Source organism: Crocodylus siamensis, chromosome 15 (assembly GCF_052110815.1).
Source record: "Crocodylus siamensis isolate JL-2025a chromosome 15, ASM5211081v1, whole genome shotgun sequence".
Classification (NCBI taxonomy): domain Eukaryota; kingdom Metazoa; phylum Chordata; order Crocodylia; family Crocodylidae; genus Crocodylus; species Crocodylus siamensis.
The window spans coordinates 15028956-15091129 of record NC_143409.1 but is presented as its reverse complement, the minus strand read 5'-3'; the positions used below and the strand labels follow the sequence as shown (position 1 = coordinate 15091129).

General features: G+C 44.6%; 1 protein-coding gene across 3 annotated transcripts; it reads right to left on the bottom strand.

Moving 5' to 3' along the window:
- Window positions 1-10837: 10837 nt before the first annotated feature.
- MINAR1 (membrane integral NOTCH2 associated receptor 1) lies at window positions 10838-32964 on the bottom strand. Of its 3 annotated transcripts, none has more exons than XM_090029217.1 (4): window positions 32738-32962; window positions 24421-26772; window positions 22547-22801; window positions 10838-14982 (listed from the first exon to the last, which is right to left on the bottom strand). In XM_090029217.1, the coding sequence occupies exons 2-4, from the start codon at window positions 26725-26727 to the stop codon at window positions 14785-14787; spliced, it is 2760 nt and encodes a 919-aa protein (XP_089885343.1). In that variant the 5' UTR covers window positions 26728-26772; window positions 32738-32962; the 3' UTR covers window positions 10838-14784. The 3 variants fall into 3 exon arrangements, with proteins under 3 accessions (XP_089885343.1, XP_089885344.1, XP_089885345.1); XM_090029218.1 differs by lacking the exon at window positions 32738-32962 and adding an exon at window positions 32093-32236; XM_090029219.1 differs by lacking the exon at window positions 22547-22801 and having other exon boundaries at window positions 32738-32964.
- Between the last annotated feature and the right edge of the window lie 29210 nt (window positions 32965-62174).

The window sequence follows — 62174 nt, the reverse complement described above, 5'->3', positions numbered from 1 at the left end:
AAAGATGCAAAAAAGACAAATGCTCAAAAGCTCTTTGTATGACTAAAGTCACTGAGAATATGTAACAAATTGCCATAATTCACTCTCTTCTGAAATATCTTTCAAGAATGCTATTGTCTGCCTACATATTTCACCCAAAAAAATGTATTGTCACAGTACCGGTTCCTTGAGGAGTCCAGTTTGCTTAGTCCGGCTGCAGCTCACAGCTAAGTGACAGGAAGAATAGATACTGGATATTGCTAGGGAGGTTTGGAGAAACCAAAGTTTAAACCAGGGAGCTAGATGGCTTGAGAAATTGGTAATGAGACAGGAAGTCTTTGTCCCTTGGGTCAGTGCTGCAGGAACCCTTCCTGGGCTGGGAGGAACTGAAATTCTGAGGTCAAACTTAGAATGAGAGTAAAGCAGCTTTGCACACAGGATTTCTTGGGCATTTGGTACAGTAACCTTTTTCCCTCACCCCAGTGAAGCATCTGCTACTTTAGCCTGATGGCAGCATTTCCTGTATTCTCCTTTTCCAGAGGTCAGCGGGCTGCTTTGGTCAGTGGAGCCAAGTAATAATCATCCAGCATCTGCTCACAGCCTGCCCCTTGTATGATACGCCCCTCTTTTCAATTCACCTGCGGAGTGGCATGGATTTGGATACTGTCAAGAAGGACATCTCCAGAACACACAGGGGAGGCAGAGTCCCTCTACGTGGCTCGTCTCTCGGTGGGATTTTCTTGCACTATATTTCTGCTGCCTTTGAGGTCTTCCATGGCTCTTCTGAAGGTTGAAGAACTTGGTTTCTACATCTCTTGGGGAAATTCTAGGACATGAAAGGAGTTACTGACCTCAGGTCTGTTCCAGGCAGACATATTACCCATGTGCTAACAGCCCCCTTGGAGTCAATGCCCTTGTTCCAAGTCTTAAGAGAGAGGACAGACACCGAACTGGGGGAACACCGGACTAACTGGACTGTTTATTTCTACAAGGCTTGGTGCAGAAGTTTTTGACGTGAAGGTGAGACATGATGGTAGACTGATATCAACAACTTTGCCCTGCCACTGCATGGACTGCACCTATTTTGGGTGACAAAACACAGGCTTGAGTTTTCAGGACTGTGCATTTAGATAGTAAGCTTCATTTTCGTTAGTATGCTTCTCCTAAGAACGGATATTTGAAATGCAATGTCTTGTGTTTCCTGCCTTTCACTCATGGTTGTAAAATGCTAAACACAGATTACTTGTACACAAAGTGAAGTGGTTGTTCTCTACTGGCTTACTTGCTTCTGAACTGGATGAAAATGAAGTTCACGGTCCTTGGACTCCTTTTAGAGTACAGCAGGTGCACCTGCACTGCAATTATAAATGGAAGACTATTGAAATTATTAATCAATTTAAGGAGTCAAAAACCTGAGTGGGATACTCACCCCACAGATGGCTGGGGTGACAAATATTCAGTCTATTTGTGTTTTTCAGAAAAAGGGCCTAACAATCACCTACCAAGTACAGGATAAAAACCAAGCCCAAAAAATTCCTCTTTGAGGAAAGTTTTCCTTGGCCTTCACTGACACAAATGAATCTTCATTTGTAGGTATTTTTCCCCTTGAGTGGCCAGGAAACTTATTGAGTAAGGAAGACAGCTGATCCAAAACTGAGACAGACATTTTCTATTACTGTGGAAAATTGAAAAAAACTGGTGTGGTACCAGAATGTACTAAAATATGCCAAAATCAAGGCATTTTTCAAAAGCAAGTCATGCCATTTTGCTGAACCAAGGCAAATATTCAGGAAGAAAGACCCACTGACAAATGAAAACCTTTGACTAGAAAATATCTGCATGAACATGAGACACAGATGGATGATCTCAAATAAAACAGCTTTATTATCTGAGGGGACCTTGTACTATCAGCAACCATCTTGCTGTTATTCTATAGTTAAATGCCAAGTACTGTACATGGTTGCTTATGAATCACTGGTACTGTATTTCCCCCTGGTCCCCCCCTGTCTTGCTATACTTGCTGGTATACATCGCATACATTAACACATCAAAGTGCCGAATGGATTTTCACATAAAGGCAAAAATCCTTCCACTCAGATTCTCCAAGGGTTCCCACTCCACAGACATTTGGACTTACAGTGCACTCACCTTTTCACAGCGTTATCATAAAATCAAAGACAATTATAGCTGCCCTCCTCCAGCACCCAGTTCCCGTATAAAATTTACAAATCTATCAGTGAGGAAACACCAACTGTGTATAGTGCAATAAAGCTTATATTAGAAGAAAAGGGTTGAAATAATCAGGAAGTAACACGGTGACCTCATTACCACTTTCCAATAATAGAGCGATCCCACCAAAAACGTTCATTTTGTATTTTGATTTAACTGAAATTAGCAAGTTCCCTCTAATAATTGGGGAAATTAAACACAGCCAAATTATTTCACTCAAAAGCACTGAAATATCATTTCACTCAAAAGCATTAATTATTGAATTAATATCATCAGTGGAGTTACTCTACTGTTGATATTAATTCAATAGTGAAACAGAGAGCATCAAGAATATGATGCTAACATAAAGCATCATGAGTCTCACTGCTTGAATTGAGTTACGTCTATATATCTGAGGACAGCATTTAGTATAGAGCATTTGAAGAGAAACTATCCAGGAGTCTGAATCAATTGCCTTTGAGGTCAATAAGATTTCTATTGTCCTTAAAGGAACCTGGATCTGGGCCCAGTTTCTTCACTACTCCATAATACTGGGTTCAACTGTCAAGCAAGAAACGCTGGTGGGTAGAATCCCTGCTCTACTAAACTCAGTGGAAATTTTGCCATTAACTTCAGTGAGACAGGAATTGTGCTTATGTTTGAATGTGAGGCAGGGGAAGTTTAAAATGCACTCATATGATAAGCCTGGGGACATCTTCCCGAGTCCAAAGGTATTTATCCTTAACATATAGACCCCAGGTACTTTTTAGCAAGAGATGGGAGGGAAGGGATGGGAGGGAATGAAAAAGAAAAGACATAAGAACAAACGAATCACTGGAAAAGATTGCTAAATTAAATGGAGAAGAAACCTAAGCTCTTGTTTCACTTTACCATGTCAAATCCTAGACATGCAAAAGAACATGCTGTACAGCTCACCCAGACCAAGTGAAGACAGCCGTTCATTGATTCCTCATATGTCTCAGGCAATAACTCTGTTGTGAACCACATAAACTTAGAGACTGAAGCTGGGCATGTTACTAGCTGAGGGTACAGTTATATACACTCATCTCCATCCCTTCATATAGGCTAACAAAAGTCTTGTACCTAGAATATCTACAAGGAGGCAAATCTTCCACAGCTTTAAATCAGCACATATTTACTGAAGTCAGTAGAACAGTACCAGTTTTCATCAGCCTGAGGATGGGGCTGGTCTAGTTTTCTGCAGGAGGTTATGGGGGGTTTTTTGGGTTTTTTTTTTTGGTGGGGGGTTGGAGTTTTGGTGTGGAGATTGCTGGGGTTTCTAAATAGAAACAAATAACACAGATAGAAATAGGCTAATACCATCCTTTTCTGTTGGTGAGGGGATGGGGTTAAGTGCTCCCAATGCCACTACCATCAAATATGAGGCCAGAGAGAGAGGAAGAAGCAAGAAGCAATTAAAAAAGATGCTTTTTTCACTGGTTTCACAGCCTTTGCTCTTTTGTTATTTTTCTACTCCATGTAAGTTTTTAAGTTTTTTCAGTATCCACAGCAGGAAATGAACTGAGGGGAAAATATTATTGCTCCCAAACAGCTAGAAAAATACTCAGAATGGAAGCCAATTACAGCAAAAGATTATAATTGCCAGTATAGAGATATGTGCATATTCACAAGACTGTAATTGAGGAGTGACAGTACCACAATTTTGCAAATCCTTACACTTTGATTGGTTAAGAATGGTTGTGTAACAATCAAAGTACAGAGATCTGCATACGGCATAGGTATAGAAAAATAACCTTAGAATGATTAGACCGTGGTGGCATCTGCAATCAGGGAAGCACATTGCTGGGAAAAAACAGCATAGTATTTCATCAGCAACTAGCTGCATGGCATCCCTGTATTCGGAAGGGCTGGGGCAAGTCCATTTCAGCACAGTATTAGAGATATTTGAGCTCGCAGTGCTCTTCTGGGGCCCTGGTGAGTTAGCTGGTAAAATTATTGCATATAGGAGGAAAAGGGCCATGGAGGTCTATTAACAACAACAATATCCTTTTACCCATTACCAGAAAGCATCAAATGGTTTTACTTGGCCTTTTTAACCCATTTTCACCTTCTGATCAGCAGAAGTGAACTCTAGTTAAGTGCACTCCGTAACACAGTTTGTTCCTTTCTGTATTTGTAAATTCCTGCTTCAAGGTCAACAAAGGTTACAGGGATAAATCAAAATGATGGGCGTCTTTTTACTTCCCCACCTCCCAAGAAACCCTAGAGTATATAACATTCACCAATGCCTTCAAGGGTAAAAATCTAAAGTATATTAAAGAAGATCTCCATTCCACAACAAGCAGCTGACTCTTACTTCTTTGACAATGAGCAGTCACTCCATTTACCTTGGCTCACCAGACCCATAATGATGTCTAGCTCACTTCAGACTGTGAATACAATTCTAAACATATGGGAGAGAATTTGTAATGAACTGGGCCATACGTTATTGCCCTGATTACCTGTATGCAACCCAGCAGCTGTCTAGGTAGTAAAAAAAACCCCAGGAGTGCAGTATTTTGGAGACTACCTTGTTAACTGGTCCAAGAATTTCTCATCTCCTCCATGCCCTGATCCTGGTGGCCCACAGCAGATGCTGTCTTATCTGTCTCAGTATTTATACTATGCTCCTCACCCGGGGATCTAAGCCACAAAGAGATTGAGCACTGCACTTCTTCCTTTGTTTTTCTCTTCTTTTATCTACCTCCTAAAATATTTTTCTGGTACTTTGATTTTTATTGCTGCTGAAAACACTTATGACAACCACAGCCAAATTCACCCCAGCAGTTATGCTCTTAGCTGAGATGTGGGTCCTGTTGTGCAAAGCACTGCAGAAGTATGCTCCTGCCCCACAGAACTCACAGTCCAAACAGGCAATTGGTGACATAAGTGGCAGGGAGCTGAGATCCGCTGAGATTAGGTGATTTGCCCAAAATTGCACCGGAAGTCTATGGCAGATCTGTTATGAACTCAACACAAAGTGATCTTTCTACCCACTTCTCTTTAGCTTTCCCATCACAATGACTTACTTTTATCAACTAGTATTTTCTAGGATAAGTAATAAAAATGTTATCATCACTGATACAGTTCCTGCTCCTGCAAAACAAGAAAGGATAGATATTCCAGCACCCAGGATGTCCCTTTATACTGCGTCCCTTGCCCATGGATCTGCTTCTGTGGAGGCTACTATGACTTACTGCACTGTTGAGCTACTTTATTAACAAACCAAACTGTCCACTGTGGAGCTCAGCTTGTTTAACTGTAATTGTATAGTTTGCGTATAGCACAGGGGTGGGCAAAGTGCGGCCCATGGGCCAGATGCAGCCCACGGGGCCCCTAAAAAATTTAGAAAATTAGTATTCGTCTGCCCCTGGCTGCCTGTCATGTGGCCCTCAATGGCTTGCCAAAACTCAGTAAGTGGCCTTCTGCCTGAAATAATTGCCCACCCCTGGTATAGCATAATTGAACTGAACAGACAGACACTTACCCACCATGCAGTTCTATTACATTTCAGTTTTTTGACACTTCGTATGTTTTTCTTTGAGTCCCAAGTGATCAGAGTTTATTTGTAGCTGCAATGTTATTGCAAGTTCCATATCTGATATGCCCCTTGGAATATTGTACAAGAACATATGAGCCTTGAGTTACCTCCCGCTATCAAATAAAGCCTTTCAGGGGAGGAAAAACATTACAAGATATCTTCTGAATTCCTCTCACTGCTTTGGAAAAGATTCCCTACAATCTTATCTCTCTTCCAACAGCAGAAAAGCAAAACTGCTTAATTTATGACAAGTCTGAACCATGGATCCACTCATTATTTGAAGTGCCAGATCTGTGGGTCCTTCTGATTTATAAAACTGGTTGCAAGTATTAATTAAACTTCCAGAATGAGGTGACTTTGTTTCTTTGCACAGCTCAGCCTACATGCAATAACTGCAGAACTGCAGTTAATTAAGCACTAATAAAATAGCTATTCTTCAGCTGCTTCGAAATGTTATGTCTTATCCTCTATTACTCACATAATATTTACACTTACTGCAGCTCTCTGTGGATCACCAGCAAGTGACCCAGAGACCACAATTTAAGAATAGTTATTTTAACCTAGTGTATTCTAAAGAAGCATCTGCTTTTGAATCTGTAAGTGAAATGGCATGTAAAGAAATTGAAATCCATATACGAACCAGCACTAGTATCAGTAGTTTAGGGGACTGATTTATGTTAAAAGTTCTTTTTTAACAGGCGCCTTCAATGAAACACCATTTCAAGGAAGTGTTAGAAGTTGAAGGAACATTGAGCCCTGCTTTACAGAGCAATCATTTACCACACTGGAACCTCACCATAATATTAACTTTGCAAGACTACCGGCCAAACTGAATTAATGCATGCACACACATTTTCAGCACAGCAATAAATTTTAGTAATGCAATTTTACAGGCCTCTTAAAAGGTAACCATCTCAAAAAAATTAGGAACAGGAAAGGCTGATTAAAGTTCAACAGCACTAATTCATTACAAGGCAGGGAAAGGAAATATATGGCTCAGATTGCTGCCTTAGTTCTCTTCCCCCACTATTATTTAGGTGAAAACACTCACCAGAACAAAGATTTGTTTTATCGCAGCAAGTATGTCAGCGCTGTAGGAAGACAGATCAGAAAGTCCTTCAATGCAAGCAGAAATTTGTCTGTCACTAAAATAGAATTTACAGCAAACCTTTTCTATGGAGCCGGGACCTCCTATTGTTTCCAGATCTATGCAGAATAATTGGCATTTCGCCAGCGCCACTCATGGGTTTGCTTGTCTTATGATTGGCGTTTTCCATTTTTTTCACTCACACAATGAACAGAAAGTAGTATCTGCTGTTGCTGTGAATGAGAGAGGAAGTCCCACTCAACACAAAGGGACAAAATGGAAACCGGGTACCACTGTGATGCTCAAAAGAGGGCTTGAGATGTGATAAAACTGCATGCAGTGGAAGCATAAGTGAAGTGGTATCTGGCATTTTGCTACATGCTGGAATATTTTTTCTTACCTGAGATTCTCACTTCTATTCAAAAAGAAAAAAAATTCTGGCTGTCCTTAGCTCTGGAAAAAAGCTTGGGAAGGCCCTTCTCCCTCCCCAAAATCCCAACTCTGAAGGCAAGAAGAATTTCAAATTCAGTTTTAATGGCTTGAATTTTTGAGGCCTGGCTTATAATTTTTTGAATGGTTGGGATTGGCAACAGTCCTTGAGATATATAGCATGCTCTGTACCTGTGGTGAATTTTCACTCCAGGCCACTTGCAGCTTATTTCAAGGCAGAATTTCCCCTATATTTTCACTGTAGAAAACTCTGTTCATTTATGGGAATAGCAGGATTTCACCCTTGGCCAAATACCCAAAGACCAAAATGGTGCTTCTGAAACAGCTTGTGAGGTCTGCCCACAAACCTGCAGTCCCTGTGGCATTCAACAGAGGTCAACACCATCTGCACAAAGGCTCTTTGTCCTCACACCGCTCACCACTGCCTCCCCTGCTCCTCAACAATAACCTTTTCTCCAGGAAACTCTTCCGTGCCGTTGAAGAGGTTTCCAACGTGTGTAAGGAGATGTAAAAATGAAACACAGTCCAATATTGCACAAATCATAGGCAAGTCTGACTCAGTAGAAGAACAAGGAGCATTCCTCACCCCCTCCCAATGATTTTCCCCTCCCTGCCTGGGTACGTGGAGCTCTCTGTCCCAATTTGGAGGGGAAGAGGCAGCCCTTACAGCAGAGACAGGGAGATCCATGCAGGGCTGGGTCTCTGTTGTGAGTGGATCTTGGGAAAAAAACTGATAAAATAAAAATCAGACATCTGAGGCAAACCGAGATGTAAAAGTGGGGCTGTTTTGAATGGCTCCCAGTAGACTTCATGCAAACAGAAGTAGAACCACTCAAAGGCAAAATACAAGCTGGTCTCTGATGCAGAGATTTTTCAAAGCCCAGAGCTTTGGAAACCCCAGTTCTCATTAATTTAGTATTAAAAAATTCAGCCTTGATCTATAAAAGGGCATAAAACTCAAGCTTTTGGGGGTCATTTTGCTCCGATTTTTGGCTTGTGTTGTCATAACTCACACGGCAAACAGGCAACCTTTGGATCCAGCAACCCCCACCTCCAAAATATGTAGGACTTACCAGCTGAGTGATTGCATTTCTGACTTGCCTGAAGCCAATTTAGTTCTTCTCTTTCTTTTTGCTCCTGTTACTCGGCAGACCAGAAGAGCAGCTCTGGCAGGCTTACCCAACAGCCTACCATGAGATCTAGGAGTCCACAGTGCCAAAAGTCATTCAAAGTAAGCAAAGTGGTTTTCCAGTTAACACTCCAGCCATAGTTTAAGATTTCATTTTACATCCTGTAAAAACAACAAAAAGAAAATGAGTTGAAAGCAACTGTTCTTTCTTCATAATAACTCCCCGAGATGCTGATCTCACTCTGCAATACACACTGATGGGATGGACTTGACTTTAAACAGAAACACATGGTAGACAATTCAATGGGCTATGGGCTAAATTCTGTCCTTTGATGTGTGAATTCAATGGGATGGAGTCACAGAAGCATATTGGGATTTGACTCTTAAGATCCACTCTTGCTTGTGACTCTTTTGTGTGTCATGAAGGGACAGTCAGCAACAGTCTATCTGAAATAAAGACCTCAATGCCGAGAACTATTCTTGCAAAGGTCCTTGGCACAGATGCATTATCCTGACTAAGCACATCCCCTGTACGTCGTGAGAATCAGTGGAATACTCCGAAGTCATTACTGAAACCTGACAATTGCCACAGCTGCCATAGTTGTGAAGCCTCTCCCTGAATGGGGGGGTTGTTAAACCAGGAAATCAATTTAGCCCTACCCCCGTGCTCTACTCATACAGTGCTGCTAATTCTTGTGAGCTCATCACAGGTCTTGCTCACTCACCTAATTACGTATGAATCTGCTAGAATCTGAGCTCCTATTTTCTTTATGGTAAGTTTCTAGCCCTTGTAGTTGCAGAGAAAAACCTACAGGGTGATTTAGGGTCCATCTTAAAATTTCAAAAAACCCAAATCAAGCCCCTAAGTACCTTTCAAACGACTCATGAATTTTAAGCTAATCATTTCTGAGGCCTGGCTCATGATTTTTGAACACTTGAGGTTAGCAATAGTGCATACTGCTCACTGCAGGACATGCACAGTTAACCATGGAGGGACTCTGGACCCGACTCTCTCATGTTCAGCCCTCTGCCCCACAACTGGGCCAGGTCTTCTGCTCTACAGACTGTGGGCAGACATTGGAAGGAAAGTACGAGATTTGCCAGATAATGAGCTGCAAAATAATGCAATTCATTTCTACACTGCTGGAGTGGCATATTTAGGGCCTGATCCTTCTAGTTGAAAAGAACCGCATGCATGGTACTATACAGCCTACTCTGTCTCACTTGCATGGAAGGGGAGGTGCTCAGCATTAGTAGAATTGGGCCTTTAATCACTGTAAAGGTAGAAATAAATACATTCCCATAGAAGAGGAATCTCCATCCAACACTGGGTTTACCAGATGATGCTTTTTCCTTTTGCTTGTAATGGATCTTTCCGTAGACCTGACTGTTATAAGGCCTAGGTTATCTGGAAATAAGGCTTCAAAAGAGGCTTCTTCTATTAAGAATACGAGACCAATAATTTGTGTTTTTGTTTTAATTTCATATTTATCAGGTTTTCTTTTAAATTCTTCCCCATAATCTCTGATTCTGGTTATCACTGTAGTTCAGCTCTTTGTCTCTGCAGAACTAGGGCATCTCAAACTTCTAGGTCTTATTATCTAGTCAGCAGCAGTCAATTAAATCCACATAGCGATACTAAGCCAATTGATTGTCTTCTGATATGTGAGCACTTACTGATGGTTATCCATAGGGCATAATTCCAGCAGACAATGCCCCACATGAATGTACATGGGTAAAAGATACCAAAATATTAATTATGACTGTTAAAATTGCTGATGATCTGGCATAACTCGCTCATGAAATAATCTATAAAATTAAATATTATGCTTAGAATCAGGGATCTAATCTCCCAGAAACCCAGGGAATTCAATTCCAATTAGGTTTTTTTTTAAATTCATTTTTCATTGTCCTCAGCCATCTTATTTCACATGTGAGAAATCCATTAAAAATCCTGCCAAAAACTAGATAGACTGCGTAGTTATTTAAACACAGAGACATACACACCACAGAACTATCTTGATGCCCCTGGGAAAAGGAGAAAGTATGGAGCAATAACTTATTATTAACATATTCCATTAAAACTTGAGACACTTGTAATGTTCAAGTTTATTTGGCATTATATTACTGAAATGAAACAAAAGGCAATGTTGTACAATAGCTTTATAAAAGAAAATCACTGTTACATGTTACATTAACCAAATGCCCCATTAAAAGAAAAAGAAACCCTTAAAAACTCACTCAGGGCAGCTGGTGCTCTTCTTACTCACATGAGTAATCCAGCTGGCTTCAGCAGCAGTCTTCTGCCATAGTAAGGTGAGTGGGATTTGCCCCAAAATGTAATTTTCCTTTCTGTTTCTTACAGTTCCATTTGAGCAGGTATATATCAAATTTCTTTATAAGGCATAAATACGAAAACCAGTTCAATATGCTCATCATTATTTTAATTGAGTAATACTGTCTAGTACACTTTTTCAATCACATCAAGGATTACAACGTACCTATAGCTTTAAGATTTTTTATACAAAAGTCTATCATATAGTATACAGTATATACTAGTTCGGTAACTGGTTCACAAGATTGACCACAATATTCTTGCAGGTTAGTATTGTCAAAATTTCACCTAGTGTATATACTCTATGTAAAACTGTAGGGATCTGCCTTCCAGGAATTGCTGTATTCAGAGTCACAGGCCAGGTCAAACCTGCCAAGGCTCAATTGCATGATGTTAGCTATTTTAGGACAACAGCTTTTAGCCAGATTTAAAACACGGCTAGCAAATGTCAAGGACATGCTTTGAAATTTTTTAAAATGAAGCTACAGGCTTCCTAGCTCTAATAGCTAGCCTAGAAAAAATGGGGATGGAGGGCATCGTAGTGGCAAGGATTACCAAAGGCAAGGAGCACCAGTCTGCTCCCACACAACCCCAGGAGTCACTCCCTGATTCACAGCAGTGTCAGAACAGGCCCACTGGCCCTGGGACTTGAGGCCCCTATTCAGCAATGCCTGGTTAACACCAGTCTCAGTGTAAGCATGTGACTGAGGCCAGGGAGACCAATCACATTGCCCAAGCAAGTCATGTTCCTAAACCCTCTGCTGATTCAGGTCCTGAGTGCATATTCAGGGGGCCAATTGTGCTCCCCCAGTGCCAGCTCAAGATCAGTAGGGTGGAGCCATGATCTGCTGCATCACATACCATCCCATGGGGCTAGCACTGCCTATTAGGACTCATTTCACTCTTTCACTTACATTATGATTCAGGCAGCCTCTGCATCAGCATGAAGGAGTCAAAGGGGTTGCCACAACTCTTCCTCGTTCCTTTTCACACCAGTGCAACAGCAGCCAAAACCCTGCCTCTGATCAAGGACAACATTACTTGTTTGTCAGATATCCACATATTTAAAAGAGGTTCTAAACAAAGAAGTATGTGACCAAAAAGGCAGCTGTGATTTCAACAGAAGTATCTGAGTCTTGACGGAAAAGGGTCAGATGCTCTTGACAGAATATGTCCTTTTACAGAAGGCTGCATATCCCCCCGGATACACATACGTTCACCAAGTGCCTGATTCTGGACCCACTGCAATCAATGGAAATTTTGCCATGAGGCTAGACACTTTATGCAGTGAAACAAGGCCATTGTGCTGTCACAGAGTGTCTACTGCTTGGTATCAGAAGAATTAGAGCTATGTCCAGTGAAAGCCAAAAAGGTTTCTGATATCACCTGGGATCAGGCAGAGATTTCCACATATACAGTCAATACATCTCAGAAGTCCCTAGTCCACCTAGTCCACCATATTGAAAAATGCAGCCCTCTGTTACCACTTTGTCTCCCTTACATGGCATCGCGGAGCAAGAAGAAAGTTTAACATTCAAAACAGGCCCAAGCGACAGATTTTGGATCAGGATCCAGCTCCCTGTAAGAACCAGGGTTGTGAAGGGCTTCCTTTCTACATGATATCCACTTCTGACACGTGCAATGAACTGGAGTGGGGAAGGGTGTGGTTCCCGATCTTGGTTTTCCCTGAAAGATCAATGGTAGATGATGTCCCCTATCGGTTGATGTCCCTGACCTGTACTTAAAGCACAGCGTGCGGACAACGCAGAAAAAGCTGCAGCCAGAGGCGGAACTGTGCAAACATAAAATAGTAGCACACGCTCCTTCTCCCACACCCCATTTCCTCCCTTATTTCATTTACCAAGGGGGAAAGGTGCAACTGTAGCACACTTGCCTTCTACCCCTCCCCTGCCATCCCCAGCACCACTTGCAGCGCCATCACAGGGTCACTTGGGAACAGCCTCTGAAAAGAAATTAAATTATCCTACTTAACAAGCTTCTCTCCAAAAAGTTTCTTTTTTATTAAGGGAAGGGCAAGGCCATATTATTTCCTGAAAAGAGCTAATGAAACTGCCATTTAGCTCTACTTGACATCAGAGAAATATTGCCTCGGTGCCTGCTTTCTTCAGGCATGGTAAAGAGGTCGTTTCTGCCAGAATTTAACTTTCCCCTCAACTTACAGGCCAGGTTGAGGTGAAAGCACTTCTGACAGGACTTAATGTCCAAGTGGGCTGCTTGATGTACAGTACAGTCATCATGTTACTCCTTAAGTGTATTAACACTAGTAGTCTGCTGTAGAAAGCCTTGCATTAATAACAAGTTTCCACTTGTGCTGAAAAACTGTGCCCTTAATATAAGTGCTCAGTAGCCACTGACACCTGCTATTTGGTAAGCACTTAAAACTGTATAGAAGGCTTGTTGAAAATAAGCTACATAAATTATCCATTGTGTTATGAGTTATATTATGGATTTGAAATATCAAAATTAAGCAGTTCTATTCATCAACATGCTAAAAGGCACAAAGACTTGTGACAAAATCATACGCGTTCAGATTACATTTGCAAGAACCAAACAGAAACCATCAGAAAAGCCAATGGCACTTTATCGTGCATCAGCAGATGCATGACAAATAGGTCCAAGGAGGTGATACTTCCCCTCTATCGGGCGCTGGTCAGACCGCAGCTGGAGTACTGCGTGCAATTCTGGGCGCCGCACTTCACGAAGGATGCGGATAATCTGGAGAGGGTCCAGAGAAGGGCCACTCGTATGGTTAAGGGCCTGCAGGCCAAGCCCTACGAGGAGAGACTAGAGAAACTGGACCTTTTCAGCCTCCGCAAGAGAAGGTTGAGAGGCGACCTGGTGGCTGCCTATAAGTTCATCAGGGGGGCACAGAAGGGAATTGGTGAGTATTTATTCACCAAGGCCCGCCCGGGGGTTACAAGAAATAATGGCCACAAGCTAGAAGAGAGCAGATTTAGATTGGATATTAGGAGGAACTTCTTCACAGTTCGAGTGGCCAAGGTCTGGAACGGGCTCCCAAGGGAGTTGGTGCTCTCCCCTACCCTGGGGGTCTTCAAGCGAAGGCTAGATGTGTATCTAGCTGGAGTAATGTAGGCCCAGCACTCTTTCCTGCTTATGCAGGGGGTCGGACTCGATGATCTATTGAGGTCCCTTCCGACCCTAGCATCTATGAATCTATGAACAGAGCAATGGGTGTTCACTTGGATTTGCCAGTTCAGCTGGCTGGCAGAAGGGACTTCACAATGTCTTCGCTGTCTGAGAAGGTAAAGAATACGCTTTTGGCACAGAGCATTTGCCAGCTCTTAGCAAATGTTATTCTAACGTAAGCAACTGAAACCCCTTTTGATTGCTTTCAAATATAATCTTTTTGGTCTGTAGCACATGGCACTTCACCTAAGTACTTAGTGATGATAAAATGGATCTTGGGGCAAGACCAGATAACACAGAGCCCTTATTAACTCAACTTAGGAATGAACTCCTTTCACACCTGCATGTTCTGCTTTCATGCCAATGATTAAGGAACACATAAATACTGCAAAACAAATACAAAACATTCATAGGTTTTCACATTGTAAAGACCTTTAATCTTCCCCTCAGGCTCTCTTATGAAATGCATACAGGAACATCCCCTTCTATACAGTGCAACTTGCACCTACCCATATCCTCTCTAAATAGCATGCAGCTCAAGCAACCTTGCTTTTTCACCTAGATTCGCATCAGTTGCTGATCTTGTAAACCATTTTATTGTTTCTTTAGGAAAAAAAATATTGCACTTTTAAAAATGCATAAAAATTCAACTGAGTTACCGTAACTCTGCTAGGTGTTTTGCTATTTAAAAGAATAATTTAAAAAAAAACGTATTTTTGTCATTTACAACCCTAATCACCAGAATATCTCAGCACATTCTTTTCCCAGCAAATTGCTGCAATTTTGCCACAAGGTGTTTAAAATACATAGTGAGATATCTGGAATTGTATATACACAGTTGACGACTCATGTGTCTGTCCACAGTTTCATGATTTCATTGTACAAATGGGAACTACAATGACCAGGATAACGGTACAAGCTGCTGCTGCAATTAGGGCAGCTATCTTGCAGACCTTTGCTCTTCTGAACTCGGCTTCTTTGCGTTTTAATAGGGAATCATAGCCTGGAGTATAAATATCTTCCATCCAGTATTCTAAGTTGTTTGGATTTAAAGATTCTTGAGTCTAAAAAAATCAAAAGGAAAAAAGAGTTATTAATTCTCTGGGATCTGTCAAGAAAATGCAGGCATGCCCCAAGCTTTCCAAAGTTGGTTTGGGGTCTGCTGTAGAGATAAAACAGGTTAATGCCTCCGTCTCACATTCTTTTGTCACAATCCTTCCCTCTCTCAATTCTATGAACTTGCTGAAACCAATGACAAAATACTGTCAAGTAATTACACAACGCCCCTTGGCAGAATCATTCTGCTGCTAAGTCTTTTGTGTATTACTGGTTTCCTGGAAACTTGGTCATCCCTTCATTGTGGGAAAATAAACCCTCTTTAATCCACTAAATAATGGAGATGTCTTTGTCCACTAGGTATTCCTCTTTTGGAGATTATTAAAAGCATTTCCTTCACGTGGCTTTCTGCTACACTCCATTTGTTAATGCAAACCCTAATTTCATGGCTATGTCCTGCATAAAAAGGAGGGAGGAAGGTCTTCTTGTCGTCCTTTTATACCTACTTGTGTAGCTACTGCCTAGTGATGAACACTGCATTGGACATAATGTTTCAAGCAGACTAGGGGGCTTTCCTACATATTAAAGAAAGCCACTTCTCCACCAAAATGAGAATCTGTGATGTTTTAACAGTTTCACTTGTCTTTTAAAGCCAAGTGATCCTGTTCTGCACAGGAACTCACAGCATGTACCAAACAGAGACAAAAGTTACCATAGAGATCCCAAGGGCACTCCTCTCAAGGAAGGATGAGCTACTAGACTGAAGACTTTGAGAATCCACCCCAACCATGCATCGGGGAAAACTCAACGCATTGGCACAGGCCAGTTTTGTATAGTGAATTAGAGCTGACTTACTGAACACATTGTCATTAACCCTCCAGTTCACAGATGCTACTAGCACAGGGTTTCCTTGTGATCATGCAGTGCACACTAGAGAAGCCAAAGCATCTACCACTGAAGAGCACCTTAGAAAGGGGCACTAGTCTTACCCTTGGTGGGGAAAATGATGCCAAAAATTTGCAGGTCTGAAGTCTACCCCCCCCCCGACAGACAAATGGACTTTCCTCCGGCAGCTCCTACAGCCAACCTGGTTCCAAACGTACTGACCTGTGGCCTTTCCTTTAGCTTAAACCAGCAAGGCTGAGAGGGGAACATTGATGTGAGTGCAGCTCAGCATCTCTGTATACACTGCCCAGGCTTCTGTGCCCTGGAGAGGTCACTTTAGCTTTGCTTTATCAGCAAACTGATGTCTCACTGTAATTCTATCGTCTTGCGAGACAGAAGACAGATGCTCACTGCATGAAGCGGATAGTATTCACTTCGAATTTGGGTTCGGCCAATTCGGGGGGGACAGAGATTCGATTCAGTGATTCCAATCACTGTCCCAAATCGATCGGGCTGAATCTGATTCAGAGATTCAGCAACAACCGAATCGACCGAATCTCTGAATCAGCCCCATCCCCTGCCCGCTCTCCCAGCTCTTTGGGGAAAAAAAGCTGGCACTCACCAGCTGCTGCCCAGTGGGGGACAATCCCCACTGCCCAGCACTGTGTGCGGACTCTGCCACGAGACCCCAAAGCCCCGAGGCCACTGCAGCAGCTGGTAAGTGCAGGGTTTTGGTTTTTGACAGGCCAGGAGCTGGGGCAGGTAAGACAGCCACAGGCCAGGAGGCTCCTGGCAGAGCCCCTCACGCAGCATGGGGCAGTGGGCATTGCCCCCCGCATGGCAGCAGCCGGTGACTCCAGGCTTTTTTTTTATAAACAACCGGGAGCTGGGCAGGCAGGGCAGCCATTGGGAGAGCAGGTGGAGGTCAGGGGGCACTCAGGGGGGCTGGGGGAGCAGGCAGGGGATGGGGCCTGTCAGGGGTCCCCCATGGTCCCCTCTCCTCTCCTCTAGCTCCCTACTTACCAGGATGGAGTTCAGGTCCAGCTCCCTGCTGCAGCCAGAGGGGACTGCCCGGATCACCAAAGCTCTCTGAATTGATTCAGAGAGCTTCAAAGCGATTCAGACCTTTTAACTGGTCTCCAGATTTGATTCGGATTCTGAAGTTCACCTGCCAAATCAGGCTGAATCTCCTCCAAATCGAGTCAGCACCCAAAGCTTCACACAGCCCTAATGCTCACAACTACCATTTCCTAGCCAGGTACATGTTCCAGAGTAACAAGGGTGCACAACTAGAAAGTGCTTATTCGCAGAGTCAGTATACTTGGTAGAGGAAGAAAGGGAATGGTGCCACAGGCATATGTAAGTTGTACCCCCTGAATCACATCCTTTTCTTCACAGTCAGATCAGCACAAGCATGGTTGCCTCTTTGTGCCCCACCACACACCAGCTTTCATCCTTAAGACAGGAACATCAGAGATATGGCCTGTGGACCAGATCCAACCCTCAAAGCTCTATCACCTGGCCCACAGGCAGTCCAACCCCACGTACTGGATCTGGAACTGGTTCGGATCGGGCTCACAGACCAGCCCCACATGCCAGAGCCACCCTGCAGGGGCAGTCCAACATGTAATGCATGCAGCATGTGGCGCTGGAGCCAACATGGGTCATACACACAGTACATGTTACCAGTCCAGGGCACAGGCTGCACTGATCCAGGGCACATGCTGCATAAATTGCCCATGATGGACCAGCTCTGCATGCTGGCCCTACTGCACAGGGCCAATCTGTGCACCCAATCCAGCCCACAGACCAGCTCTGTTTCTCTTACCTGGCCCATGGGCCACAGTGTACCCATTCCACTGCCAGGATACACTGTGCTAATCACAGACGGTTTAATCCAGGGATATGCAACCTTTTACAAACAGCCAGCTGCCACAGGCTGCCAAGCCCTTCAGCAGCACCCCACACTTCCCTGCTTACCCTTGGCTCTGTGTGCCACCAGTTTCCATGGCCACCAGTGATGGGAAGCAGTGAATTCAGCAGCAGGGTAAATGAAGCCTGCAGCTGGGGGGGTAGGGAGGTATGAAGCACAGAGCAGGAAGGACTGGGGGGCTGTGGAGATAGAAAAAGGCATGGAGCAGGGTGGAAAAGATGCCCCTGCTACCACCAGCTCCCTCCACTATGTGGCACTTTGGGCCAGATCCAATCTCTTCAGAGGCTGAATCTAGCCCACAGGCTGTAGGTGGACAACCCCTGGTTTAATGGTTTGATTTCCATTATGTCTGACACTACTCTACTAGTACAAATCTTTGCCATTCAATTTCTTCCATCTAAATGCTGTATGCCTAACTGGAAAGGTAAAAGAACTAGAGTTGTTAAAAAAAAAAATAGAAAGATCATTGTGAAATATTTCCAAGTTGTCATGCTGTTTTGATTTTGCAGGATTCAAAACGCAACAATTTTTGGTCTTTTACATTTTTTGCAGACTTTTTGAAAATTTCTAATTTTTTAAAAATTCCACAATGTAGCACATTTCCCTCTTTTCTCTACTGCATTCTCTCTGGTTATAGAGTCAAATAAAATATATTAAACTCAAGTTTGATTCAGTTTTGGCTTGTTTTTCCTTTCCTATTTTTACTTTTTTTTTCTTTTGGCCAACCTGTAACTTTTTCAAAGTAGAGGAAATTTCAAGAAGTTAGAGTAGCAAGAAGATCTATTTCACTCAGCAGCAGAGAGAAATAAAAGGAAAGAGAGCAAAAGAGGAAAAAAACAAATATATATATTTTTTAAAAATCAATAAAAAAATTCAATAGGTTGTAAAAAAGGCCATTTTTGTTCAAAACAAAAACTAAAAACCATTTCAGGATAAGCACTTTTGGAGACTGATATTGTTATAGTCACTGTGGCACTGCTATAACATTAAGACAATATTAGTCTTTGTATTTAATATGTATCTGATTCAAAACCCATTGAGCTCAATAGAAAGACTCCCACAGACTTCAATGCAACTTAGATACACCCTTAATTGGCTAATTCAGGTATTGTAGCTACTCAGGGACAACATGCTTCTGGAGACAACATTTACTTTATGTAGATGAGCTTGGTCTTTGGAAGCAGGGATTTTACAGCCACTCTAGAAATGAACAATTAAAATTTAGTTCCAGTTTTATGATCACATAATGGAGGTCTTTCTGACAATGCTACTAAGTTTAAAATCAGACCATCAACTAGTTCGTATTGCTGTAAGTGTGCACTGCCTTTTTCATTCTTGTGAATGGGTCAGATACTGCAAAATAAAGGTAGCCCATTTTTTTAAAAGTAGGACTCTTATATATGCAAGTATGCTGCTTCCTCATAAAGGAAAAGATAACAATGGCACTTGTGTCTGCCCAACATCATATGGAAACATGGGGTGTTAGGAAAATCAGGGTGGAGCTTGGGGCTGCCCCCTATGGCCACACAGAAAAGCCTATATGCATCCCCTACGTTACTGACTTTAAGGTATTTGAAAACCATGATCAAATCTTCCTCTCAGCCTTCTCTTTTCCAGACTAGATAATCCTATCTTTCAGCCTTTCCTCAAAACTCTTGCCTCCTTAATCATTTTTGTCATTCTGTGCTGGACTCTTTGCAAAAACTCTCCACATCCTTCTTGAAGTGCGGTGCCCAAAACTGGACACAGGCCTCCAGGTGAAGCCTCACCAGTGCTGAACAGAGTGGAAGAATCGCATTCCTCGATTTGCAAGTAACAGCCCTGTTAATACAACCCAGTACACTGTTAGCTTTTTTGCAAGAAGACCACACTGTTGGCTCATATGCATCTGTGTCCAACTATAGATTTGTAAGTAGATCACCTAAAGAGTAGTGGAAATGGAAGAGGGCCAACAGATTTATAAGGTTCCCAATGGCAGAACTAGAGTGATATTGCAGCTATGGTGGTCCAGGAAATATGCAAGAGGCAAGGATTTTTGGAGGTGCTATCTTTTATTGAACTAACTGCATAGCTGGGAGGGATTTCACCATGAAAGCTTTCTCTCTCAGACCTGGGGAAGGGCACTTTGTGCCCAAAAAGCTTGTCTACAGCTCCCTCAAACTACACAGCTGGTCCAATAAAAGAGATCTTCCACAAAAATCCTCGCCCCTCAAAAAGATTCCAATTATTTTAAAAGGAAAAAAGACCATGCTGTACTTTCAAGACAACTGTAATTTGGGACCCATCATCCTTGGTGTTGACCTTTTAACTACTTCAGGAAGAAGATGCATTATTAAAAGGCCCATTAGTGTTAATCAGCAACTTTTCCATTTCACTGCCAGACATGAGAATATTCATTAAAGCATAACGTATTTACATTCAGTTCTAATAAACTTAATCATTAGGAAAAAAACAGGCATTGCTATGTGTCTATTTTCGAAAGTCTGCTTCATTATTCTGTCTAGACATGGGCGTTGAAGACTAGATGTAGCAACCTGCCAGTTCTTTGGAGGAAAAGGTACAAAATATTACAATTTGATTAACAGCATCTCAGAAATACAAGGAATTCATGTCCACAGGAAGAAGGCAGAAATTGTTTTTTCTGGTATATTAAGGCCACTTCACACTGCTCATGTGGTGCAAAGCAACTGTAAAGTGACTAGAGAGAGCTTTGGAGAGCTCTTCTTTCATAAGGGAATTTTTCCTTCTTCTGCCTCCAGCTCCTTTCTACCCCAAGCCCAGTAGGAGAAGAGGCCTTGTCAAGCAAATCCCATGGACAGCAGTGGAGTGCAGTGAAATTACATTATGCCTGTTTCTGCTCTAGTGGAAAGTCATTTATGCCACCATAACCCAGTGGTGGCAACGCTGCAAGTGCCCTTCTGTCTGAAATTCCATGGCAGCAACTGAGGATCGAGGCAAGCATAACCAGCTCGCCCTGGTCATCATTTTCCTCTGCATTTAGGAACAGCATAAACACAGTGGAGAAATAAGGCGCGTCTATGGTGGAATTAGCTCCCCACAAACTAGGGTGTGAATCTACCATGCACTAGTTCCATCACAGTCATTCCCCATGTGGGCACTCAAAGCATATGTGCACACTGTGCGCCCTGGTGAAGGAAACAAACCCCAAAGCTAGTTCCAACTGAGCTAGCCAGGGTACTGGAAGAAGCAACATGGAGCTCTGTGTTGACTAATTTCCCTTGTTTTTCCGGGTATCTTGATTACTTCCAACACCCGAGCTAGCTGATCTAGAACTAACTCCTGCAAATCCACACTGTACTGGATCGAGCAGCTTAGAAATACTCTCCGAGTGTCCAAGTGGAGAGCTCATGCAGGGTAGTAAATGTATACCCTAGCTTATTGTGGCCTGGCTGCACCATGTACCTTTTGGGGTATGCCTAGATGGCTTTTGTGCTGGAGCATGGCACTCCATGAACTCTCCTCTTCACCAAACCTGGAAATGAGGCAACGGAGTGACTTGGAAGTTATCTCCCACAGCTGCTCTCATGATGACTGGCTCCAAGGCAAGTAGAAAATGGCTACAAGGGACACCCCTGGAGCAGCTGCATCGCTGTGTTCCCAGGTCTGGCATGTGCAAACAGGCCTGGGTAGCCGGGGTAAGTTCAAGAGTGCCTCTCTGCAAGACCAGAGCAGAAGTGGTGCAGACATTTTTGTGATTCTATATCCTCTGTGCCCTATTGTGTAAAATCCTGGGACTCATTTCCCGGGCATCCTTCCCCAGGCAGTGCACCATATCAATAGATAAGCCCTAACTGGTTCTAATATAGACTTGGCTCTTCACCACAGAAGGGGAGCATAGATTTTATTTTACTGTGTTGTATGACCAGATGTTACAGCCGGTGCTTCATGTACCTTTGCACGAGTTTTATGGCACTGTATAAATTCCTCTTTTAAATTAGAGGGTCAAATATTTTCTCAGCAAAGAGCCATTCTATCCTATGTTTAAAGAGACAAGGGATTAAAATACGGATCTGGATTCAGAACATTCTTAAATGTGCACGTACTCAGTTCTGTGACTGTTTGCCCTGTTAAAACACTAGGGACCTATTGCCAAATTTGGGATTGGCACAGCTTGGACTTCGAACATTCCAGCATTTGGCAGGTGGACCCCTGTCTTTCAGCAATTTTCTCTGCTCTGTTTGTTGCATGCAAGTAAGTCCTGCTGGTAACTTCCTAACAAGAATTTAGAAGCAGGTCTTCATGTGTCAGGAGCTTTCATAATCACTGCAGAAGCAGCAGTGGCAGCAATGTTCAGTGAAAGAATCCTTGTTTTCAGTCCTGTATAGATTTGAGTGATTTTGGTGCTTGTGACGAGGACTGGCCTGGATGCGCAGGATCTCTTTGCTTTGGAAGAATACCACAGAAGTACCAGGGTTCACATTCGTTGCCCTATGACACCTCACCAATACACGTCCGTCCCTCTGCCTATGTATTCCTCGTCTCTCTTTTGAGGCAACTGCCAATAAGCAAACTGCAGGGGTGGTTTTCCTAAATGAATTGAGAACACCCACATTGTTAATAACCAGAAAACCATGATCAGATAAGAGTTGTTCTTCACTTTGGACCTGGGATGGATCTGAATCAGCAAGATGAAGGCCTCAGGATCCCATTCCCTACCTTCCCAAATTTCCTGCTAAATATCCTGGTAAGAACCCTTTATGCCTCGCCACTAAAATGAAACAAGCAGAGCTCACCTGTAGATCCAAAGCAGCAAGTTTCCCTTTATCACCCGAGTTCCTTGTGTATTCTTCTATGGTCCATGATGGCTGGGCACGTTTCACTTCAGCCAGTTCTGTCAACCTCATGTCTGTGTAGAGTGGGTTGCTTTTCATGTGGGACTTGAGTGATGCAGGGTATGGGTGAGGACTAAAGACTTGTTCAATCAAGAAAGCATCTTTTGGTTGTTTAGAGCCTCTATGCGGCTGTGGGATTTCATACTGCCTGTCTGCCTGCAACCAGGGTCAAACGAATTTCCAAGAGACAGAGAGAGGGAGAAAAACAAAAGAGAGGACTATGAGGGCACAAAGCATGAGGGAGCAGAGATTCTCTTTATGCCTGCGGCAGAAGACTGCCTATGACATGATAACAAAACAGCAAGTCAGAGCCAGGCTTTCAGCTGGCCTTTGTCTCCACCCTGACCCTCACAAACAGGTATAAGCGTCATTTGCCAGGCATCAGTTTCGCAGCAACTCCACGTTAACAGCCACAATGTTATAAAGGCAACAGCTGAAGAAAACTGGCCCTTGCACTGTTTAGAGGTAAATAAGTCTCTCCAGGATGCTTCAGATGCAGAGAAGAGACAAGGTAGCTTAGAAACTTTAGGCAGCCACAAATAAAGCAGTTTTCAGACTCGCCCATACTGCAAGAAGTCTGCTTCCAGAACTGGGGTGGGTTCGAATTAGGGGCAACCACAGCAGTATTACCCAAATGCCATACTGCCATTCCAGTGGGAGTGATGCTTCTTTGGTCCCATTTTGTTTAGTGATGAGGGAACTGTTCATGATGCAGAAGTTCGTTCTAACAGGGATAAACCTATACAATTGTGATGTTTGATATTACTGAGGGTCCCTCCCTCCATCACATTTTGCAACCTTCCATGGTTTCTTTTCCATCAGGGTATACATTCCCCCCCCAAACCTCTACCCCACCCTACCCCAAGCAGCCCCAGCAGGTCTTTTGCACCAGTTTCCTCTAATCCTGTTACACACACTATGCCATATACACCTGACTTCGGAAAAAAGTTAGCAGGACTCAGCAGTCTTATTAAGCCAAAAGGCTATACAACGCCCACTGCACCCAAAGGATGCCCACAATGTAAACTGACCAGTAATCGCGGTCCAGCCAAATGGCAGCTGAGCTGGCGATACAATTTCAGACTCCATTCAATTACTAACATGGCCCTGTTAGTAGTAGGGAGGAAAGGACTTAAAGTTGTGTCACCAAAAGGAGGACACAACTATGTTGTAATCTGAGCAATGAGGAGCTTAACTTACTTCTTACAAGACAAAGAAATGGGCATGTAAGTCTCAGGAAAAAGAAAGCGTAGCTATTGCTTGTGTCCCAGTGTACACGAGGGGCTTTTCTCTTTGGGAAATTCACAGTCACTCATTCTTTTTTGTTACCTTTTAACTAGACACAGAGTTTCCAGATAAAAGATGCCAAACTGTGTTCTTAATAGGTCACTTTAAAAATGAACATTGGAGTATTTCAGATTATAAATGATTCCCTTCATATGAACTTCACTAATTTAATTATCCTCTCTAGTGTTCCGCTGCCACTGGCCAGCACATGAATGACAGGCCCTCCTACAGGTACCATTCAAACGGTGCTCCCTTTCTAAAGAGCCTACTGCTTTCAGGACCAGCTTGACCATTTTGGATGGTGCAGTTACCGCGGAAGAATGTACAGGTACAAAACCACTCAATTACAATAATTCAAAAGACCAGCATAATACAATAGGGAGGGCATTGTCATGCCTGGAAGCTTAGAAAGATCACAGAAGACATTCATGTTTAGGTTGGCTTTTTTTTTTTTTAAGTGCTTATTATGCAAGTTTAAATTGAATTACCTCTTTGGACTTCCGGTGCCAGTCCTTATTGTCTCCTCCACCTCGTTCTTTCATCTCCTCTTCTGTGATGCCAACCTGATTGGAATAAGTGACAGCTCTCCAGTCGCGGGGAGAGTTTGAAATGCTCGCTATTTTGGATTCGGTAGCGCTGTTCTCCTCAGTCAGGGACCTTGAGGACCGCCTTGTAAATAAACTTTTTTTTAAGGCTTTTACCCGAAGACTTTCACTGTTACTCCCACTGGCATCCGAACAGCACCATTCTGGGTTGTTCTCTAGCTTGGCCCCATGAGAAGCATTATGACATTGAAATATCTGAGGAGAGGTGCTCTCATCTGACTGTACCTCACTTGTCAAGGAATTGAGGTCTATTTGTACGCTGACTTTCTCCGGCTGTTGAATTTTTTGATCCAGCTTGTTCAGTTTTCCCAGGACTTGGGAGATTTCTTCCCTGACACCTGACAACGATTCTAGCTTCTTTTCTATTTCCCCAATCCTCAGCACTAACTTGCAGACGCTGGTTTTAAGTTCATCATCTGTGCTGTTGATATCCGATCGGACAACTTTATCCAGCTTGTTACTGGAATTCCCCCCAGTGATTTTATTTAAATTGTGCTCCGGAGAGCTTTCACAGTCAGATTTATGTACCTGAGACAGCGATCCAGTGCTGTTATAGCAGGATGACTGCATAACTCCAGTAGATCCACAGATACTCATATCATCCAAAAACCTAAAAATGTCACTGATGTCATCACTTACGATCTCGGAGTCATCATCCGATTGCTTTAAAGAGTGCCTCTCTACGTATTTGGTTTGGCTCAGAGCACACAAATCCTTGCATTTTTTGTGTTCCAACACTTGCTGCTCTGTTTGCGTCCCAACACTGGTGGTTTTGTCAATGCTCAACAGCTGAACAGAAGTACAGTTAATGCTCTTATCCTTAAACTTTTTGACCGGCTCGTGCTTTTCCACATCAAGAATGGAGGGGATTTCCTTGGGTTTGTGTCCATTGGATTTCATGGCATAGGCAGACTGCATCATCGGTGACTGGTCTTTGGGATTTAGGTAGGTCTGGTGCCTGTCTGCTGTGGGAAAGTTTGGAGACTGGCTGTTTGGACTCGGATATCGCACCTTCTCTTCTGTCTGCTTCCTACTGAAAAAAGATCTTTCAAAATCAGGCACCTCTTCAGCATTTAAGCTCCAGCTTTTTGCTGGCCAAGCAGTTTGTTTATTCTGCTTTCCAGTCCATTTTTTTGTGTCTGGAGGCCCAAGCACAGTAGTTGGGCCAAAATAGGTAGATGCCTGGAGATCATCTAAGCTTTCATGCTTTACTCGTCTTTTGTCTGGTATTGGAGAATAAACTGGATTCAAGTACTGGCTGCTGTATGGCATTTCAAAACTGTGGTTGAAGAAAGCCTGTTTGCAGGTTTCTTTCCTGTTCTGAGGCTCTCCATGTCCATCCTCTGGCTTTTTATTGAGTGGTATTAAACTGGGAGATATCGTTATCAGATTATGAAAGTCTTCTTTGAATATGTTTCTTTTCTGTACACATGACTGCATCACAAATGATTCATCATTCGATATGAAAGTCTCTTTTATGCCTGTGTTGATTGGCAAGGAGTCCTGGTCAGAGATCGACTCGTTCTCAATGTTCATTGGAAAGTACGTGCTCTGCATTTCACAGGGTGGGGAGTTGGCAATGGAGTAAGACGCTAGGGCTTGCAGCCTATCCAGTGAGGCTGCTCGACCTTTCATTTCCTTGTTCACCCCAAGTAAAAAGTTAGGTTCTGATGAGGGGATGAACTGCTGACAGTCTTTGCAATCCACCTTCCTGCATTTTGAAGATCTCCTCCCTGAAAAGCCCCTGTTGAACTCTCGGTCGTTCACCTCGCAGTTAGACACGCAATCCACCATATTGCATATTTCCGTGTCGGATCTGCAAGACTCAAATGATTCTTTCTTTCTCACTTTCTGTCTTGCAACAGGGAGCTTTTCCTTGGCCATGCCCCCATTCATTTGTATGAGGTTGAATATTGTTACTATATCTGCCGCGACCATGATTTTCTTTGATTGCTGATTGTTTACAGTGCATCTCATTTTGTCTTTGAACAGAGTAGCTGGGAAATTAGGATCCAGGCAAGCAGTGTAAAACAGTACGCTTCTGAGCTTGGCCAACTGAGATAAATCAAACCTTGCACACAGTGACTTGCAAAGATCCTGATAGGAAACAGTATTTTGTTTGGTGTCCAGTTCTTCCAGTATCTTCACCAAGAAGATAGAGGATTCCTGGTTGGTCTCCATGGCTGACATGCACTAATTTTTGTCGTTTAGCCTGAAAACCGTATTCCAGTTCGACTGCAACACACAACAGTAAACAGAAGAGAGAGTAAGTCACCTGCAGATTGAATCCAGGACATCCATTCAATCATGCAACCACTCTGACTAGCAAGCCCCAATTTAGGGTTCAGTTGCATCATCATCCTTATATTTACAAACGCAATGGGTGAAACTCTGGCCTTGTTAAGTCTCATCAATGGGACTTAAATAAGCCAGGATTTCATTGAAGGAGTCCCACGGATATCAAGAAATCCATGGTACTTCTGAAGGCGAGTTGCCACCAACATGAGAAAAAGTTGCACATACTACTCCAGAAGTAGTAACACAAGCTACCCAGGAAAGAGAAACTTGCTGTTAGGAAATCATAGCACACTCCCCGATGGGCTTTCAAAAAATGTTTTATGAACCTGTAGGAAGTTGCTGAAAAGTTGATGCATCTGATCATTTGGCAATAATTCCAGTCTGCCCCTCTTATGCTAAAAATCGGTGTGAAACACAGGTGTTTTCTCACCTGATTTGCCAATGACTCTCAGGAAGACTCAGGTAATACAATTTTGAGTGGCAGGAGTCAGCTGAGCAAATAATTACCAGCACTAAATTACGGAGTATTTCTTCTCTTCTAAAGTAGCTTGTCAGCTCCTATGGTGCTTTATAGAAATGCGTTTCGCCAAATTTGTGATTCAAGGATATGAGGGACATGAACTGAAGATAACCTATCACATTTGTAAACAGGACAGCCTTGCATCAGGAATAAAACAGAAAAAGTTATAAATGGTTAAAAAATTCCAACTAGATCTTGAAACTCATTCAGGAAATGCTAGAGGGCTGGCTGCCAGTCAGCTTAGATTTGACAAGTGGGATATGTCAAGGACAGAGAACATCCTCTGCAGTGAAACACTACCAGAGAAACCAGAGGAATGAAGTTGCATTCACCATCTACGAATGGCAGGGCAGACTGAAGAGCAAAGATGGACTGGGAGTTCTTATGGACAACCAGAACAGCCACCGCTCTCATAGCAAATGCTAATAAACTGATTAGAAGGGATAGAAAACCTCCCAATTTCAGGGTTTAAACCAATCTTTACCTATAAGGGTTCTGAATGAGACTTTTGGTAGAGTGTATTATCCCACATCTGCTTATTGCCCAGTCTCTTCCATGTCCCTCTGAATAGCTGGTGATGGCAAGTGGCAGTAACCAGATACTAGGCTAGGTGGACTAGCCTAGAATGGCAATTTGCATGTGCGAGTTCATTACTCCAATTGACAAAAGTGGCAAAAAAAACCCATATTCCTGCCCCAAAGCATAGCAGCACCTATCCTTTCTCTCTCTTCACTACCTTAGCTTCATACTCTGCACAAACCATAGTGCACCTACCCAAATGGGAAAGCATCAAAGCTAAGTCAAGGCTTGTGATACAGCTTTTTAATGAATTATAAGAAAGCCATCTCCCAGTCAGAAATGTCAGGATTCAAGCTCTGTTATAGGAACCTGGGATTCCTTTTGGCTGTGTTGTAGCCTTTCATCCTGAGCTGATATTACACACTAGTGATTACATAGGCCTCTGACATTGATAGTATGTCAGCATCAGTAGTTAATGGTGCAGCAGCATCTTCCAGGGAGAAAGTCACTGTGTTGGCTTTAAGAATGTGAGTCAAGTCTCCAGACAAACTTACTTGCTTAAAAGTAATAAGCGTCTTCCTTCTGGCCATGACCAGTTGGACAGTGGCAGTATCTGCCAGCAACCATCATAAATGCAAACCTGGTTACTTCCAGAAACCAACAGACCGGGGATCTGCCAGGGTTTGAGGATTTGTTTTAAAGATCTCCCACAACGTGCACTGCAAACCTTTCCAGCTGGGTAAGAGGAAAGGAAAAACTGAAATTGTGCACTGCTTAGTGCTCAGCTGCTGGAGAAGGACAGTTGTATCCCTTTTCTCTTCTCCATCACCACGTGTCCTGTGGCACAGCCTCTTTACCAGTGATCCTTTGCATGCTGCTGCTATGTCACTACTGGAAGTGTGGCATCTGTGTAGTCCTGGGTCTAGCACACAATGAACTTTCTGGGTTGACTTTAAATGCATCAATTTTAGGGAAAAGGGCAAAAGTTATCCCTGCCTGAAAACTGCTTCTCCAGGAAATCATGAGAGGGGCTGGTGTTGAGAGTCAAAGCCTGCCATGCTGCAAACCTACTGGCCCTGACAAGATTAAAAAATTGGCATTTCACTATCTACATGTCAAGTAACAAAAAAAGACAAAAGCTTTGCAGGCTCACACAAACCTCCGTGTGGATGTGCATTTTTCACCTCCAAATCCTCAGAATGCCCAGCCTGAACTGGTCTGCCAACCTACCACTTTCTCTTCGCTCAAAACCTACTAAAAGCTTGTTTCTTCCCCAGGGCACACAAGTTTTGAATCAACAATAAAATATTTCTTAAAAATTCCTAGCCATTCACTCCTCCAGCTTTTCCAATACGTCCTGTGTAGTTTGTCTTTTGTCGACTCAGATATTCTGGATATGGATTATCTGTATTTTGCATCACATGTGCCACTAATAGCCCAGTCCTACCAAGGTACTGGCTTCTTCCATACAGATGACCAAAGGCAAAGGTTTTTCCATTTGGGAACCTATACCTAAACTTCTCCATCCAACCATTATGCACCTGTACTTCCACTGATTTCAAGGGGAGGCCTGGGTATTCAGTATCTCCACATACCACTTCATTTACATTTAGATGGATGGGCAGGGACTTAAAACCCAGCCTCACTTTTACACTTAGGCATAAGAAAGCAAATTGGCTTCAGCTTTGATAACACTGTACTGTTTTGAAGTAAGAACATGTTCTTCTTTGCCTATTCTAGGTGCCCTGGGAACTGTATAAATGACCTGCTGGTGTGTATAAACAATGCCGTACCAAGACTGTTTCGGTTTTAATTTGGGCAATTTTCTTCCCCAATAATCATGCCTCCCCAACATTGTACAGGTTTCAGCTGAGGTACAAAGGCAGGCACAAATTTGGTTAGCTTAGACCAGAAGAATATCATCTACACAGCCACCCTTGCTAGGAAGATCATGAACCAAGCAGATTCTGAGAATGTGAAAAACAAGCCACAGTGTCAGGCTCTATCTGATATCCTATATAGGTCCTGAAAGACTGCTTTCATTGTCTGGGTAATAAAAGCAGGCAAAAGCACTCAGGTACAAGCTGCCAATTTAGTAAGTGTTCACCTTTGATAACAGCACCTTAGCTGAAGTATGGTCTTTGTCAGGAGAAGACACACATTGCAAAGTAAGTGCCTGTAGCAGAGACAGGTGCTGGTTGGAAAGACACCCAATGAAGTGTCACATCCAAGTGGTGAAGTGTTCGTCCACATCCTGTCTCAGCAGTTACGTGAATGCCTGCACATTCACTCCATCTCCAGGCAGGATGTGCAGAATTCTGTTCCACCACAGCAGTTCCCATCCTCTTTTTTTGACCATATGCCCATGGCCAACCCTCAGACTCGTCTCATGGATCACTGTGCATCCTCCTCAAACTTGTAACTGAAAAACCCTCGAAGGATGATTGTGACCCAGGGCAATGTCTGATCCACCCAGGCATCTACAGACCCATTTGGGAGCCTCCAGTGTAAGGCATTGTAAATGCAGCAATGGAAAAGATCCAAAATGAAAGAAAAAGACACTTTAAATGAATGCCCAACAGTCACAAGTCAGTTGAAACTCTAGGGTGAAACAAGAGAGAACAGCAGGTCAGAGAGGGCGTAACTTGTGTTCTAGCGTATGGTTTCTGACCAGATGAGCTATTTAACATTTCATCTTCAGTGATTGCTGTGTTAACACTGGGCAGGTCACTTTGACTCTCAGATATTTCCCTTAAAGATACCATTTTCTCAACTCTAATAGCATAATTACATTGCAGTGTAGATACCCAACTAGTCAATGGGGTCTGAGTCTCACTCATTCAGAGGAGCTCCAAGTATACCACAGATCAATCCCTACCTGCCCTTCACAAGGATCAATGAATAGTTCTTTCATGTTATCCTGGTTAAAAATTAACCCCTCTATTTCAAGCTGTTGAAGGAACAGACAAGAAGCAATAATAATGCTCCATCTTTCATGCCTAGGACTATGTTCTATCAATGTTTTTCAACCTGTGGTCTGCACACCCCTGGGAGTCCACAGACTATGTTTAAGGGGTCTGCAAAACATGACTATGATCAAACAAAAATAAATGACTACCCACACTTACAATTCAAAAGGTCCACGCCTCCATTCAAATTTTTTTAGGGGTCCACAAACGAAAAAAGGTTGAAAACCACTCTGCTATGCAATAAAAATATTTTGTTCTTTCTGTTTTCTAGTTGTATTAGGACTTAAATCCTCCATGAAATTTCTCTCCTTTCACTTCCTCCCCTACAGGGAAATCTGTGTATACTGCTTTTTCATTGATCTTTCTTCCCTTAGAGGATCCAGAATTTCTTTTACTCTCGCTCTTCCAAAGCAGCATCAATTTCTACTAAAGTTACTCTTAGGACCAGTTCTCTTGACTGAGAAGTCACAACCAAGGGCAAACTGCTTCACCACGGCTGCCCTGCTATTGCCACTGAATACAGTGGCACTCGCATGTGCCAACACTTAGCACTGTCCCTGCCCTCAGTTGTACCCAAAACACCCACCTTCAGCGTGTGACTATTCAGCCACGGCAGATGATTTACATGTGACTTAACCCCAAGTCCTACCACTGTGCTGTCGTGGATAATCACCAGCTAGGAGCATTCCTTGGCTGATCTTGAATTCTTGTCACTAATAGACAAGCCAGCTCACCCCAGCTTGTCCCTGCTTGGCTTTCTTCCTTATTATTTGCCTTTCTGACATTTGCCCTGCCTACTTCCTAGGAGCCACAGCAGGTGCAGCGACCAGTAAGACACAGATGCCGTTGCTGTTGTCATCCTTTCCCTCTCCCTTTGATATGCTGAGAAGGAAACAGTGCTCTTTGCTTTTTCCCCGTTCCCAGGGACTAATGGGCCACCTTGTATTACTGCTGCAGAAGTGAGAGATGGTAGAGCCAGCTCTAAACCCCACACAAAGAACTAGTTACTTCAATGCTGAAAAACATAACCCTGAGCTTTTGATAAGGCATTTTCCAATACATATGAGCTCATAAGTCATTTGGTCCATCTGACTGGTGCCAGGTGCAATAAAATAACCCCCACCGCCCCGCACACATATATAATAAATGGAAAAAGTCTTTTTTTCCCCTTTGCCCTGTGCTCAGAGGCCCATTCCTCTGTGACAGTATTAAGGTGGCGGGGGACACAAGTCTTTCAGGCTGTTCCTACCTCACCGCTTTCAGATCTGACGCTGGAGAAAGCACTGCCTTCTCCCCTCGCTCTTCTTCCTCTCTGCCTCTGCCGCTCATTAGGAAGAAAGCTGTAAGAAGTGCGCTTTGGGCACCTGAGCCAGGCTACAATCACAGCCTCTTCCCTCTGCGAAGAGCCCCGCTCCCCACCAGCCTGCGACACCGCGGCTAGATCCACTTCTGCCCCCCGGGGCAGGTCCGAAATCCTCCGATGGCCGAGGCAGTTTTTATTCACTTCTCAAGTTGGGGAGACGGAGGGGGGGGACGCAGTGCAGTTTGGGAGCGACCAAACCGGGGCGCTGGGAGGACCTTTATTCCTCAGCGCCGGCAGCTCAGCACAGACAGCACCAGGCAGCGCTGGGCAGAGCAGCCTCCGAGACCTGCGGGTCCCCAGACCCGCCTTGCGCCCCCACAACCCAGCCCGGCCAGCAGGCCCCTTCCCCGGGCACGGGGCTCCTGCTGCGTCCTGCTGGGCGCCGGGCTGGATTTATGACTGCACCACCCCGGGGTGCGGGCTACCGCACGGCCGGCCCCGCTTGCCCCGGCCCCGCAATCCCGCTCCGCCGGGGCTGGAGCGGCGCTGCGGGGAGGCACGAGCCCGAGCCCGAGCCCCAGCCCCGCTCACCTGGCCGTGTCCGCGGGCGGCGCCAGCTCAGCTCGGCTCAGCTGCATCCCCATCCCCATCCCCGCCGCCGCCGCCGCCGCCGCCTTTGTGTCTCCAGCCGCCGCCGCCGCCGCTCTGCCCCGCTCCGCCGCGCCGCGAGTTTTGCTGGGGCCGCGGGCTGCTGCGCGGAGCGGAGCGGCCGTCACGTGTCCGCCGGCTGCGGGGCCCGGGGCAGCCGCGTCCGTCCCGCCCCGCGAGCCCCGGCAGTGTCACCCCGCCCCGGGCCCGCTCCCCGCCCCCGGCCCGGCCCGGCCCGCTCGCAAGAGGAGAGGTCGCACTGTGGTCCATGGGGCCTGAGCCCACCTCCTCACCGGGGCAGCCGGCCGCGCGCACGCCAGGCTTCACAGGGGACGGTCCTCTCTCCTCTCTCGATATGAAACCAGACGCCTTGATGTCCTCTGGGCACATCCCCCCTGCCCTGCCCTGCCCTACCCTACCGCCACCGCAGCCGCCTGCGGGAGCTCCCCGCTGGGCCTGCCCGCAGCGCGGACGCCGCTAGGGCCACCTGCGGGAGCGCCCCGCTGGGCCCGACCCTGCCACGGCCACCCACTAGAGCCCCCCGCCGGGCCTGACGGCAGCGCCGACACCGCCGGGGCCGTCTGCGGGAGCTCCCCACTGCCACAGCCGTCTGCGGCAGCCCCCCGCTGGGCCCGACCCGCCAGGGCCGCCTGCGGGAGCTCCCCACTGCCACAGCCGTCTGCGGCAGCCCCCAGCTGGGCCCGACCCGCCAGGGCCGCCTGCGGGACCTCCCCACTCGCCCCTGCTGCCGCCACAGCCACTTGCTGGAGCTCCCCGCTGGGCCCGACCCGCCGCAGCTGCCTGCAGGAGCTCCCCATTCGCCACCGCCACCTGCGGGAGCTGGCCTGCCCCCAGCCTTGGGAGACGCGGTGGTGGGGAGTATTCTTGAAGTACCTCAGTGGCCATCTTAGCGCACCCGGCCTAGGCTCCTTCAGGGGCATCTCCTGGTGGTTTGGGGTGACCCAAGAAGCATTTTCACCTGGAATTCCAGCCCCAAATCAGCTCCTTCAGTGCTATGTGTGATTTTGTCTGCAAGAGGAGGCTGAATAGATATTTGGCTGGGGTGTTATGACCCAAGCCCCCATTCCTGCCTGGGGCAGGGGGTTGGACCCGATGATGTGTTAGGTCCCTTCCAACCCTAAGCACTATGACAGTATGAAACAGCACGCAGGCCTGGCTGGCATACAAAAAAACAAGCTTCAGGTTGCGCTGGGACCAACCCAGACTTCTTTGGGAGAGTCCCCTGGGCATGGGGACATGGTTTGAGGTGACAGAAAGTGGCTTTTCCCCATAATCCCAGCCTAAACTCATCTCTTTATTCGGGGCAAGGTCCAGGGTACTGCCAGGCTGGCACATGCAAAACAAATACCAGTTGGGCTGTGGCCTGCGCCATCTTCTTCAGAAGAGTCCCCCAGTGACAGGGACCTGTGGTTTAGAGTGACCTAAAAGGAGTTTGTCCCATAATCCCAGCCGTATCTTAGCTCCTTATTTAGGGCTACGTACTTGGCACATTATATTATTTTACATTTTTATTAGTAAATATACATTTTTGATGAAATTCTGACTCTTGAATGTCTAGTTCATTGCTAACAACCTTCAACTGTGTGAAGATTCGCTTTGAAAATAGAACCAGGAATCGGGAATAAGGAACTGGGAAATAAGGACCCAACTTCAACCTCATCCCTGCATTGGGAATGTGCAAGTCTGTGCTCTGCACCCATTGCTCACAGGGGCATGAGGGGACACAAGGCACTTGGCATCAAAGCTTGCCTACCCGGAAAATGGGAATCATTACCTACTGCTCATCTAATGGCAGCAGAAAGCGGCCCAGTCACGGACGAGCCCCTTCCGTTCAAACACAGAGCAAAAAGACAGCTCCCTCCCAAAGAGGTCAGACTTTCTGCTCACAAGAGCTATGCTTCATAAAGAACATGACCCTTGCATGAAAGTCATAGGTACACATCTTGCTTCCTTACCCACCAAGGCCCAAGACCAGACAACAGTGCCTGTTTTACTAGAGGGGGCCTAGTTCAGTAAAACATCAGGGTGGACAGAGGTGTCCTTTTCATGGCAGCCTTTTAAAAAAACCTGTTTCAATCTTGGCACTTTTATTTTGAAGTTGGACAACTGAACTTACCTGCCCTTCACCAGGCGGACAACCGCACATGCCTGTACACAACATACATGCTCAGATGCACACTCATACATACACGGAGCACTGTAAAACAGATATAGGCTGTGTATGCTAGATGGTTCTGATGTTCAGTTGCACCTTTAGTAGTCTGTGACATTTGAAAAAAAATCTGTTTTCCAGGTTATCAGGAGGATTGCATGGTCTGATCCAGCACCTGGTAAGGTTCAAGTTTTCCTTCAACTTGGATAAGCAGTGTACCAAGCCCAGAATACCTGCCATAGCTGTAAAGATTGTTATGCACAAAAAATAAATCAGAGTAAGCCTTTACAGCCAGAGAAAAAGGTATACATTAGGCATGCACTATTTTCTTTCACTTATGTCAGCATAGAGGCAAGCTTGTACATCCTTGGCCTCCATCTTTGTGCGTGTGTGTAACAGCCATTTGCTTGTAATTTGCAGTTTGGTGACAGGGCTTTTGTGGACTATGTCTTTTACTGGATCAACTTTACGGTTAGAGTAGACAAATTTCCAAATGCAATGCATTCTTCGGTCCTCCTCAGCTGACCCCCATTAGAAAGCTTGCCTAAATCTATGCCAATCATGCAGTAGGTCCAATAAAAAAAAATCAAACAAAAGGTCTTGCCTCTGGCAAATTTCCTGGACCATTACAGATAAAACATTACTCCAACACTACAGTTGGGCAACTGTAGCCTATTACACTTTCTGTAGGACACACTTCCACAAAATTAGAATGGGAACAAATTCGCTATGTTTGAAAGCTCCCTCTGTTACTGCTTGCCGAGAGGAGGCTGCTTGGGAAAATAAGGCGTTAAAATATTCCCTGTTAACTAGTTCAAGGGATATTCAGTCAGATTTGTCCTAACCCTGGACTAGTATTTGCAGAAAAGCTCCAATTCAGCAACAGTATGAATTAATTAAGGAAAAGGTGTGGAGTTTCCATGTTCACATCTGTCCTAGAAGCTGGCTTTTGTTGGAAACTAAGGAGAATATATTTTTAAACAACTGTGAGCCTAACTGCAGTCCCTGATTGACATTAAGCATGCAAACCCCCTCCACGTCCCAGCATAAATACATAATCCTGACTTATTGGAGGAGAAAGGGTTATGCACCTTAGCATGCCTCTCTGTTGCATGTCTGGCTGCTGCTTGATATCGTGGCTACAATTGACAGCCAACAGCATCTGAGAGTGAAATTTCAGAGATTAAAGCCCTGCAGGCTTTAAATGGGAGGGATATAAGGAACCCTGTCAGGAATCTCCTTCCTAGGATAAGGCAGCGTGTAATGCTTCTGGTAATGTCTTATCTCTGCAGCATCTGAATCGACTAAGCTGGGTACTCTGATTGCAGATGCAGGCAATTCTGAATCTGCCAAGTGTTGTTTTCTGTTTTCCCCCCCATCTGAAGTTGAAGTGCTGGTCTTAGTGTGTCACCTGGCAAGTTCACTGAGTGTCTGTTTTTCAAGGTGGTTCCTTTGCTTCTAACTTGCAAGCTTTAGGGTACTGTTTTCCCAAGCACACCCCACTGGCTGTTGACTGGCTCTGCTAAGAGACAGCCAAACAGATAGAGGTCATTCTCCAGCACAGGCTGAAGCCTGAGGAAACTGTAAACATTTTTTTCTTTATTAGTCACATTTAATCATGCCCATCACACGTGATTTTCATGTTGGTTGGTGGCTAGATTCAAAAGTATGCGCTCACAAGTTCAAGTCATTTTTGCATGTCCTTACATAAGCTTCAGACTTACAAATGCAAGCTGGATCATCTTAAAAGTTCCTGGTAGGGGTGGACTGATTTTCTGACACAGTCCTCCCAGATCCACAGAAAGAGGGACATGCAAAATAGTCCACCCCTGTGACTATACCATAGCTAGTTTGAAGAAGTTTATGAGAGGAGTTTTCTGCAGAGTGGCACAGCTGCCTTTCAGAGGTCTGCAGTATTTAACACATCATCCATGAATTCCACTTTTCAAAGCTTCTCATGCAGATCTGCAGGTTTATCATGATCCTGCTTTTCCTCCCTTTGCTTTCTAACCTCTGTCCCCGTTTCCGTGCTTCTGAGCTCAAGCGTACAGCAGCTTCGCTGGGAATTTTGCCTGGGTAAAGATGGCAGGATCAGCCCTCTATTCTTTCATCCTTGCAGCTCCCTATTCAAGCTAGTTCTGTTCCCATCCTCTCCTGTTATTTTCCTCTGGTTTCTTTCCTAACTGCTTTATTCTCCTGTTCCCTTTGTCTCTGACTTGCTCTTTCCCCACGGTCGCTCTGCACGTTTTGTTTTGCTTTGACTGCCTCTTCTTAGCCCCCTCCTTCCTCCCAGTCTTCTGATCTGCCTCATCTCCCTGCGCTCAGCTAGCTATGGATGTCACCTCTCTTACAGCTACTTCCCTTCAGCTGCTTGTCACAAATTAAATAGGAGACACTTGATGGATGAGCCATCCGCCTTGAGGTTGGGATCCACACACCCTCATTTTATAGGTTTTAAATGACAGCAATGGCCTTGCAGCGGATTCTCAATCTACCCCGATATGCAGGATAGCCCCGCCTGTGCAACACAAGCAAAGCTGCAATATTTTCCCTGAACGGTCTCACAGTGTGTAAAAGAAAAAGGGAGGCTGTCTTGAGTCTTACTTTAACTCTTATTCCACTGCAAAAAAGCCATATTGCAACAATATTAGTGGCCGAAATGGCACATCCTTTTTTCATGGGACAAGAATCTCTCTACCGTATTTTGGCTGACAGGGGTGCAAAACAATTTTAATAAAAGTAAATTAAGGCCCCAATTTTCTTTATTTTTGGGGCCTGATGTTTTTACTGCCCTGTAACTTATGCTGCCATTTCCTCCTGTGTGAAGTGAGTGGACAACACTGCCCAGGTCTGATCTCCTATTCTTTCAACCCAGTGGGAGCATTTTCCAGTCACACTTTGCATAGTGCCGGACAAGAAGAATGAAGCCCAAAAATTTCAACAGGAAGCAACCTGGACCCAAAGCATAGGCTACTGAGGATGGGACATGTCAAAAAGGAACTACGTAACTCGGCACCATTACAGACATTTAGAAAACCCCTCACGAGCTCTTTGGCTCAAAAGCACTGGTTCCTCCTCGTTGGGGATGGTGCCCCTCTTCCTCTGCAACATTATTTCTCCATCAGTCTTGACCAGAACATTTTGCATTAATGTCCTGTTGGGACTCCAGCTCAGCACCATTGGCAGTAGGTTATCTTGGTACAAAAAAATTGTGGATTTGCCTTAAAACTCCTAGTTGGCCCACAAAGTCTTGTGTCATCTCTTTTAACTGTAACACTATTCTTACCCACTGTACCCACATAAACACCTCCCTAAGGGTCAACCGAGGGGAGCAAAGAGTATTATTCACACTGTATGGCACTTGTATCTAAAAAGGCTAGTTCCTACCTTCAGGAGCTTACAAGCCAAGTAAAAACCATCTTTGGCACGGGCCTGCACACCATAATGGCTCCTTTGATGTTTTCTGCTGGAGATACGGCACCGTGTTAAATGTGGAGGTCAGTTACTAACCCCTTTGACAAGAGAGAGCAGGTCAGCTAACCATCCTGCAAAGTCCTTCAGCCCTTAAAGAGCAGCTCAAGAAGCAATGAACAGCTGGGCAGCTCTCATAGCTTCCTTCTCTTCTTCTCCATTTCCCAACATGAGTAGGAGCTTGTGTCTGAGGTGAAGGGAAGTACAAAAGCTTGTGGCGTGGATTGTATTAAGTTAGTACTTAGCAATACATAGCCTGCAGTTTGCTGTTTTTATCAAGTGCTTCATATTTGCGCTTCCTCTGAAATCTCTGCAGGATATCAATATTATTAACTAGGCTTTTGTGGCCAGCATGCATGAGAGCGGCTCCTGGAAAGATACGTCTTAGAGCTGGCAGTGGCAATCAGCAAGTGATTGATAATGGGCACAACTTCTTGTTCAGCGAAAGGCTTTTTGGCATAGGGTTGCTTGAAAAAAAGAAAGAAAGGAAAGTGTGTTGAATGGCATCCTCCCCTACCAGATGTGCTGATTGAAGGATATGCCAAATTCTTCAGAGTAAAGCACTTGATGCCAGGTCTAAGTAAAACCGAGCTTTTAAAAATGTGTTTCCAAATAATGCCAGACCCAGCGAGGTGAATAGCACAAAACATTTTTGTGAGCGCTGGCGTCAATTCTTTAATGAGTCTTTTTTCTGCTGTGTTGAATTCCTTTTGTGTTCACTTCCAATGGACGTGACCGATTACGTTTAACTGGCACTATTGTCTGCAGGAAGCAAACATCAATATTGCATGCATGAGTGTTGGAAGAAACAGAATTTTAAATTCCCATGCGCAAAGATTTTTGTCAACAGAAGTTGCAACCTCATCCAATCAGGGAAGAGAAACCCATTTGACCAATCAGAGCTGACTATACACACCTCAGACTAAATATTTATTGTTGGCTCTTTTGTAAAGGAGCCACAAAAGAGGGAGCTCATTTGCTAGGCATGATTTCAAATGTACAGCCAACACCAAGTAGCAGGCATGGGATTTAGCTGCCTCCCTTTTCTGTGCAGTCAGGTTTCACTCTGTCATTAAGCGCACACAGTTTACCCGCGGCACAAAAATGCTGGTACAGTTCACTTCAGGTGAAAATATAACAAAATGAGGGGCTGCCTGTCAAACGCATCCCCTGGTCTGTTTTAGAGTGACAGGTGAAGTCAGTGATTAGCAGAACCAGTAGCCACTTGCCTGCTTTGCAAGATTTCTTGGGCTCTGGCTAGATACCGAACTGTATTAAAGTCTCCACAGTCAGTGCAGAAGACGTATTGGCTCCTGGTGAGCTTTCAAGAAGGTGTTACCTTCCGCTCTGAGCAGTGGAGGGAGAGATTATTTCCAATCTGTGCAAAGCATAAGTTGCTTTCTTACGTGTGCAGGTGAATTCTCTATTCAATCTGTCTCCCTGTGGGTTACTGTCTCAATACTTGTCAAGATTTTTGAAGAGAAAGAAAAAAAAAAGCCCTGCAGTGAAAGTTAAAATATGAAGGAAGATGCTACTTCCAGCTGAGTCCTCCACACCACAGACAGAGTGTTGAACACTCCTCCCTCCACTTGCACTCCTCCCCATCGTTTTCTGCACCTTGGTTTGATTAAGCATCTATTGAAATCACTGGGAGTCTGCTCATTCAAATTCAATTGATTTTAGCTCAAGGCTTATGGTCAGTCATTTCTGAAGAGCAGCCCTGCTAGAACCTCTCAGTGCTACATAAAAGCAACTGTCCTGAGTAAGAGAACAAGACCCATTCTGCAAGCCACTGCAGGGACGGAGTGAAGAAAAAAAGGAATCAAACTATACAACAGCATGAGATCCCAAGCCAACCATGTAAAGGGATTAAATAGTCTTCAAAGTCTCTGTGATACCTTAGGAGATCACAAACATCTTACTGCCCTAGGATTTCCACCTGCCCTTCCAACAGAATCACCAAATTCATAGATTTTAAGGTACAGAAGGGACCATAAAATCATCTAATCAGACATGCTGTATATACACCCAGGTACCCCCGTATTGAGCCTAGCACCTTGTGTTCGACTAAACATGTCCTCTAAAAAGGCAATCAGTCTTTATATGAATTTATCATTCCCCTGGTAGTTGCTTTTAATGATTCTTCAGGCTTTTGGCTACAGTGAAATATATTTACCACAATATAGCCCATATCTCCACTTTGCTGATGGACTTCAGCATAAGGGCTCATAACTGCTTAGTCTTTTCAGGGTCTTGTGTCTTACAAAATTATTGTTTCTTGACTAGTACTGAAATGTGTATCACTGGCAGATTTGGGGCCGATTGGTGGCTCCCCCCACCTGCCCCTATACAGGTAAGCAAAGGGTCTTTACAAGTGACCAGCAAGCAGATGGATAAGGTCCCTATTTTAACTTGTTTTGGACCCTCTGGAGTCTACTGTTATCAGGAAGGCTGGAAATGTGGCATGCCTCCATGGTCAATTGTGAAACCTTGCTCTTTGAATATGGCACAGATATAAACCAAGAGAGCTGGGTTTTATTTCCACTTCTGCCTCAGACATAACCCCAGAAAAGTCACTTAGTCATAGAATCAGGTCCTATATCCACGTTGTGATTGCTGCTCATATAGATTACAAAACTAGCTCAACCATGGTGGGTTTATCACCAGTAAAACACAGGATTCAGCTGCTGAATAAAGGGCTAGGGCTTGTCAAACCTATGCTGGGCCCTGTGCTGCCGTAGCTGCATTGCTATGAGCACCCAGGTGAGGTAGAGTAAGGCTAAAGTTACTCTGGCTATGTCTGCATAAGTTGCAGTCCCATCTCCAGAGTACAATGCAGACATACCGAGAGGTGCTAAGCAGATGTTACTCCAGATGTGCAGAACACGTGCACTTAACTCCTCTCAGAACCAGGCCCCTCTGCTGCAGTTGACCCATCTGTAAAAGTGTGCATAATGAAACTTACCCCCTAGGAATATTGAGATTCAACTGAATTAATGTTTGTTAATGCAACTAATTACTAGAATCTTAGAGAGGCAGAGCTGGAAGAGACCTCCAGAGGTCATCTAATCCAACCCCCTGCCTGAGGCAGGATCGTCCCTATCTAAATCATCCCATACAAACCAAAATCTAAACTCTACATAAGGCTACTGTCAACACATACCAATCAGTTGATCATGCACTCCGAGGTCCCCAACTGAATGGCCTGAAACAAGCGAGAGGCATTAATAATACATATCTTTCTATAGCCTACGCACTCTGGACAGGGCAATGGATCTGTTTTCATGCCAGCTGAAGATCAGGGCAATGGCGAATTCAAACAGGGTGCACTGAAATTGGCATTCAGAATCAGGGAGTCAGTGCCAGTTCCTGTCACCCTCCCTCTGCTGCGTTTTTCTGTGCCAAGTGGAGCTTTGCCATAGGTGAGAGCCATGTCCCCATCTCTCTATAATGGTTGTCTCGTTTGAGTGCAAACAGGAATGCTCCTGCCAACGTTCCTCATTTAACCTATCTGTATCTTCCTTGCTTTTATTTATAGCCCTTTCCTGCATCTTCACCTTCGGGGCCCATGAAAATAAACATCATGTATCACCCAGATGCCCTAGATAGTAAGTCCTCATAGATTAAGGGACACATTCTGGCTGCTTCCCTCATATACTTTTCATGAAGGAAACAGCCTACAGCTGTTCTGCCATGACCTGATCCAGCCGTCTGTGGAGAGGTGACCTTTTCTGCCCTTCTGCATGCCAAACCACTGAGGTGCGATTTATGCTGTTGTTAAAGGGATCTCAGGCCTTGATGTACACGCTGCTGAGGCTGCCAGTGACCACTTGTAATCTCTCTCTGCAGATTTCTCTTTCCCACAAGTTACAGTAAGATGTTTAAAAAATGGACCAATCCTCAGCATCATTTCCTTGTCTTCAAAGTGAGCTGCGTCAGTCTACAACTACTTCTGACCTGCTTGAGGCTATTTCCCTAAGGGATTTGTACCCTCCTGCTTCAGGGCATAAATCAATAGTTGCATAATAGAATTAGAAAGAAGCTTACCAGAGGGCAAATTAGTCCATAAATAACTACTTCACGGCATCTTGCACCCTTGCCTGATGCAGTTTGAGCTGACCAGTGTCTGAGATCAACCAAAATTTTGATACAGATTTCTTACATCCTTGGATGGGGAAGGGGTTAGCAATTTTACAGTGTTTTTTATGGATTCAGAGAGCGAACTTTTTGCCCCACTGAAGTCAACAGCCAAAACTCCTGTTCATTTTAACAGAGCCAAGATTTCACCAATAGAGTTTAAGGCCAGAAGGAACCATTATGATCATCTGGTCAGATATCCTGCCAAGCATGGTGCACAGAATTTCATCGACAGTTTTCCTTCTTTAGTACTCTTTCCTGCTGTGTTATAGTCCTAAGCTGGAAGCCTGCTCATTCACTCAGTACATTAGACAGCATAATAAAGTGTCATAAAACATTTGCTTAATATACAGAAAGTCTAGTTTACTTAAGTGAAGTCATAAACAGAGCATTATATTGCATATTGTACACATTAAAATGTTAAAAAAATTAGTCTCTCTTTTCCCTTTCCTCCACCACCTACCTCTGTTATCAATGGACCTTTCTTCCATCTTGTTTGAATTTAATTAGATTTGCAAGCTTTGATTCCCAGGTGAGTTACTCCAAAATTCCTGCAATATCTGGAGAATGATATGCCCTTTGAAGATAAAGCACGCTGAAAGAGAACTCTTCTGTAATTGCTTATCAAAAAAGATGGTAGTATAACCACCTTTTGGGTGACAGCTCTGACACAAAACATCTTAATACATTACCTAGAAAGGCAGGATATTTAACGAGCTCCCTGTCATCAGTTTCTATACAAATGAAGATCTGCAAAATCCACTGAATTGACCTGTTTGTCTTATCAAATACAGAATGGACCTACCAGTATGAAGCTAGTTTTAAGATGTATGCTTGCTCCTGGAAGCCATATGTTGCATCTGACAGAACATAGTCCATGCACATCACTAAGTCACTTCTTCCATAGATTCACAGATGTTTGGGTTGGAGGGGACCTCAGTAGATCATCAAGTCCAACCCCCTGCCCTGGGCAGGAAAAAGCACTGGGGTTAGATGACCCCAGCTAGGTGCTTGCCCAGTCTCCTCTTAAAGACCCCCAGGGTAGGGGAGAGCACCACCTCCCTTGGATGCCCGTTCCAGATTCTGGCAACCCTTACTGTGAGAAAGTTCTTTCTAATGTCCAGCCTAAATCTGCACTCTGTCAGCTTGTGGCCATTATTTCTAGTTACTCCAAAGGGTGCCCTGGCAAACAGAGCATCTCCTATTCCTTGCTGTTCCCCCCCACCCTGCCCCTCCCACAATGAATTTGTAGGTGGCCAAAAGATCACCTCTCAGCCTTCTCTTGTGGAGGCTGAAAAGATCCAGGTCCCTCAATCTCTCGTTGGGCTTTGCCTGCAGGCCCCTAACCGTAAAAGTGGCCCTCCTCTGAACCCTCTCGAGGTTGTCCACATCTCTCTTGAAGTGTGGTGCCCAAAACTGGATGCAGTACTTCAACTGTGGCCTCACCAGTGCTGCATAGAGGGGAAGTATCAGCTCCCTGGACCTGTTCATCATGCACCTGCTAATGCATGATAAAGTGCGGTTCGCTTTCCTGACCGCTTCGTCACATTGACGACTCCTTTCATCTTGGTGTCAACAATGACGCCGAGATCCATTTCTGCTGCTGTGCTGCTGATAAGGTCATCCCGCAGCCTGTAAGTGTGTTGGTGATTCCTTCTCCCCCGGTGCAGCACTTTCCACTTGTCTTTGTTGAACTGCAGCCTAATCTGTTCCGCCCACTTTTCCAACCTGTTCAGATCTGCCTGGATTCGTCCCCTACCCTCTAGTGTGTTAATTCTACCGCATAACTTGTTATCATCTGTGAATTTGGACAGAGTGCTCTCCATGCCCTCATCCAAGTCACTGATGAAGACACTGAACAGCACTGGTCCAAGGACCAAGTCTTGTGGGACTCTACTGCCCACATCTTTCCAGGTTGATACCGACCCATCCACCACCACTCTCTGGTTGTGAACCCTAAGCCAATTTGCCACCCACCTGATCGTATAATCATCTGTTACAGCCGCTCACTTTATTTATGTATTGTTCCGTTGGTTGGGTGGCCTTGATCCCACTCACATCCATTGGAACTGGCCAGGTGAAATAGTGATGGGCCCAACCTCCTCCTCTCTTTGTGGCTTCACTGAGCAGGAAGAGAACAATCCTTGTTTTGTCTCAAGCACAAAGCCTGCCATTCTGCCTGGCAAGGACTGCCTCAACTCCGCTGCTTAAAAGGCCAGGCAAGAGGCTGCCCCTGAATTTGCAGTGGGGTATTAGAAACAGACTTTAAAAATATTTTAATTGAATTTAGTGCTTGAGGGGGCAGGCAGGAAAGTGTTGGAAAGACTGTCCTGGGGATGCACCCGGGCACAGGCAGTGCAAACTTCCTGACACTCTCAAACAATTGGCTGGTAGAAGTCATTGCTACAATATATCACCAAGGCAAGGAATTTAAAGAGAACTCAAAGTATTTTTCATCTGTACAGATAACAAGGTTATCCAGAATTGGTGAAGCACAGCCAAGCAAGTCAATAAAATTATGCTTTGGGATGCAGCTATGTTCTTAGGGAGAGTTAGAGGTTAGCTAGGTGCATAACTCCTGGGGAGAAACACCTGCAGGCACAAAAACACGTCAAAAACCGTCTGCAAGCACCCAGATCCTAACCCAAGTCGAGCCCTCCCAAATACTTCATAGTTAAGCCAGTCTCTAACTCATAGGGTGTTATGGTGAATTTCTTCCTATAGGAAGATGAATGCATAATTGCCTGCTGTGAAGTTTCTTGCCATTTCCTTGGAAACATCTGTTACTGCCCTGCTGGTGACAGGATACTGGATTAGCTGGATCACACATCTGATCCGTTACAGCAGTTCCCATGTTTCAGTGCCCCAGATTCTGGAGAGTCCACGTCTACAGAAAAGAAGGTAATTAATTCCGCAGAGGGAGAGAAACAGTCAGCCTGCGGCCAAAAACAGACACACTCAAACTGTACAGATGTAAGATTTATACTTTACCTAAATCAATAGTAACTACAAGACACTACCCCATGCATGTGGCTCTTAGCCAGACCTTAGACTAGATGTATGCTTCTTTCACTTTACTTTGATTTTCTTTCCCCCTCATAACCAGAATAAGCCTGGTTTTATTGAACATAATGGTGGTATGATTACCACTAACTTCAGGGTATATGCTGTAAGCTCTTCATGAGGAACAGAGCATGAACCTTTGGATTCTGGTGGGGGAATCCAAAAAGAATAGGTACAGTGTGTGCATAAGGAGAGACCTAGACAAGAGCAGTGTATTAAAGGCAAGAGGCAGGGAAATGCCAGTTCCCCAAGGTGCCATTAAGATGCTGGCTACAGATGGTCTGGGCAAAGCTTAAGCAGCCAAAGGGGCAGCCGAAATGTAGGGATCTCTCTGTTCTGTGCATTTGCCTGTGAGAGTCAATGGTGAGGGTGGCTATCTAAGATGACTGTCGATCCACAGGTACCCCGGCCAAGACCCACCAACTCGCTCCGCATCCAAGAGCACTAACCAGGTGTCATTTGGTAACACTTTTTCTGAACTGAGCTAGATTTGAAATCAACAGCTTTGAGGAAAAACACCTGTCAATCCACTTGGCTGTCTAGTCCATCTGGAGATTTGTTTTGGCTCCAGTGAACAGTACTGCAATATGGATTCATCATGACCAAATAAGCCCTAACAGTAAAGTTCCCAACAAGAGCCGTAGTGATTTTTCTGTCATATCTGAATTGAAGTAAAAGACAAAGCCAGCGGCAAAGAGTCATTTTTTTCCCTTTCACCGTTCTCGACACTAAGTAGATTAAGCAGTAGTAATGCTTATGGTGTAACAGCAGTGGCATGAATTCTTAGGAAATGGCTTGCTCTCCTCTAATTATATTTCTCATCTAATTATACTTTTTGTATTGCTTGAAAAGGTAACACCTATTGATCTACATCTTTTTTGACAAGAAGAGGTGCTACGGAAACAGCAGAACGCCCATCAGGTCACTGTCAGCTAATATGGCCACACAGTGAGAGAGCAAACAATTAACATAGAATGCCAGCAGTTTGAATCCTCATTATCTAGGACGTATAATAGCCTCTGAGGATGCAAATGAGCGGTTGGGTCCAGCCAGACCTGGTGTCCCCAGATAACTAGGCAATGTGCTCCTGTGGAGCTGATTTTTTGTAGACTAAAGGAAAATGAGAATAAAGACCACAAACGCATTTTCCATTGAGTGGAATGAACAATGTCTTATTTATCATGAATCAGTTGATGACTAAACTCACTCAGCAAACTCATAAAAGCATTAGCTGATATTTGTTGTTCACATTCGGAGGCACTATACATCAAAAAGGTCAATGCTTCCCAACTAATTCAATTATAATGCAGTCATCTATCATACTAGTTTTGTTAAAATCATGTTGGTGCTCAGTTTTTGAAGGATGATAAAAATCTGTTCATACATAACTGGATATTCCATTTTAATTACAAGCCGTCTGTGTGATATAGAGCTATTCTACATTTGCTCACTGCTAGCCCTCCTGTGAGCATTCTTTTCGAAATGCTTTGGATAATACCCTACACGATTATATTTCAAGATAGCATAGTGCCTGAGTAAACTACTGTTGGGAGTTTGTGCTATATATTGAAGCTATGCTACATATATGCAGCTTGCAAAATGGAAAGCCCTACAGAGGTTATATTTGCTTGCAGGGTTAAAGACCTGATGACATGAGCTTATTTGTTCCACATACAGATGCTCCATTTTTACCAGGAGAATCACTGTTCTCCTGGTAGAAACCACAAGTGTGCAGATACTTAAGTTTTTGTTTTCTCCCAGCACAAAAATGGTTGTGCCAGGAGAAAAATAACCAAGGAAAAAACAGGATTAAATCAGTCCTAGAAGAGTTTCTCCCAGGAGACTGAATGTCTTCACACTTCCTTCTGGCTTAACTCCTCCTGAGACTAGGATGGAGCCAAGGGAAAGGCTTATGTGTGTTTCCTAGACTGGAAGGGGAGGGGAACAGTAGCCCCAGCTGCTCTCCACCTGCTTCTCATACTGGAGTTCCTGGTGTGAGAAGCAAGCAGGGACTTTGCTGCACTGCTCCCTCTACTCACCTCCTGGGCATGCTCCCCCCTCCCTCCCAGCTGAGCGGCGGCGGTAGCAAGCCAGGGTTGGAGGCCTGACTTTTGGAATCACCAACTTCTCCTTGCCTCCCCCTGGCTGCTCAGCTGAATGGCATGGGCAGTGCTTTAAGAGCTTTCCCCAAACCTAGCTCCTAGCTCTGCTCCCAGCTTCCTCCTGCTGTTCAGCTGACCCAGAGCAGAGTGGAGTGAGCCAGGCTGCTGTGCTGCAGTGGCAAGGCTCAGAAGCATTGCCACCACAGCAAAATGCTCCTGCCTCACCCTGCACTGCTGTAGGTCAGCCTGGAGCAATTGCAGAGCGAGGCAGGCTGCTGTGCCCTTGCCGCAAGTGCTCCCACAGCCTGGCTGCAGTGGCCTAGTGGCCCGCCCCTCCCTTCACTCCAAATCAGTCTGTAAGCATATATGTAAGGAGGGGGATATTTTCCATCAGGGGAGAATACTGGGGGGAGAGCTAAGAGGGTTCCTACCACAGCACAGGAGGATGCCTCCCTCCTGCCAGTCAGCTGATTGATGAGACAGGGGAGTATTCTCCTAGGGCTGGAGTCCTCCCTGGCTGTCTGTGGCAGCTGCTGCTTTTCAGCAACTGCCAAGTGCCACTTGACAGCCTGCCTCTTTCCCAGGCAGGAGGGAGGACAGGCTGCCAATTAATGGGGCTCCCTAAGGGCAGGGGAGGCCCAGGAAGCAGTCCTCAAGTACCCCCGAAATGAAGAACTTGTCTGTGAAGCTCTCCAGCCACAGGGCTTGAGGAATGTACAGTCCAGCCCCCACACTATTTTTCTACCAGAAGAAATATCTTGTGATAGAAATGAATGCCTGTATGCAGGCCTTGTTAAAGCTAACTGTTGTGTCAAAGGAAAGCATGGTCCCTCCCCTGTTTTTATTGGCAAGTCTGGTGGAAAGTTAATTGTAAGACATAGAGCAAGAAAGGAGCAAGGAGTAATGCATTTGTTAAATCAGAGGTGACACTGCGTGGTTAGAGAATAAATTAAAATCCTAAATTTTTCTAAGAAAGCTGGGTGGGGGAGGAGAAGGGATCTGAGCACCTGCAGACATTAGGCTGACCTCAGGAATATTAGTGGCTTTAGAATATATTTTGAAGGAAAGAATAATTATAGATCTGGAGTTAAAAACAGACAGAGGGAGAAAGTGCAACATGGTTTTAGCAGCAGGAGATCCTGCCAGACTGACATCTTTGTAGAAAAACAACTAATTCTTTAGACACAGGAAAGGCAGTAGATCATATCTTTATGAGTGTCCAGGAAGTGTTTGGTTCAGTATCACATAGGAAATTGGTTAAACTGGGGGTGATGGGGATTAATATGTAGCAGGCTTGCCTTTTGGGGCTTGGGTTCAGTCCCAGGCTTGAAATCTTGCTGTTTTGATTGGTGGAGCTCATCCCCCAATCAGGAGGCAGCAAGAGGAGTTCAGTCATGCCCCTTTCCTGAGTGGAGGGGGAGAGGAGTTCTCCGCCCCCCTCCCCCCGCCGGACCTGATTGAAGACTGCAACACTCAGGTCCGGAAGACTTCAGGGGCGGAGGCCTGAGGAGTATAAAAGGAGCTGCATGCCCAGCACAAGGGGACATATCTGGGAGAGAAAAGAGAGAAGAGCAGGGCTTAGAAGAGCTGAGGAGAGCTGCTCAGCAGGGCACAGCAGTAGCCCAGAAGTGCCCCTGAAGACGTCCATCAGCGGGGAAAGGCAGATGGCTCCAGCAGCTAAGCTCTCGGTGTGCAGCACGGTGCACGGCGTACAGACCCTGGGAGCTGCGTGAGGTGGCTCAGGTCTGCAACCTCTGGTGTGTGGCCAGAGACATGGTGCACAGGATGGTGCATGGAACAGGACCTTTGGAGCGCTTGGGTGGCTCAGGTCCTCAACCCCCAGAGCGAGGCTGGGAGCTTGGTGCAGGAGGTGCTGCATGGAGGGTCTGGGAGCGGACCGAGCCTGGTGCTGCATGAGGCAGCCCAGGCCTCCGACCCATAGCAAAAGGTTGAGTCCAGACAGCCAGATGGTGATTGGGCTACTGAGCCAGCAGACAGGGCCAAGCCAGAGGCCCCAGAAGCCCTGCGTAGTGGAGCCCTGTTCCAGGGGACAGCGACCCCCACCCCAAAACCCACTGCAGACAAGAGAGCAACTTGGCACACAGGATGTGGACCACCCTTCATGCCTGGGAGCTGTGAGTTGCAGGGAAAAGAGGATTCCCACAGGGGAGGGGAGTCCCCCCCAGTTAGAGGGGCATCCTCCCCTGGTTAGTTAAGGGCTTCTGAAAGGGGAGGTCCCACCGAGAGGGCCTCCCTAAAGTTACCAGCTTCTTTATAGGGCTTGGGAAAAACCCAAGGGCATTGGGGTTTCCCCTGGGATTGAATTTATCTTTGGGGTTTATCTATTTTAGATCATATACTTACCTGTATCTGGAGCACTGGTATAAGGTTTTATGTCATTTACCCAGAGGGTATTGTTTATGTTACTGGTTTAGATATCTTATATATATATATATATATATATATATACATATATACACACACACACACACACACACACACACATTGTACATATGTTTATATCCACGTTCTTTTCCCTTGTGATAAGTTAACATAAATAAATGTGTATATAGTGAAGTCCCTTGACTGTCCTGGCCTGGTTCTGTAGGGACGGAGGGAAACTGAGCAGTCTGCAGTTCCCCCACAGGACACCTGCCAGCTAACAATCCCCTTCAACTGGAGAAGGGGAGTATATACCCAAGTTACCTGGGCTATGATATATGAATGGCTGAATGACTGGCAAAGGGGCAAATGACAAGGGGTTCTCTCAAAAAAGTTGCTAGTGAGTTCCACAAATCAGTTTGGCAACAAGTCTTACTTAATATTTTCACAATAGTTTCATAGTAGCTAGGGCCAGGAGGGACCTGAACAGATCATCTAGCCTGACCCTCTGCCACAGGCAGAAATAAATGCTGGGATCATAAGACCCCAGACAGGTGATCATCCAGCCTCCTCTTGAATTTGCCCGAGGTAGGGGCGAAGACCACTTCCCTGGGAACCTGGTTCCAGTTCTGGCCACCCTAACTAAAATATTGCCTCCTGATCTCTAAACTAAACCTATTCTCCATCAGCTTATTACCATTGTTCCTCGTCACCCCAGGTGGTGCTGGGGAGAAAAGGGCTCTACCTATTTGCTGATGATCTCTCCTGATGAGTTTGTAGCAGCCACCAGGTCCCCCTAAGCACAAAGAGTAGAGGTGTGCTGATACCATCTATGACAGATTTGGGAGTGGGTTTAGCACCCCAAACTAAGCCCCGTAGTTGCAGCATAACATCACTATCAGTATTCAAGCTGGTATACTTGTGCTAGGATAGCTGTGTCTACAGGAACTGTAGTTACACGTGCACTCTAGATGAGCAGCCACTATCCTTTTAAGGTTGCAGGCTGGATTGACCCAATTTGGGCCAGAGGTGGGTGGGTGGGCAGGCGCTGAACCTCTGTTGCTATCACTGCTTTTGTCAGCAATGGCCTGGGAAAGCACCTGCCACCACTGCTTTTTCCCACTCTAGCACCTTTCCTCCATGGCAGCAGGAGAAAGAAACTGCTGCCAAAGCCCTATGTCCACAGGCCACAGGATCAAAAAACTCTGTGGGCTATAGGTTGATGATAACCGCTTTAGACCTGCCACAAGAAAAATATTTAACTGTTAAGTCCAGGTTGGAGAAAATGGAGACCTAAAGTTGGATGTCATCACTTCAGCCCTTCCCCCTCATCCCATCTTTTAGACACGTTGAATAAGAAGAGTGAAAGTGGAGTGATGACTCTTGTTCTCAAATGAGAGAACCTTTCATGTAGAACAGCATTCATGCAGGTTAGCTTCCAGGATCTCTCAGACAGAAAGAACTGAAGCCATCCAGACCCTCCCTCAGCACGCCAGTAGGGAACCACAAGCACATCGTCATTACCTTATGTCCTGCTGTATAGGTTTCAGATCTCTTGGTTCACAAAAACTGATAGATCTGGTAACATCAGCATAGAAGCCGATTTCTACCCATTCCCAAAAGATGCCTAATGCAATCAAAGGCTGCACTCTTGGTGACGTACCCTGGACACTTTCCTGTGTGCCAAAGTTCGGGGTAGTCCAAGGCAGCATGACACAGAGCTGTTTCACCACAGCCTCTCATGTAATCATTCAGCAGGTGGGAGGTGCATGAATGGGTATTATAGAAAACCATATCATGAAGTACTAGCATAAGTTGAACCAATTCCACCCTTCCAAATAGCTTTGAACTACCTGATAGGTTTTATGTTAATTTATTTTAAAGAGCTGACGTCTGACCACTGAACCAAATTTATACCCTGGCAGAAGACAGACCTTCTAATACTGGAGAAGGCATCATTTATTTGTAGTTACACAGCACTAGCCTTACGAGAATCTCAAAGCACTTTACAAAAATAAGCAGTTGGGAAACTGAGGCCCAGAGCTTACTTGATGGCCCAGATAAAACAGAGCTCACTCAAGCCAGTTAGTTTAAAACATCACAGAACAGAGACTTCAAGGAATTTTTCAAGGTCATACAGCAAAGTAAGAGGCAGAACCAGGAATTGAAATCATAGTTCCTGATGATGCGCTTCCTTGGGCTAACCACAGCACCCCCTCTGGTTTACTACCCAGTCCGGGAAGTCATTCTGAGTTTGTTTTTAGCTACAACGTTGCTCCAAAGCTTTCACAGCCATTATCACTTAATGCTAGAAATCTCCCTGCATTGTCAGACAGCATATTTAATCATTTTCTCTTCCCTGCACAGCATTTTCTCAGCACCATCGCCTCGTTTTCGGGGGTATTTTTACCATTATCAAAGCAGAGCTGATTTTACAACATGTGAGTCATGTGGGAATTTGCCTTTATATTTTCATTACGGTATGTGATGGAAGTTGATGGCTAAGTCCTGTGACATGTGCATTTAATTGCTTAGTCACACTGGTAACTGTGTTCTAGCAACGAAAGATCTGCCAGCAATGAATGAGTCCAACTTGCAAGTGCAGACTGAGGGGTATATTCCCATGTCAATGAATGGTGCAATGGCAACATAATTCTCATTAATGATCATTTGAGTCTTGCACGAGAACTCTGCTGATACATAAATGAGATCTTGTGCCCCTTAAAAGATATGTGGGAAATGCAGTTTTCCACTACAGACATAAACTATTAATTTATATGTCACTTCCTACTGTTTGTAGCATGGTTTGGGTTCATATTACCATTTCTGTCATTAAATTTACTGCTTTTATTTGCATCAGCTGGAAGCTGTAATATTCAGTTGTAAGTGATCTTTATTAATCTTATCCCAAGGATAAACCAAGAGCAATATATATTTTTGTCTGTCAATGAATCTGCTTCTGACATTTCTTACTGTGGTGCTTTATGCAGATTGGGATCTTCCCCAGTACATTTCTGTGCAAAAAGAAAACAAAATCATACGGTGTTTTAGAAAACCCAACAAATTTGATATTGAAGCCTTTTAGATTTTTGGTGTATGAAGGCAGATTTTATCCGAGCAGCAAATGCACACCTCCAGTGGATGGAGCACATCCATTAAGACACATACTCCGGGCACCAAAACATGCATCCCTCTCTGTAAAGAAAGCTGAGACAGATAAATGGATGAGATATTTGCGCCCCAGATGCTTACGCCTTTTGATCGTACTCGCTGACCAGAGGGCATAAAGGGCAATCAATAAACATACTAAAAATACACAATCTCGGATGCTGCGAGGTATGTGGCAAGGACAGGGGAATTCCCTAACGTGCTTGTAATCCCCTCATCACATCTCCTTGCCAAAGGAAAGGGGGCATTTAGCAACAAGGAAATTGTGAAGCCAGATATTGACTTCAGTCTGCGTGACAGCACCTCCTGACCAGGACTGAAGATACTAGACTGCCCCAAGCAGGTAAGATTTCAAACGTGCTCATTTCCCAGTCCCCAGGATCCATAACAACACTCCCATTGACTCTGAAGTACTATCAGAGCATTTTTGAAGATCCTGTCCCAGCACGCTTGGTTCACATGTAGATACTAGATGTTGCTCCTCTCAAGGAATCATAAGAAATTAAGGCTAGAAGGGACCTCAGGAGGCCATCTAGGCCAACCCCTGCTCCAGGCAGGATCTTCCCCCTCTAAGCCACCCTAGACAAGTGTTTGTCTAATGCAGTGGTTCTTAACCTTGTTAAACTCAATGACCCCCTGCTACACTTGAAGCACCACTCTCTAGACTCAGGGTACCCTTCGGAAAATGTCATCTCAGGTTTTCACTCATGTTTTGACCACAGAAAAATAATGGAGCAATTATTTTGTTGCAAAGCACTCAGAAAGACCACACCAGGTCAGAATGCTTCTAACACTAGGGATTCCTGTTTGAAATCTCTGGGTTTCTCTTGTGAATCCCAAATGTGGCAGTCAGTCTGACCCTGAGTGAAGAAACAAGACTGTCTAGCCAGAAACCAGGAATGCCTTCTCCACCTTCTATGAAGCCAGGGGAAGGGGGACCAAAAGGGGAGCAAGGATCCGGTCCACAGGGAAGCTGGATGCTCTACAGCTTACTTGGAAGTGAAGTAGAAGGCATATAACAACAAATTGAGGTCCTAATTTTTATTTCACTGTATTTGTAAAGTGAAAACTTCAATTCAGCTTTCTGGAAGTGTTTTCTTTTCTCTGAAAAAATGACTTAATAATAATTGGAGTACTCTGTATAAAAAACATGGTTATGTGATGAGAGTGAGATAGTGCCTTGTTACTGTATCTGTCTCCTCCCTCTTGCATGGTATAATGGTTCCATCAAAGGGGAAAGTCATATCTTCAGCTTAGGGGAAAAATGTTGTCCCCTTAGAAATAAATAAATAAATATTTCTGAAAGGACATCATTTCTTTTTATATCAAGGATATATATATCCACCTAAAAGGTATATATAAATGAAACAAAAATAAAAAACTCACAAAAATAAAAATCACAGACCATTTCAAAGTGCAGTTTATATTGTACTCTTCCTTTTAAAAAGTATCTGAGAGAGCAAGGACTCATTTTCTATTGTTCTCTTCTTTTCCCAGAGAACAAAAAAACCCAACAATTGTTGTAAAGCAAGATTATTTTAAGGATTGTGTTATCAAAACCACTGGTTGTATTTGGGACATCTGTCTCTCAGCTGTACTTTTTCTCCCATTAGATGCTCCAGTGACTTCAGCCGGGATTATAAAGGAACATGGAGCTAGCACAAAACTGGACTATATACAGCAATTTTTCTCACCATGATTAAACTTCTTGTTATTGGAATCCATTTCAGGCCATTATAGGAGATGTCTCTTTCTCACCTCCATGCACCCATTTTCTGTTAAACAGCTTGACTTGGTGTGTTAAACAGAACTCAGCTATCAGTGAATGTTTCACAGAAACAACTGTCTACACACAAGCACAAAATGTTGCAACTTGTTGACATGCAATTTATCATGCGCACGCAACTACCCACCTTGCTCCTTTAAGATGCACCATTGTCAAACAGACTGGAATTGCAAATCTGTCCAATGCACAAAGGAGGTCTTGGTTATAAGCAGCATTTTGTCCAGACAGAACCTGGACTTTTGGAAGGGGATGCAGCTCCTTTTGCTAACGAAGACAAGGTACTCTGTTGCATCTGTAGCAACTCCCAAACTACTCATTACTGGCCACATCTACACAAGACACTATGATGCCGTAGTTCGTTGCTACAGTGACATAGCATCAGCAGGCACAAACCGTGATGCCAGGGCTACTGTGCAGTAGCAACATGGTACTGTGCACTAGCTCATTGCTATTCCACAGTAGGGTTGGAAATGACCCGTACACTGCTGGGACTACATATTATGGGCTACTGTGCAGTAACAACTGTGCAGTCAGGTGTGCGTGTGGACACGCCAACTGAATACCATTTCAAAAAACACTTAGAGCCCAAATACCATTTTCCAAAGTGGCAGGCGCTTATGATTCCCATCCAAAGTACAGCTCCTTAGACTTAGGCACCTTGGAAAACATTACCCACTGCACCAGCGCACTCTCAAGGAAATCCTGATGTAGAGCAGTTTGTTACATAACTTCATGAAACACTTGTCCTTGCTGCTGGAGGCAGATCACATCGTGGCCAAGACAAATCGTTGCCTGGTAAGTAATGGTCTCCCAGGAATGGCCAGCAGTAAGTTCTGGCTATAGCACTTCCCTGTCCTATGACAGCTCACTAAAGGAGCTCCAGCTGCTGTCTTCACTCAGCCAGATGCAGCACTTTTGCTGGTGTAGAGGTGCCTCAGCAGCTTGTGATTTCTATAGTAAGGTTTCTTTACAGCTGGACTGAAGGCAACCAGAAACTGCTCACTCCCAGATGCAGAGTAATGGAATAGCAAACTATTCCATTTTTTGTAATGATACATCAGTGTATTATCTGCAAAGCTGTTATTATTATTGACCCCATAAAATGCTTTCTGCTTTATAGGAGACATGAGACTGGGTCCCTGGCTAATATCAATTCAGGCAGTTGGTGGACTGACAAAAACTCAGATCAGATGAGGATCTGACTCATGGTTCCTGCATGTTTAAAGTCTAATTCAAATGCTATACCCAGACACATGAAATAGATGGATGGCAGACAGAAAGGGATGGCATAGAGAAACTCACTGTCACTGTTAGATTTGACAAAACAGTTGGATCTGAAGGAACACAAAGGGCACTTGGTAGGGAAGAATTAGAAATAGTCAAAGTCCAGCAAGAGGACACAAGAGAGCTCAAGAACCTGAGCAAGGGAAACAACCAAAAATAATCAGTATACTTCCTATGTTCTCTCTAATTCTCCATGTAACTGATGGATGAGAAAGAAGTAACATAGATGCAAACAGGTGATCAGGTATAAAAGCTTGCTACCAACAGTTTTATTGAACATGGTAGGTCAATGGCAACGAAGGGGTTAATAAGAGCTTGAGCATAACCATGGCATCCAGCTTCATACAAAGGCGCTCCCTCTTGGGTAAGCACTTCACAAGGATGAAAAAACAGCTGCTAAATTGAGAGAAAAGACACAATATGGAAGTGACATTAGAGAATTCAGCTGGGTTTGCAATATGTTATTGGAACAATTTTGTTCTTAAATGTATAAATGTTTCTGAAAAACCTCCCAAAAGAAACATGTTATTTTGGACAAGCGTGTTTGCATTTTGATAGTAGAAGAGATTAATCATCATCAAAGCAGTAAGCACCAAAAAACAATTGTGGATTATTTTAGCAATTATCACATGGGTCAGAAGACATCATTAGGGGGATCTTAATGATGCAGTGCATTCATCTAAACAAAGTTTTAAAAAGCTGAGCAGATCATGGAAATATTGTGCAAATATAATGAAACAAGAGTAAGGCAGGTGAAACAAGTACACTCTCTCTTCCCAGGTGAGGTCATTTTGAGATCAGCTAGATGTCAAACTTCTATGAAAATCTGAGGATGTTCAGATTTATAGCAACAACACATTGCACTTTAACTTGGTTACCTCTGTTGCAAACTGGAAGGTGTACCAAAGTCATAGATGATGAAGAATAATGGCTCAGAACTGGAAATAAACCAACTAATGCAATTTTTTTACTTAAACGTGTACCAAGTTCCTAGGTTTTTTTGATATTTGAGATGTGGCTAACATTTTTTTGCTCGTTTTCTTTCAGTGTCTCTGTGCAAGCTTCTTTTTAGAAATACAAGCAATGCTATAGTTCTGCTCTTAGCTTTGAGAACTATTTTAAAACACTCTTGAAAGTTGGTGCTCCTGAGATCTGAAGATTGAGATTTTGGAAAAATTCAAAAAAAAGTTCAGGGAGGTGCATGAAGTACTGGATGCTCAGCCAAAACCAATGAACTTCCAAACCTTTTAAAAGGTTTGTGCTTCTTCCCACAACCTCTATTACTAATATAATCTAGCTTGATTAGATGGAGATATATGCAGACTCAAATATTTGTAGAAAGGATATCTTAGATTATCTGCTTTGGCCCACTGATTATTATGGGCCAGAAGGGTCTTGTTTACAAAGAAAAAGAAAATTATTCTGAATTAACTAAATGTGTGCCTTTAAAATGAATTGGTTAAAATGCATGAACCCTCTATTAGACACTTTTCTCTGAAATAAAGCCTGAAATCATTCCCAAAGCTGAGGTAACTATGTGAACCCTAAATGAAGCAAAATAAGCTATATCAAATTTAGACCAAAGCTATATCAAATTCATTTTAGTTCTGAATAAAACTGTCCACACAAGGGTTAATGCGGTTTCGTTCACATAAGGGCCACACTTTAGTTATGGGATTCAGTTGGGATCAACCTTTCACAGCATCCCTAGATAGACAAATCTATAATTTTCATCCAGTTATGCTGGATGTATATGAAGCCCAATAACTTGTAGAGCCCATAGAAAGTAATGCAGTTTCAATTTGAAGAATTCAAGATAAAGAATCAACCACCATACAAAGACAAGCTTCTAGTCACATTTAATTTATATGGTGTGCACATGGCTCAGTTGGTGCATTTTTATTTTAGCAGCTTATAAAAATCACTGGTAAACTGAGAATCTCATAGTGGGAAATGCGAGGGGAATCTTCCTCTTGGCACTGGCATTTTGTTATCTGCTTTTGTTGATTATGCAGAATGCCTTAGATGTAGATGTCAGGGCTTCCTAGATTCAAAGACCTCACAAAGATTAAGGCCTATCTTCAGTGATCTCCATCAGAGACAATGCCACTGAAATTAATGCAAAAGTTATTACTGCCTTAGGCTAGCAAGTAAATGGCAATTGGTAAAATATTTCTGAGGAAATCTTTCTTCAAAAGACTAGTAAAATGCAAAAATAATACAGATATGATAGGGGGCAGGCTGGCTTGAAAAGCATGGCCTACATCCAGAGGTGAGTAATAAATACCTTATTTTGGTTCCCACTACATGCAATTTGTCTTAATTGGACATCATAAGCCAAATGCAGAGCTGGTATGTCAGACAGCGTTCATAAATTCATAATGAAGGTATAGCTACTTTGCTCTCCCAGCATGTTCCCACAGGGACACTCATGAGCATGCCCAGCCCAACCCCCGGGCTCCCACCCCCAGATCATATACTGCAAACTCAACACTGCACTGGTGAAGGTTGGAGGGAGCTGCAGGGGCACTGGCTGGCAGGAACCTGTAGTAAGCTATATCCAGTGAGGCAGCTACAGGGGCACTGGCCTGATGAAAGGATCTGGTCCTTAGACTTGTTTTTGAATTTGGCCCCACAGAGCACGTCTTCTACTGTAGAGATTGTCAAAATAAAAGATGTTCCTTCCAGGCCTTCGGCCAGATGGTAATGATGCAAAGCACCTCCACAGCAGGAAAAATTGAATTTGCTTTAAAAAAGTTGCAGATTGCCTAATTATTTTCTCAGCTAACCATTTTAACCTCATTTTCTCCCGGTAAGTGAATGTCTTGTGCAATTTCCATGCTAAAAAGGAATAGATCAAGACACTGAGCTTGGCTCCAGACTTTGTTTTTATAGGTTTTGGATAGAGTTTCTCTTGGCACCCATGCATTGGTTTCCATTAGAGTCAAAGGGACATTATTTTTATGTAGATGTTTTTAAAAAATAGAAAACCTCTCAAAGCATCAAAATAAGAACCCTGGAGACAAAGTCCTCAGTAATAATGATGGGTGGTGGCAGCACAGGCCTCCCCCAGAGTGCCCTCCTCTATCTGCTTAGAGCATGACAGAAGGATCATCCTGATGGTTTAAGGGGAAGTCATTTTTCTTCTAGTATTCAGCCCCTTTCCCCCTGAGACTTCTAGGAAGGATGCAGCCGTCAGCTATGGTGGCCTCCGGGAATACTATTCTACTAGGTGGGAGCTGAATAAACACCACCAATACACTTGGACATCAGATGATGGCTTGGTCACTAACATCCTGAGCAGGACCCGAACCCACTAACATCCTGAGCAGGACGTGTCAAGAAGTCCAGACAGTTGTCACTTGTATGGAGGTGTCCATGTGCTTTGCAGCAGGGGAGTAGGCGAGGAATGAGGGTGGTTGCTCTCTTCATACCGAAGGTGAAACAGAGGAAGAGGCAGGTTACACTAAATAACAGCCATGCAGCAGTCAGTGGCAATCAGGAATAAAAGCCCTTGAGTCTAGCTGGTAACCCTAAGCTCAGCCTGCACGCTACCAAACTGGAGAAGACATTGTGTCCCACTTGCAGCCCTAAATCACGCTGCCCTTCTATATAAGATATAGAAGGGAAGACACAAAAAAGTCCTGCCCCATTTTCTTCTCTTCATAGGTGTTAATCACAATTAGTATGAGAGACAGTATCACTACCACCAGGCTTGAAACCACTGACAGCACTTAACTTGCCAAAGAATCATAGAATCACAGAAGTCGGGTCAGAAGGGACCTTGTAGATCTTCAAGTCCGACCCCCCGCCTGGGTGGGAGAAAAAGACTGGACTCAAATGAGTCCAGCCAGGTAGTCATCAAGCCTCTTCTTAAAGACCCCCAGGGTAGGAGCCAGCACCACTTCCCTAGGAAGTTGGTTCCAGCTCCTAGCCGCCCTGACCGTGAAGTAGTTCTTGCAGATGTCTAATCTAAACCTCCTCTCTAATAATTTGTGTCCATTGTTCCTTGTTATGCCAGGGGGCACTAGGGGAAACAGTGTCTCCCCTAAACCCTTCTGGTCCCCCCTAGTGAGTTTATAGACAGTCACCAGGTCCCCCCTCAGCCTTCTCTTGTGAAGGCTGAACAGGTTCAGGTCCCACAGTCTCTCCTTGTAGCCTGCCCTGTTGTCCCCGGATCATGCGGGTGGCCTCCTCTGGACCCTCTCAGTGTTGTCCACATCCCTCCTGAAGTGGGGTGCACAGAACTGGACACAGTACTCCAGCTGTGGCCTGACCAGTGTTGCACAGAGGGGGAAGATCACCTCCTTGGCCCTGCTTGAGATGCACCTGTGGATGCACAACAAGGTGCAGTTAGCCCTGCCAACAGTGACCTCGCATTGTCGGCCCATGTTCATCTTGGAGTCAATAATGACTCCAAGATCCCTTTCTGCCTCTGTGCTCTCAAGAAGGGAGTTTCCCATTCTGTAAGTGTGCTGCTGGTTTCTACTGCCTAAGTGCAGCACCCTGCACTTGTCAGTATTGAAACGCATCCTGTTTATGTCAGCCCACTCCTGTAACCTATCCAGATCTTGCTGCAGTCTTTCCCTCCCTACTAGCATGCTCACCTCACCCCAAATTTTGGTTTCATCAGTGAATTTAAACAGGTTGCTTTTCACCCCATCATCCAAATCGCTGATGAAGAGATTGAACAGCGCGGGCCCAAGGACCGAGCCCTGGGGGACTCCGCTGCCCACTTCCCCCCAGGTTGAATATGACCCATCCACCACCACCCTCTGAGTATGACCCTTGAGCCAATCTGCAATCTATCTGACTGTGTAGGCATCAATGCCACTGTCGCCTAGTTTTTTAATGAGGATGGGGTGGGAGATGGTATCAAAGGCCTTGCTTAAGTCCAGAAAGACTACGTCCACGGTGACACCTGCATCCATTGCCTTTGTGACCTGATCATAAAAGGCAATCAGGTTAGTCTGATATGACCTGCCCCTAATGAACCATGCTGGTTGCCCTTGAGCATTATCCCTGAAGCCGGCCCATCGCAGATGTGCTCCTTGAGGATCTTCTCAAAGAGTTTCCCAAGGATAGAGGTAAGACTGACGGGCCTATAGGTGCCCAGGTTCTCTCTCTTCCCTTTTTTGAAGATGGGGACCATGTTAGCTATCTTCCAGTCATCTGGCACCTGGCCCAAGCACCATGAGTGCTCGTAAAGCCATGCCAAGGGCCCTGCAATAACCCCAGCTAGCTCCCTCAACACCCTGGGGTGGACAGCATCTGGACCTGCTGATTTGAACATGTCCAGCCCCTCCAGAAGCTTTCTAACCCAGTCCTCCCCAACCTGAGGTCTGGAGGAGTTCCCCTTGAGTCCATCTGGCATCATGGTGGGGAAGTCCCGGTCCCTGCACAAGAAAACGGAGGTGAAGAATTAGTTAAAGAGTTCTCCTTTCTCCTCTGGCGCAACCACCAGATTGCCCAGCATACTTTGCAGGGGCCCCACATTACCCGGTGTCTTCTTCATCCTCCCTTTGTATTTGAAAAAGGACTTTTTATTATCCTTGATCTTGGACGCTAGTCCTAGCTCTATGTCTGCCTTAGCTTTCCTGACAGTCCCCCTACAGGCCCCAGCAGAGGAGGTATACTCCTCTTTGGTGATAGCACCCCGCTTCCACTGGGTGTACGCCGCCTTTTTGGTAAGCAGGCATTCCCGGATGCCCTTGGTGAGCCAGGGGGGCTTTTGGGCATTCTTGCCCCCCCTTGCTTCTTGTTGGGATGGACTCCCCTTGGGCCCTGAGTATCGTTTCCTTAAGGAACAACCAC

Bases quoted from the DNA above. Each gene is read 5' to 3' on its own strand.
- MINAR1 (XM_090029217.1), bottom strand. From the start codon at position 26,727: ATGTCAGCCATGGAGACCAACCAGGAATCCTCTATCTTCTTGGTGAAG. The intron at 22,802-24,420 runs GTAATTCAATTT...CCCTGGTTGCAG, and splicing joins GGCACCGGAAGTCCAAAGAG to GCAGACAGGCAGTATGAAAT. The intron at 14,983-22,546 runs GTGAGCTCTGCT...TGATTTTTTTAG, and splicing joins TTGCTGCTTTGGATCTACAG to ACTCAAGAATCTTTAAATCC.